The following is a 72,089-nucleotide window of genomic DNA, read 5'->3' on the forward strand; positions in this document are numbered from 1 at the left end:
GCCAACCGACAATCTTAGCATCTCCCGGTGGGAAAGCCAGCTCACCCCCAGTCACCCCCCAAAGGAGACCACCAAGGAACAAGCTTGCCCCACCACCCACCAGCACACAGGTCTTCCAACCAGTTTTCAGGGCTTCGCTCTTCATAACACATCCCTGGTTCCACAGTGCCTAACATCTAAAGGACGCCTCACACATACAATACAGAGAGAAAAGCAGAGAAATAGAAAAAGAAACTGGAAGAAACTAAGCTATGCTAGACATTTAAAAAGCAACTTGAAAAAAAAATTTTTTTTAAGGAAAGCTAAAAAAGCAGCTTGTAGAAAAGCAAACTTCAAATGATATGCACTGAATCAGAAGAGACACTGTCACCTCCACAAGGGAAAGGCAGGCGGCTATTTCTGAAGAGCAAGAAAGAACAAGAATGAGAAAGAGCCCATAGAAACTACAACTATGGCAGGAAAACCTGAAAATTTGTAGGAAGGCTAGAAAAGTCCACCAGGGAGATCACCTAGATGATGAATAAAAGAAATCAAATGAGCAAAAAGGAAAGAAAAGAATAAAAGGATTAAGGGTTAATCTGAGAGACCCACTCTCCAAATATGTGGAGTTCCAGAAAGGCAGGCAAGGAAAAAAAATGAGAGAAAGCTTAAAATAGAAGCTTAAAATAGAAGAAGAAAGCTTCCAGAACTGGAAGATGTGACTCTTTTGTTAGAAAACAACCATTTATAACCCAGACCAATACATGAAAAAAAAAAAAATACACCCCACAATATATCACCATGGAACGTCAGAACACTAGGAATAACAAAGAGATTATAAAAGCTTCCAGAGAAAAATGGAAAACAGTCAAGACAGAGGAAGGCACAGAACCCAGGAAACCGGGGACCCAACAGAGAGGAGAAGAGAGAAACTTCTAGAACAAAAAGAAACCCAGGAGGTTAGAGTTCAGGCTCAAGGAGAAAGGTGAAGGGCCCCAAGAGGGAGGTCTGGGTTTAGTGGGTTATCTGCTCCAGGGTGTAAGACAGATTAGCAATAGGCACAAAGAAAACTAAGCAAAATAAATTGACGCAATGAACAACTCTGGAAAAGGTAAATGAAAGGGACTGTCATCTCAGCGCAGTACGTGATGCAGCAGTTAACAATAGGTACCTACAAACAATATTGGTACTGGGGCTTGCCGGGTGGTTGCTAGTGGTAAAGAACCTGCCTGCCAGTGCAGGAGACATGAGAGATGCTGGTTCGATCCCTGGGTGGGAAAGATCCCCTGAAGGAGGGCATGGCAACCCACTCCAGTATTATTGCCAGGAGAATCTCATGGACAGAGGAGCCTGGCGGGCTGCAGTCCAGAGGGTTGCAAAGAGTCAGCACGGCTGAAGCAATGTAACACGCATAACACACACACATGCAAACATGTAAACACTGATATTCCTATAACCAGAAACACTGACTAGGCTGTCTGAAGACGAAAGCAGAGTAGCAGGATGACAGGACAGGATGGGAGTGATTAGGTCCAGAGCTAAATGCTCATCTATCCTAAGAGGAAATCAGTAAATCAATAAGTAAATGACCACAACCGAAATGAATCAAGATAGAACTTAGGAATATGAATCTTTAGGAATCCCAGAAGCAACCACAGAAAGTGGCTCCCTCCCAGAAGCAGGGGCAGGGCATTGGTTAAGACAAAGTATCATTTTTAAGCTGTTGTGTCCTATCTGACTTTCTTGACTTTGTTAATGAAATAAATTTAATTTTTAATAATGAATGGAATAAAGAAAGAGTTCTTTATAAGGAAAAAAGGCATCACTGCCTTTTTTTTCAACCCCAAAGAGCCTGGAGGGGGAGAGTGGGGGTAGGGTGGTAGCATCAAGGCAACCTAATTACGGACTGCTTTTCAGGGCTGACTGGATCAACACCTTTCCTTTAAAACAAGCCCAGGGACTTCCCTGGTGATCCAGCAGTTAAGAATCCGCCTGCCAGAGCAAGGGACAGGGATTCGATCCCTGGTCTGGGAAGATCCCACGTGCCGCAGAGCCAGAGAGTAGCCCCCACCGGCTGCAACTAGAGAAAGCCCTTGCGCAGCAACCAAGACACAGTGCAACCAAAAATCAATTAATTACTTTTAGAGATTTAGAAGTAAATAAATAAAACAACCCCATCCTCCAGTCAACGGCTGCACTAGCTCACACTTGAATTCATGTGGTTCCTCCAGGTTCAATTTCAAGTTAATTAAAGACACTGTCTACTGCACTTGGATTTCACACGTCTTGTCTTTCTCAATCATTTAGCTTGCCTTCTCCAGACAAACATTTACTCTTCGGGACGCATTTACTGCCACCCTGCAAAGAAGAGAAAAGAAAGCAATGTATCAGCTGACAAGAAGCCTTAAGGTGAGCACCTCATTTATCTATATCAAACTTGGATTAACAGAAAGCCAACAGGCTGGAGCGGGCAAGTCAGCTGACTGCCCTTCTGTGCTCCACTTTCAGGGGACATCCTGGGGCCTGTCTCACACACACACACACACACACACACACACACACACACGCACGCACACACAAGAAGAACTGACACCAGAGACAGAACTGTAAAAAACCAGATTCCAGACACACTCGAGTGCTGCATGTACAGACACCTCCATCTCCCCAGCTCACACTGCTCGGCCTCCCTTTCATTTCAGATCTCTGTGAATTTCTGCCTACTTCACACAGAGTGTCTGGCCTCAAGCAAGCTCTGGGGCTCCAGCATTCCAAACCCTAGAGGCTTCATCAAGCCCCCACATGGGGCTCTTATCAACCCCCAGGCAAGTGTTAACTAATGGGGGGGGGGGTACTAATGGATAGACTCTCTCCCAGTCACTCCTCAGGCAGATCCTTCTGAGAGGCATTTGAAACACTACCCAGAACGTGGGTTCGATCCCTGGGTCAGGAAGATCCCCTAGAGAAGGAAATGGCAACCCACTCCAGTATTCTCACCTGCAGAATCCCATGGACAATAAGCCTGCCAGCCTACAGTCATGGGGTCACAAACAGTTGGACATGACTGAAGCGACTTAGCACACACCCACCAGAACGTTCCAGGCAGGACCACATCCCAGGTACTCTCAGTGCTGACCTCATTAATGCACCTTTTCCCTTCTTCCCTTGCTCACCCAGGCCCCCCACCTCTGTCCCTTGGCCGTATCTTCCAAATAAACTACCTGCACCAACTCTCGGTCTCAGGCTAAGCTTTAGCAATGATACAGCCAAAAGTTGGGAAAATCAAATGTACCAGTTTGGCTGCAACTGAAGGATTTCTCAGATCATGGGACTTTAGTGCTAAAACTGGGGAAACCCCTGGCAAACCAGGATGAACTCACACTAGTAAGACACTGAAAAGGAAGAGATACCAGAGAAAAAGTGGCAAAAAGGAAAGTGGTGAAGAAGGGACAGTGTCCTTCCATTGTCTATGCTATAAGCTTCACTACATCAAGAAATACCTGCCACGCTGTGGTTAGCTCCCCTTAACCCCACTGTTTTTAAATATTGTATGGATGCAGATGGTAGCCATTTTAAATAAGAGAAAACACAAAATGTACAAACAGTGGAAATAAAAAGGCACTAATAGAGAATCTAGAAGAAAATACTCAGAAAGCAACCTAGAAAACCCAAACACAGCAACTGAAAAACTATGAAAAAAGAATTCAGTAATTAAGCCAGTAAAATAAACAATATATAAAAAAACAAACATGTTCTTGGAAAAAAGGGAATGCTCCTACACTGTTAGTAGGAATGTAAACTGGTGCCAACATGATGGAAAACAGTAAGAAGGCTCCACAAAATACTAAAAATAGAGTTGCCATAATAACCCAGCAATCCCAGTCCTGGGCATATACCCAGAGAAAACCATAATTTGAAAAGATACATGCACCCCTATGTTCACTACAGCACTGTTTACAGTAGCCAAGACATAGAAGCAACCTAAGTGTTCACTGACAGATGAATGGATAAAGATGTAGCACATGTATATGATGGACTACCACTCAGTCATAAAAAAGAATGAAATAATGCCATTTGCAGCAATACAGATGGACCTAGAGATTTTCATTCCAACTAAAGTAAATCAGAAAAAGACAAATCTCATGTGATATCACTATATGTGGAATTTAAAAAACAACACAAACTTATCTGTCAAACAGACTCACAGAACAGACTTGTGGTTGACAAGGTGGGGGTGGGGTGGGAAAGGGATAGAGTGGAAGTAGCAGATACAAGCTATGATATATAGAATATGGATAAGCAACCAAGTCCTACTGTACAGCACAGGGAACTATAGTCAATACCCTATGAAAACCATAATGGAAAAGCATATGAAAAAGAATGTGTATATATGTATAACTGACTCACTTTTCTGTAGAGTAGAAATTAACAAAACACTGTAAATCAATTATAAACAAAAAAATAAATTTTAAAAAGACACATTCTTATATATCAGTAATAAGCAATTAGAAATTATAATTTTTAAAAATTCCATTCACTGTAGCAAAGGAAATTGTTAAATGTCTAAGGATATACTTAAAAAGAAAAAAAAGACTTATGTGAATAAAACTAAGAAAAATTACTTTAGAATATAAAATGTAGCATGAATAAAGATAAATACATTCCATGCTCCTAAATGTGAGTCATTTTTTTAAAATATATTTTTATTTGTTTATTTATTTGGCAGTGCCAGGTCTTAGTTGCAGCATGTAGGATCTTTAGTTGTGACATGTGGGATTAAGTTCCCTGACCAGGAATCAAACCTGCACCCCCTGCTTTGGGAGTACAGAGCCTAACCACAAGACCACCAGGGAAGTCCCTGAATCATTTTTGTAAAAGACATTTTCTTTGCAAATTCATCGGTAAACTCTCAATGCAAATTCACCCAGAGTACCAATATTTTTTAATGAAAGTTGACAAACTGATTATAATCCTCTGCCTGAGGGAAAAAGACATTTAAAGTCAATAGAGGAAGAAAAGATTGTTCAAGAAATATTTTAGGAACAACTGGATACTCATTCAGAAAACACTTAAGTTGGGCAGAAATACTTACTGAAGATGTAGTGGTAAGCACCAAAAAAGGAGGCATTTTCCCATTGTCACAGGGCTAACAGGTGAACAAACATATTAAATCTAAGAATCATGTGACATAGTGGTAAAGAACACGCCTGCCAATGCAGAAAGTGCAAGAGACTCAGGTTCTATCCCCAGGTTGGGAAGATCCCCTGCAGTAGGAAATGGCGCCCCACTCCAGTATTCTTACCTGGAAAATACATGGAAGGAGGAGCCAGGAGGGCTACAGCCCACGGGGTCACAACATGTCTAACACGACTGAGCACGCATGCATCCCTCCTGTTCTCACAGAGTTAACAGGTGAGACAACACATATCAAATCTAAGAATCACACAGATAAATAAAAGTCACTACTGCGACCAGAGCTACTAAAAAGTGCCATTTCTGTTCTGAGAACTCCAGAGAGTGGGAACTGACTTCGGAGGGGACGTTGGCTTTGAAAAGATCAAGTGTGGCTGCAAGACAGAAAAATGGATTGGTTCAGAGGCATTGCTGGGTCAGGGGATAAACAGAAGGTGGAGGGTGGCAATAGGCCCTCTTCTGAGAGGCTAGGCCTAGAGTGGGCGGACTGAAAATAGACATGGGGGAAGGCTGACGAAAGGCCCACTTGGAAGGTGAATGGACCTGAGTTGACAGTGGACTGGGCGCCGAGGCTGAAAGAACGGGAGGTACCAGGAATGGCTGGACCGCTACCCCCTTGGCTGAGATGAGGCGCACAGGACCAGGTTCGTGCTGGGGATGTACCGCGAGCTCCGGCTCGGACAGGCAGGGCCCGGGGCATCCTGAGATGCCCACTGGAGCTACCAGGGGGCAGTGTAGGAGCTGACAGAAAATACGCCTCACTTTTCAAATAGGACATGAGATGCAGCAATACCAGCTGCTCTCACAAGCACCCCCGGCTGTGCTGACGACACCTCGGAAGAGGGCTTGGCCCTCCTCAAGCCTCCATGGCCGCCGCTGCGAAGCACCTCAGGGCCACGCGCCTCAGACGCCTGCGAGTCCAGGCGGAAGCGGAAGCGGAACGAGGGTGCAGAACACAGCCCTGAACCTCTCACCGGAAGTGACGATCACACCCTGGACTCGGGTCGCCACGTTGCGGAGAGCGGGAGTCGCAGACTGTGACTGCAGGTGAAGGTCCAGGGGGAAAGGCAGGGTTTTCAGGGATTTGCTCTGAAGTAGGAGAGCCCAGGGAGAAGGAGCCTGACATGAGTCAGGCTGAATGAGGAGCGCGCTTGGCGAACCTCAGGTCAAAGGGCACAATTCCATACAGTTGCCTCATTGTCAGTGAGCGTTTACTGAGCACCTGCTGTCTCCTCGGTACCTGGCTAGGGCCGGAGGCTCTGGGCTCTTGCTGTCCTCTCCCTAAGGTCCTCGTAGTTGTGGGGATCGCGGGACGGGTGGTAAGTAAACGTGGCGGTGCCATATTGCTTCAGTCGTTTCTGACTCTTTGCGACCCTGTGGATGTAACTGGCCAGGCTTCTCTGTCCATGGAATTTTCCAGGCAAGGATACTGGAGTGGGTAGCCATCCCCTTCTCCAGGGGTTCGTCCCAACCATGGGATGGAACCCGGGTCTCCAGCATTGCAGGCAGATTCTTTACCTTGTGAGAGACCAGGGACGCTCCATGAAGGAGCACAAATGAGCTTAAATGAGCAGATGACCCTGAAGCCCTTAAGTCAAACTACTGGAACCAGAAGGGTTTTCCCAGGAATTGAACCTGTGCCTCCTGCATTGCAGGCAGATTCTTAACCGCTGAGCCACCAGGCAAAGCTCCACAAAGACTGCCAAGTAGGTAAAAGGTGAACCATTCTCAGAGCCAGTATAGGGCTGGGAGATGTTTTGAGTTCCCCCAGCCAGAATGGAGAGAATTCATTGTTCAAGGACCTTCAGAGTGACCTCAAAATTGCCGTGCTTTAGTGGGGGAAGGTAGACCAGATGCAACAAAGCTTAAAAACAAACCTAAAAAGGATCAAGCTGATCTGCAAAGTAAGTTTACTGCCTACCAAAACAAACATCAACATTCTGCTTAGACAACAAAATCCAAACACAAAACAAAGTATCACTTTTTAAGGTCAACATCTAAAATTTTACTCGACATGCAAAGAAGCAGGAAAATGTGATGCACATCCAGGAGAAAGATTAGTCAAAAAAAAAAAAAAAAAGCAGAAATAACAGAAATGGAATTACCAAGGGAAGGTGTGTAGGAAGGAGATGGAATCCAAGCCAAGAGAGTAGCCGGAATACACAGGGTTTCTGGACAGCTCCTCTGGAGAGTATCCAGTTCCTTTTGGTGGCACTGGTGAGACTATGTTATTCAGGACAGACAGCCATTGTTATCAGAGAGGCTGGGTGACATGTGGCACATATAGTGGGCAACTCCACTAGAAAAAGAAAAATGTCGAAAACTTGTGTAGGTCTTGTCAACTGACAGATAGAAAGGCTACTTTCCTTCCTACTGAAGTTAACAAGTTCCTTGGGACAAATCAGAATGTGCGTGTCTGTTTTCATTATAGTTTCTCACTTATGTCTCAGATGAACCTGGATTAAAAACTTGCATTTCTAAGAAAAGAAAAGAGTTAAGCTTTAATGAGCACCTACTATGTACCAGGCATTCTACAGGCACTCTGACATACATTGTTTCACCTAATTCTTCTGCTAGCCTAAGAGACAGATACGTATTCTCCTTAGAAATGGAAGCACTTACATCCAGAAATTAAGGAGTTTCCCTGTGGTTGGTTAGAACTGAAATCTGAAAATTTGATACAGCCGTGTCGAGTGTTTTGAAGTCCTCTTGAGGCAAGCTGTCTTTGAGGTCAGGCACACCTAAATCCAAATCCAGTTCAGCAACTTGCCAGTTGTTTGCCTTTGGAAAATTCCCCATCTCTTGAAAACTTGGGTTCTGTGCATGTTGAGTGGAAAGAGGAAATCAATAGGGAAGATTAAGGGAGAAGGTGAAGAATGTAAAGAACCCAGAAGACAGCCAGGCACACAGTAGGTGTCCAGTAACACCTCTGTCCTCCTCCTCCTCTGGTAGATGTTTTATCTTTGGGAGGAGGGTGAATAAATAGCAGAGCCATAGCTGAATCACACAGAAGGCTCTTCAGCAAATGCATGTGTCAGTGGTCCTCACAGCAAGGTCCCTGGACCGGGAGCATCAGCATCACCTGGAATTTGTTAGAAATGCACATTTTCTGACCCCATCCCACAGGTCCTGAGTCAGAAACTCTGGGAATGAGCCCAGCAATCTGTATTTTCCGGCGTTCCCAATGAGTCTGATACACACTGAAGGTTTCAGAATCTCGAGTACAGTCGTTCTACCTTTGCCTTAATTTACTTAACCGCATAGACTGTGTGTGGATCCCAATAACCAATCTAACACTTACTCATCCTTTTGTCTTTCATGGATTGTTTTCAGATTATTTAACATTTTCTGCTGATTCAAGCTCTCCACAGGAAAGAGTTAAACCAGATGAAATGATGTTGCACTAAAAACATTCTAAAAAGAGGTTCACAAAGCTATTGATTTGATACAAAAAGAGAAATGGAGAGTTCTTGAGAAAAGTCATTTCAATGGCACAGGGGAGAAAGTGACTAAATTGGGAGCCTCTTCCCTAATCCCAGTGACAGTTTAGCACAAATAACACTTCAAAAATTCTACTATTTTCACAGTGAGTACTGTTTTAATTTAGTTATTCCTGCCTCCCATCCTTTTTACTAAAACTTATTTCCTAATTCAGCTGTTTGGTTTCCGAACCTGAAGATCTGGGAAACAGTGAAGCAATTTTGATCCAGAAATTAGGCACTTGTCTTAGGTGCAGAAGTTTCTGTGCTGAAAGACCTGAAAATATTGAAAGCTACAAAACAAAAACTGATGTGGGCTGAAGCTGAAACCAATTATACAGGAAATTTGGCATCTGAAGTAAACAGTACATCTGAATACTTGGAATGATTTTCAATTATATTTAAGTAGTTTTCATTTTTTCCAATTGTACAGTCTTCCTCCACATCCCCGTCCCCAGACTGTACTCATGCATTTTTGCTTGAAGATGATTTCAGTTGTTTTCCATTTTCTTAATCTTTTATCTCTGCTGTTTTTCTTTGCTTCCTCATTTCATGATTCTTTTTTTCCTTACAAGGCACTCACACAGCATGTGACACCTCTACAAATGACAGGATTTTTCTTCCTATCCTTGAAGTGACAGCTTGTCTTTCCCCTCGAGTGTCTTTGTCGCACTGCCTGATAAACTGTTTATTTTTCCTAACAGCTTTCCTTTCTTGCCTGAAAAACAAACATTAACCAAGAAGTGCTTGTTTCACTAGTGACCCTTTCTATGCAATCCCTGGTGCCGGAGCGCCCCCTGCTGCATCAATGGGAATTAGCCTGCCTTTTGTAATCCTGCCTTTTGTCCCCCAGAGGATGAGAAACTTGACTTTGGGTGGCCATGTTCTCATCCTACGTGCATATTCTTCAGAATAATATTCAGTGTAATATTCTTGATATAGTCCCTCCTCTAAACTGCAGAAGTCACATGATCGCCGACAGATCTCCAACTATCATACCACAGTATGATAAAAGTATACTTTTCACCACTGTCTACTCAGTACTTAGTAGTAGTATCCCCCACATAGAAGAGAATGACCAACAAGCGTGGGACCCTTCTCTCGGAACCCGCTAATGATGCGGAACCTGTGACCGCAGGGAGCCCAGATGATTCCAAAGGTCCTTCTTATAATAAACTGAACTCAGCTTTTTATGGGGCTTCCCAGGTAGTGCTAGTGGTAAAGAACCTGCCTGCAAATGCAGGACATTTAAGAAACCCACGGCTTCGATCCCTGGGTCTGGAGGCTCCCCTGGAGGAGGGCATGGCAACACTATCCAATATTTTTGCCTGGAGAATCCCATGGACAGAGAAGCATGGAGGGCTACAGCCCACGGGGTAACAGAGTCAGACACGACTGAGCGACTAACTTTCACTTTCAGTTTTCAAGCCAGACCATGGTATTTTCTTATAAAGTGAAGCTCCTCTACAGAGTTCTGCTATGTCAGTGCAATCGTCCATAGTATATTCTGTACTCTACAGGTTTTGTTTCCTGGTAGTTATATTTCCAAGTAAGCTAACCGGGCATTCCTATCCCATCGCTGAGATGCTGAAGATGTATCATCTCACAAGGCAAGAGATCTGTTTGCTTATAACCTCGCCAGGGCATGTGCCCCAGCATCTGCTGTCATGTGGGGTTTGGGGTTTTCATTTGTTTGTTTGGCTACACTGGGTCTTCATTGCTTGCTCGGGCTTAGTCTGCTTGCAGCGACGAAGGGCTCCTCTGCGTTCCCCTGTTGCCCTGTGCAGGCTTCTCCAGGCGGTGGCGCCTCTCGCGGAGCGCAGGCTCTCGGCACGTGGCTCAGTAGTTGTGGCCTGTGGGCTCGGTAGTTGCCAGGCTCAGTCGCTCCGAAGCACGTGCAGTCTTCCCAGACCAGGGATTGAACCCGTGTTCCCTGCGTCAGCAGGTGAATCCCTATCCCCCGTGCCACCAGGGAAGTCCCGGAATGGTTTTTGAAACCATTGAGATGACAAGTCACCAACTGCTGACTTGCCATCCCAGCTGAACTTGAAATCCTCTTTTTCAGGGCTTCTCTGTTACTGTGAGACACTACATTTTCAACAGTACCTGGGACACCTCCCTGCCGGTGCCTGTATACAAGTTATGGGCACTGTCCAAACACTCACTGCCCCAAATTGCAAACCCAGCGTGGCAGACTGGAGCTGGCCACGCTTTCCTTCCTTGCATCTGTGCCCTGGCAACGTGACACGGTAGCTCCTTCCATCGGGAAGCAGAGTCTTTCTCTCCACTCTGAGCTGGTCTTGAGATGTCCTCTGACTGAGTGATATTGTACTAGTTCAGAACCGGAGGCTTTGCGTGCTTTCGCTCTTGCTCTTGGGACCCTGGCTGTGGGTGAGTGAGCCCACACCAGCATCACGTGGATCACAGTCATCTGAGTGCCCAAGCTGAACTCATCATCCAGGCAACCCAGCCAAACCGCCAGCTGACCAGAGATACTTGAGCGAACACAGCCAAGATCAGCCAAGCCCAGCCAGGACCAGATCTTCCCAGTGGAACTCAGCCCAAATCGAAGACTAACTTCAGGATCATGGGCTACACAACTAGCTATGATGCTGTCTGAAGCTGTAACATCACCTTCCGTGTGTTGTAGACATATGTAGTTAACTTGCATCTAATCAAGTCTTGAGATCCAATTTCCAGTTTACAGGAAATATACAGGATAAAGGAACACGCTAACTTATGTTTGGGGATGAGGCAGGTCTGCATTAACACTCACATGCACCCTCTACACACACATCATTTTACATTCTGCTGCAGTGGTTTAAGTTAAAGAACACCCCGAGAACTTTGGGGAAATATCTTCCCAGCGCTTCTCCTTGCTTGTGCCTAAAACCTAAACAGTCTTTTAAAACAAAAGATCAAACCAGTGTCTCATCCTGCTTCATTTAAAATGGATCATCAGCAAAGACCTACTGATCAGTGTCATGTGCCAGCCTGAATCGGAGCGGGGGCGCTGGGGGAGAACAGACACATGTACGTGTAGGGCCGAGTCCCTTTGCTGTCCACCCGAAACTGTCAGAACCTTGTTAATGGGCTGTAGCCCCATACAGAATGTTTTGGGTGTTTTAAAAAAAAGTGTCTCAGCAGCACTGTTTATAGTGTTCTGTAGGCAAGAAATGTGCATTTCAGGGATCCTAAGGAACGTTGACCTCTAGCCACTTTAGACGTTGTGACAGAGGTTCATCTATATACAGTCTCTGAATTGATTACGTCTCAGTTAAGTCTTTTTTTTAGGACCATTTTAACAGTTTCTGAAGCCCAGATGTGCAGGGTCTATGACTCACAGTCAGGGAACACCATCAAACTGACTGATTTTCATCTCAAAATTTTTATTCTCATTGACAAAAGGAAGGATTTATTATCAACTTCTGCAAGAAGCAGACAATGAATCAGCCTTACGGGTCTGAACTAGAAATGGATAAATATGACCAGAGTCTGGGTTCATCTGATGTCAGAAGTAGTTGAGAGCTTTAAAATTCTTTTTAACTAATATTATACATTTTTAAAAAAACCCGAACATATTTTCTTAGGGATTTTCTCCTTTATTTCTAAATCAAGTGCCTTATCAAGCAATATGGAACCCACATGCTGTTGAATATATTTAAACCTGTTTGTTACAGGTATTGCATTATATGACACTGACATTCTCTTCTGTAGAAGTTATTTCAAACCTCAAGTGATTCGGAGGCTCAAATGTTAGAGAACTTTCTTCTCCTGCTCCCTCAAAGAGTCCCGGAATTTGTAAACCATACTCTTGACTACTTACCGCACATCAGGTTCTTCTATTATTATTATTATTGAAATATAGTTGATTTATAATGTGTGCTAATTTCTACTGTACAGCAAAGTGATTCATTTGTACATATATATACATTCTTTTTTATGTTATTTTCCTTCATGCTTATCTCACAGCATTGAATATAGCTCCCTGTGCTATATAGTAGGACCTTACTGGTTTTTATTCTATATATAATAATTTGCATCTGCAAATCCCTACTCTGGATCCATTCCTCCCCCAGCCCCCTCCTGCTTGGCAGCCACAAGGAACTCCCAGTTCTTAAATTTTTGTCCACGTTTGATAGTCATCTGATGGAAGGATTTCCCAATTAGTAAAACCAGTCCTTCCCCCTTCTTTTTTGTCCTTTGTCCTTGATTCTAAGACAAAGTAGACGTTAGTAAAACCAGTCCTTCCCCTTCTCTCCTTGTCCTTTGTCTTTGGTAGAGAATGAAATGGCTGCTCTATGAGGCAGTAGAGAGGACAGTCTTTCAACCCTCTCTGCAACTGAATGGAACAGGATGACATTGGAGAATTCCAGAGTAAGGAGAGAAGAGGACCATGTGGGTGCAAGGCGCCGCTGGACTCTTCACAAAGCCTCTTTCAAAATATTGCCTCCTTATTGCAGCCTCTTCAGGAGGCAGCTGGGGGACTGCTAATGGGACCGCTGGAGACACCTGCCAATGTGCACCCCCGGCTTCCACAGCCTTCTCTGGGAAGGGACAGGCTGTGCCCCAAAAGGTGCCATGGAAGCATTATTCCACTTACTATTGTGGCATCACAAAGTACTTCAAATGTCAGCATATAAAACAATAATCATTTTATTTTGCTCCCAGCTTCTGTGGATCAGGAATTCAGGCAGAGCTTGACAGGGACGTTTCTAGTAGGGGTCCCACAAGAGGCTGCAGTCAGATGCTAGCTGAAACTGCAGGGATCTGCAGTACAACAGGGCTACACGGCCAAGGTGGTCCACCCACACGGCCAGCAGCTGACTCTGACCGTCAGATCAGAGGGGCGCTCAGTGGGGACTGTTGACCGAAGAGCTTCCCCATGGCCCCTCCATCGCGGTGGGCCCAGGGCAGCTGGCTCCTTACATAGATCACCGCCGCAAGTGCAAGCATCCTCACAGCCAAGGCCGAGGCGGCGTGGCTTTGGATGACGTAATCTCGGAAGTGACAGAGGTTGTGACCAAGCAGGGCCCTGTGGGGACTTCCCAGGGTAGACCCTCTCCCCACCCATGTCCTGCACCTGCCTTTGTCTGCAGGAAAGCTTCAGTCAAAGAGTACATCTAATCAGAGAAGTGAGAAAATGCAGAAAGGAAAACAGTCAAGCAAGACAAGTCAATAATACTCTAACCATTGAGTAAAGTCGAGGAGCTTTAGCTCTTCCCCAAGAGCCACAGGTAACATCCTGAGCCACGTCCTCTGAGCTGTCCTGCAGACACGCCAGGAGCAGAAGTTCACTGTGTGCTGCTCACAAGCACGGAGACCCCAGACGGCGGGGACCCGAAGGCTGTTGCTGCCGACTCCCGAGGGCATCAACACCAGCCAACCAGAAGAGCATCCACGAGTGAGCACAGCCTGCTCCCCGAACACCACGCCTCTCCACTAACCCCTCCAGGGTTGGGACACTCAGTTTTGAGGGCGTTGCCTGCTGTGGCCCCCTCTGCCTGACAAAGCGATAAAGCTATTTCTTCCTACTTCACCCCAAACTGTTACTCTCTGGCACTGGTGAACGGAGGCCAAGTTTCACCAACAAGTTCACTTTGTGCTAGCTTCCTGACGAAAGCAGTCACAAGCCTGCCTGGATTCTGGGGAAAGAGTCCACTGAGCCCCACCTCTCGGTGGAAGGGATGCCAAGAATTTGTAAAGGAGACTAAAACCACCCCAAGAACTCCAGATACCAGTCTGTCCTGTAGCTGAAAGTCACCCTGGAGGCCGATGCTGCTGCTGCTGCTGCTCTTCCCAAGGCCCCTTCCGGCTCCAGAGGGTGGGCGGTTCCTGGGGTTGCTGGCCATGGCCCTGTATGAGGGCTCAGGCTGCTCTGTCTCACAGCCTGAGGGCTTTCCCTGGGCTGGAGGAAGGAGCTCGGTCCTAAGGGGCAACCCCCAACTGAGAAGAGATGGCATCAGCGGCTAAATCCCCAACTTCCTCGCCCCTTGGGGGGACAGCGCTATAGCTCTGTTAAATGGTCCCGCCATGAGCACAGCTTCTCCGGCTCTTCCTCATCACTTCTGCTTCCTGACATCCCTTCCCAGCACCCAACGTCCTGTCCTCAGCTTTTGGTCTAGTCTCTTGAGTCCTATCTAACTCTTACGTGATCCCATGGACTGTAGCCCGCCAGGCTTCTCTGTCCATGGGATTTCCCAGGCGAGAATACTGGAGTGGGCTGCCACTTCCTCCTCCAGGCAATCCTCCCGACCCAGGGATCGAACCCATGTCTCCTGCATTGCAGCCAGATTCTTTCCCACTGAGCACCTGGGAAGCCCGTCCTCAGCTTTTAGGAGGATGCAGACTCAAACACCCATTGCACCTGTCCTGGCGAGAGGAAGCCCTGAGCACTGCTGCAGCAGGTGGTCTGAAGACCCTTCCCCAGCCTGAATTCCTGCCATCGTCATCATTCATTTCATGAACGGGGCCAGCTGAGGTCTGAGATCACCCTGCATTCTCAAAGAAATCACGGGTAAAGCCAAAATTTCCCCATTGCAGGGGGGACAGTCAAGGTTCCCACTTTCCCCATGAAATAAAAAGCACTGCTTGCACCCCAAACCCCCTCCTCCCAGAAAGCAGTCATAAAAGTAAGCACTGAACAATGGTCTGAAGCCTGAAAAGAAATTAAGCAAGACTGGAAAGCAGAAGTAACCCAGTAAAATCTAAACTTGCATAGCCAGCAACCCTTGGGCAATTACAACTTCTACAGACAGGGTGGGATTTAGGAATGGATGTTGTTTTATTCTTTCATTCTTCATTCTCCCCTCCTGGAATTAGCTTATCAGATGATTCAGTCTCCCTTTGGCTCTCAGGAGCTCTTACAATTAGCTTCGTGACATAACACATGTGACTGCGGGCAAAGCTCAAAAGAGTGAAAAATCTATTTAGAGCAGTTGCCAGCAGTCCCAGCGTTTTCTCAAGTGTAGCTGGCTAATCCAGTTTCTTGGCATAGCCGAGAATGGGTCCCCAGATCCACCAGGCTGTTCTGGCTCCCCTGAGTGTGAAAATGTCTCGAGAACTCTTCTTTCGCTTCTCTGGATCCTTCTTTTACATCCTACCTGAATGAAAGAAGTGTGTTCACAGAAGTTTATCATGTATCCAGCCTTGGACTGGAGCTGGAGTTTAATACATCCACGCCAGCTACCCCCAAAACTCCTTAGCTCCCACATAGTATTTACCGACAGAGGTAACAAACCTGCCTGCAGACAGCAAACTGGTTGTTTTCTTGAAGGAACTCCGGAGACCAAATTATACCATTTCTAACACTGGGCTATTCAGGGGCCTGGTAAACACGGAAACCACAAGAGGGAAAGGAAGGAAAGAGGCAGGAGCCGGATAGGATGGCTGCCCTAATTCCACATTCGCCTGGCTCCACTCCATTTTACAACAATGTCCACTCTACAGAATAAAACCAAATGTGGTGTCTGTGTCTTTAAGACCCGGGGAGTTTGGGCAAGGGATTGGTTTCCATGGAAACCTGAAATTCTGCTGTCAACTAAATGAAAAGCAACAATAGAAAATCCCTAGCAAATAAAGTGTGCTACCTCTCAGTGACAATTAATCTGTTTATTACCGTCTGGCTGTGAGTGCTGAAAAATAAAAACATCTAGAATCTTTTGCCATGTGTGAATGAAGCGGGGCTATTTTTTTTTTTCTTTTTTCTTTCAAAAGCTCTCAGAAAAGAAGAAAACAAACAAACAAGTTTCTGAGAGAGTTTAGATGTCACAGCTCTGTGATGGCCCCAGAAGAAGGCTCCCACTGTATACACACACACACTGCGCTAAGGCGGGCAGGATTAGGCAATTCAGAGATCCGTGTCCACACGAAGACGCCAGACCTCACCCAACAAGTGCCTGCAGGAGACCGCCTTGAAGAAAGTCTGAGACCCGGTGAAGCTTCGACGTGTGCTCTGCACAGCAAGAAGTGTTTTTTTAAGATTATAACCCCAACAGAACATCAAAAAGCTTCTCGACCAATAGTCAGTCAATTTGAACAACCTTTCTTTAAAGACTGTTGGGGCATTTTGTAAGACGCTAGAGCTGTAAGAGGGCTTCCCTGGTGGCTTAGTTGGTAAAGAATCTGTCTGCCATGCAGGAGACCCCAGTCGATTCTTGGGTCGGGAAGATCCCCTGGAGGAGGAAATGGCAACCCACGCCAGTACTCTTGTCTGGACAGCCCCCAAGGACAGAGGAGCCTGGCGTGCTGCAGTCCATGGGGTCGCAAAGAGTCGGACACGACTGAGTGAGTCAGCGCCGCACAGCGCGGAGCTGTGACCGGGGAAGGACTTCCCTGGTGGCCTGGCGGTTAAGATGTTGCACTTCCACTGGACAGGATGTGGGTTTGACCCCTGGTTGGGGAACTAAGATCCTGTATCCCACGTGGTGGGGCCAAAAAATAAAAACGCAAAAAACAAAGGCCGTCTCTGACCTCTATGTGCTATGCATGTTCAGTTGCTCAGTCGTGTCCAACTCTTTGTGGCTCCCTGAACTGTAGGCCACCAGGTTTGTCTGTCCATGGGATTCTCCAGGCAAGAATACTGGAGGGGGTTGCCATTTCCTCCTCCAGGGGGTCTTTCAGACCCAGGGATCAAACCTGCATCTCTTGTGTCTTTTGCATTGGCAGGCAGGTTCTTTACCACTAGCACCACCTGGGAAGCCCTCTGACCTCTACAAGTTCTCATTTGGGGAATAGGGGGTTGGCAGGTGGTGGGGGATAGATACCTAAATTTTATGACAAGTTTTCCCAAGTGCTATGGGATGAATCACGTCTCCCGAAAAATCCATCTGTTACGTCCTAATCCCCAGTACCTCTGAATGTAAGCATATTTGAAGATAGGATCCTTAGAGAAATCAAATGAAAGCAAAATCATTAGGGTAGAGCCTAATCCAATCTGACTGGTATGTTTACATGAAGGAGAAACTTCAGACACAGCCAAGTACAGAGGGAAGCTGGCATGAAGACACAGAGAGAGGACAGCTGTCTGGAGTCCACAAGAAAGGCCGGTCAGATCCTCCCCTCACGGCCCACGGAAGGAACCAAGCCTGCAGACACTTGGGTCTTGGACTTGCCTCTGGAACCGTGAGAAGGAAGCTCCTGGGGGTTACCGCCCAGCCTGCCACGCTCTGTTCCAGCAGCCCTGCAAACCAATGCAGCGGACTGTAGTCTAGAGCCGTGCTGTGCTAAGCCGTTTCAGCGGTGTCCGACTCTGCGTGACCCCATGGACTGTGGCCCGCCGGGCTCCCCACCCATGGGGTTCTCCAGGCAGGAAGACTGGAGTGGGCTCAGCAGCAGTGCTCAACCATTCAACTGCTGCAGAGTCGCCCGGAGGATTTCTTAACGCAGACGGCTAGGTCCCAACCAGAGTTTCTGGTCCAGAAGATCCTGGGGAGACTCTAGAACCTACCTTTCTTTTTTTCATTTTTGGTCATTCTATGCCGCTGTGCGGGGTTTTAGCTCCCCAACCAGGGATGGAACCCAAGTCCTGGACAGTGAATGTGCAGAGTCCTAGCCACTGGACTGCGAAGGAACTCCCTGGAACCTGCATTTCTAACACGTTCTCAGGTGATGCTGCTGCTGCCAGTCTGAGGACTGCGTCCGAAGAACCACTGACTTAGGGGTACAGATTCAAGGTTAAGGCTATCTCTAGTCAGGCAGAATCCAACTAGGAGGCCTCTTGCTCCCTCCCCTCGAGTCTAAAATGGGAAGTTTTCGAGCCAGAGCTTCACTTGGGTGCAGTAACAGGAGGTGAGCGGCTCAGGTGTGCTCATCCCAGGGGCGGTCCGTCACAGAGTTTCAGCAGTCTCAATCCTGAGGACACAGTAGCCATGTCCATTCCTACAGCCCAGCCACTGCTTCGTTCTGAGCAGTAAGACCAGCAGTCCTCCCTGCATTGCAAGGTCATCAGGAGGGTAGATGGGGGCCGAGCTCAGTCCTCCCCGTGCCACCGAACCCCAGTTCATGTGCCCAACACACAGTGAGGCCAAACTAACAAAAACGATGAACTTCAGAGCAGAGAAAGGTTTATCACAGGAACATGCAAGAGACAGAGAGCTCAGGCCTGCAAGGAGACAGAGAGCTCATGCCCCCCAAAACCCCGAACTCCCCAAAGGGTTTCAGCAAAGCATTTTTAAAGGCAAGGTGAGGAAGGAGCATGGTTGGTTTCTGCAAATTTCTTCGTGTAGGAGTCCTTCGTTCTTGCAGCTGCCCAGGTAGGGCTGGCCACGGTGTTCCTGTAAACCTCCACCAAGACAAACGATATTCTCCATTCTGAAACTTTTTATTGCTATACAAATGGGAAAGTGTTATGCCCTTAAAGGTCAGAGCCTTGAGAATGGGCTGTCCTGTCTATTTCATGCTCTAGGCAACATTCTTAGCCTAAAGCAAAAGCAATAGAATACAAGGGTTAGATGAATGGATCAAGGTGTGGTACACACACGAAGGAATATTACTGATCCATAAAAAGGGATGAAATTGTGCCATTTGTGGAGACACGGATGGACCTAGAGTCTGTCATACAGAGTGAAGTCAGTCAGAGAAAAACAAATACTGTATATTAACACATGCATGTGGAATCTGGAAAAATGGTACAGCAGAACCTATTTTCAGGGCAGGAATAGATGTGGATGTAGACGATGGATGTGTGGACACAGGGAGGGGCGGAGGAATTGGGAGATGGGAAGCAACGCGTCCAACAGTTGTATGTAAAATAGTAGTGGGAGCCTGCGGTAAGGCAGAGCAAGCTCAGCTTAGTGCTCCGTGATGACCTCCAGGGGTGGGGAGGGGGGCGGGGAAGGCTCACGAGGGGGAGGGTTTATGTGTACATGTAGCTGATTCACTTCATTGTACAGCAGAAACTAATAACATCGTAAAGCAATTATACTCCAATAAAAAAGAGAGAAGCAGAGTTCATGTGGACTCAGAGTTGTTCCTCCCTATTATTACACCGGCTTGAGAAGGTCATCAGGAGGTGTTGCCCCATCCGGCCAGAGACGGCGAATGGAGGGAGGGGACAGAAGGATCGCCCTCTCTTGACCTCCCTACAGCCCAGGTGACTCTGGGCCCTGCCCCCGAATCACACTTCAGAAGGCCCAAGCCTGTCCCTCCAGGGCCTGCACAAGCCTCTTTCCTTGGCTGTCGTAGTTGAACTGCACGGCTAGTATCCAAAGCTCTGAGCAGTACATTGCTACCTGGGGTGGAAGGAGCCCTAATCTGCAGTATTACTGATTTCCACAGTATCAACACTCTCACTGGGGCCAATTTCAAGACACCAGTGTGAAGTCAGCAGGGTCACAAAATTCCTTAAAAAAAAAAAAAGCTTCTCTTGCTATGGGATAAAAGCAGAAGTGTGGAAAATGGGGAACAGGCTAGCGGCCTTCATTTGTACTCTTGCCTCAGTCCTGTGTTTATTAGCAGTAAGCCAAGAGCACCATCCTAGACAGAGTACTGAAAACGCAGAGACATCGCTTTGCTGACAAAGATCCATGTAGTCACAGCTATGGTTTTTCCAATAGTCAAGTATGGATGTGAGAATTGGACCCTAAAGAAAGCTGAGCACTGAAGAACTGATGCTTTTGAACTGTGGTGTTGGAGAAGACTCTTGAGAGTCCCTCGGACTGCAAGAAGATCAAACCAGTCCATCCTAAAGGAAATCAACCCTGAATATTCATTGGAAGGACTGATGCTGAAGCTGAAACTCCAATACTTTGGCCACCTGATGCAAAGAGCCGACTCATTGGAAAAGACCCTGATGCTGGGAAAGATTGAAGGCAAGGGGCAGCAGAGGATGAGATGGTTAGGTAGCATCATCGACTCGATGGACACGAATCTGAGCAAACTCCAGGAGATAGTGAACGACAGGAGAGCCTGGCATGCTGCAATCCATAAGGTCACAAAGAGTTGGACACGACTTAGCAACTGAACAACAACAACAAAAAAGGATAATTTCTGCATCAACAAGGAGGCTGGTCTGGTCGCCACCGATCGTGGCTGTCGATGAGTTCGCAAAGGAGGGCCTTCCACCCTAACAGGACTCCATGAAGAAGACAATACTGTTGGTTTCATACCTCACAGCCATCTTCCAACCCCTTGTTCTTTCCAGGAGAGCCTGCTGCTCTCTACATAGAGTCAAAGACACTATATATATGCTTGTTTTCCAGGTTCTCTTGCCAAATGAGACCCAACTGGCCAGTGGCAGCTGAGACACATAGTCTGCAGCGGCCTCCTTCTGAAAGAAATTTCCCCCCACACACAAGAGGAAGGTTTCTCCTCTTCTCCTCTGGATATAGTAATTCTGCCATGATGCCTGACAGGGTGCCCACTTGCAATGTGAGAAACATGCACAAGCTGACAAAGAAACTTTTGTTGTTTTGCTTTTATTAATTGTGATAAAATACACATATCATAAAATTAGTCATTTTCAAGTACATAGTTCAGTAGTGTTAAGTCCAATCACATCATTGTGCAACCAGTCTCCAGAACTGCTTTCTTCTCCGTTTTTTGAAGTGTACTTGCTTCACAATGTTAAGTTCCGCTGTACAGTAAAGTGACTCAGTTATAAAGACATATACATTCTTCTTCATGTTCTTTTCCACTGTGGTTTACCACGGGCTACTGAAGACAGTGCCCTGGGCTCTGCAGTAGGACTTTGTCTGTCCCTCCTGTATAAGGAGCTCACATCTGCTAACCCAGCCTCCCACTCCATCCCTCCCCCGCCCCCTTTGGCAACTCCAGTCTGTTCTCTATGTCTGTGAGTCTATTTGTGTCATAGAGAGGTTCATTTGTGTCATATTTTAGAACCCACATATAAGTGATATCATACGGTGTTTGTCTTTCTCTGTCTGACTTCTCAGTATGATAATCTCGTGGTCCACCCATGGTGCTGCACATGGCACTATTTCATTCTTTTCTTGGATGAGTAACATTCCATTGCACAGATGTACCACACCTTCTTTATCCACTCATCTGCCAGTGGACATTTAGGTGATTTCTATGTTTATTGTGAAGAGTGCTGCTATGAACATACGGGTGCACGTATCTTTCTCAATTATGATTTTATCTCCAGAATTTTTTCATCTGGCAAAACTGAAGCTCTGAAATCCCTCACCATCCTGCCCCACCCCGACCCTTCATCCCCAAGAAAACAGTATTCTACTTCCTACTTTCTGTCTGTGAATGTGACCACTCCAAGTACTTCATATAAGTGGAATTATTTAGTATTTGTCTTTTTATGACTTGGCTTATTTCATTTGGCATAAGGTTCATCCTAGTTGTGGGATGTGCCAGAATTTTTCTTTTTTACAACTGAATAGTATTCCCATCACATACATATAATGTGTTTTATAATATAAAAATTATATAAAAATATAATAAAATTATAATTATTATAATAATATTCCCATCACACGCATATAAACCATGTGTTGTGTATCCATTCAGATGTCAATGAACACAGGCTGCTTCTACGCTTTGGCTACCATGAATAAGTCTGCCATAATCTGGATGTACGAATACTTTTTCAAGATGCTGCCTTCAATTCTTCAGGAGTATAGTCCCAGAACTGGCATTGCTGGATCATATGGTAATTCTATTTTAAAAGCTTTAAGGACTGCCATACCTTTTCCACAGCAGCTGCACCACTTAACATTAACACCCAGAGGGCACAGTGGTTCCAAGGTTTCACATCTTCACCAACACGAATTTTCTTTTCTGTTTTTCTGTTTGTTTGATGAACAACAACGTACAACAACCATCTAATGGGTGTGAGGGGTACTCTTGAGTTCCAGTGGCACTTGGACCCACTGAACCAGCCTGGAATTGCCCTGCCTCCAGAGATCTTACACAGGAAATAAGTAACAAATATCCTTATTGCTTTCATCCCCTTTAAGTAAGTCCTAAGTATCCTCTAATTGATACACTGCTCTTTCCATGAGGCCCCAAACAGAAAGGACTAATTCAGGACTTAAATCTGTTTCTCATATAGGAAGCCCTTTAGATACAAACCTTCAAGTTTCGAATCTTCAAAGACGTGAACTTGCATTCTCCTGTCCAATCACTTCTTAGTTCTCGTGTCTGGTGTACACTGTCACATGTGTGCATCCAAGTGGCTGTGTTTTTGTGCATTTTGTTGTACAGTGTTGTCCAGAGTATAGTAGCACAGTATCTTTATTTCAAGCCCAGGGTGTCCAGAAGCAAATGTAAAAGCAGCAGTATGTAGCTGACTGTGGTAGCTGGGTACCGAGGCTAACTGTTGGCCTCGGGAACAAACAGGCCTTGCGGATGTGCTCTCAGAATGGAGCACATTCATATGTAGGAGGCTTACTGTATTTTCCACTATGTGCAGCTTCCTGAACTCTTGAAACCTAACTCAAATTCTACCCCGGGATCAAGTCATGCTGTAGAGCTATGCAAATACGAAAGAGTGCTCATAGCCAGCTTTATCCATAATAACCCCAAACTGGAAACAGCCCAGATATTCATCAATAGGAAAAATAAACCTGTACACCCCTACAAAGGGATTCTATGCAGCAACATATGGATCAGAGCAATAGTTATTGTCTCCTTAGCAACAGGGATTGTCTGGAAAGGGGTACAAGGAGACTTTTCTCTGTCTCAGCTGGGTTTGGGGTTGCAGGGGCAGAATGCCTGTGTCACGCAGAGTGGAGACTGTACCCAAATATGTGTGCATTTCCTTGTAAACTTTCCATCAAAGGAACAAACTGTGAATTAATATTCAACTCGAGCGAACTGTATGCAAGCTGAACATCTTAGGGAGCAGTTTCCTGATGACTGCAGTTTATTTTATTAAAGAATTTTTTTAATAGATGAGGCTTTCCTGGTGACTTAGTGGGTAAAGAATCTGTGTGCCAATGCAAGAGACACGGGGTCACAATCCTGATCCGGGAAGATCCCACATGCCGTGGACAGCCAAGCCCGTGCATCCTAACCACTGAGCCAGTGCTCTAGAGCCTGGGGGCTGCAACTGCTGAAGCCCCGGAGTCCCTCAGCAAGGCAGGCCACGGCACCGAGAAGCCCACGGAATGGGAGAGCCCCCACCCTCTGCAACCAAGAGCCACCGCCGCCAAAAATAAATAAATAAAATGACCTTTAAAAAACCAAGATCGATGGGTGGATGGAAGGCTGGACAGATGTGTAAGAAGCACAGAATGACGATGGTTAAGATACGGGTTGTAGACATCTGGGTGTTCCCTGGAAGATTCTTCTGGCATTACCAGCCAAGAGTGTTGGAAAATGACAGTAGGTGGAAGTTTTGGTTTTACACGGTGAAATATTTCTCTGAATTCCTTGAGGGTTGGAGTAAAATTAAAAGAATGTAGGTGAGGCGATGAGAGAATCAACTGCAAACATTTTACACTCTTTTATACTTCTACTACAAAACCGTACTCTTTGGTTAGGACCGAAGACGCAAGCGCTGCTATGTGGGAAAGTCTGAGACGGAGCGCCCCGGGTTCCCCGAGAACTCGAAGAGCCCCTGAGCGGACAGGTGAGCCCGGCGCCCGGCACCCGGGGCTCCGGACATCTCTCCCACCCTGGGCCCTCCTCCGGTTTCTGGAACCTTGGGGGAATGAAACTCCTTGGCACAACCCCCAGGCCCTGCACACTTCTGTCCTCGAGCCTCGAGAGGTGACTCGGAGCGAAAGGCAGTGGACAGTCGCCGGCAGGGCGCAGCGTCGCCCCGGATGTCACCGTTCAGCGGCGGTCTCCGCAGCGACGGGTCTTCTGTGTTGTTTCCAGATCATGGTGTCACAAAGGTCAGCCCTGGATGCGATGCTGGAGGGCACAGGGGTCAACGCCCTCGACTCCGCGAAGAGCCAAACTGTGACGAGAGAGGTGTCTTCCAACCTCCAACTTCAGCAAACGTTGAGAACATTCGAAACTAAAAGACACGGAATGCTTCCCTTTGAGGACACGGAAGTTGTCTGTACCGTCAAGAAACATGAAGCCAACGATCGCAGCCTCTGAGGTAGAACTCCACGCTGGGCACGGCCAGCGCCGACCGGAAGACTGAGGACCCTCCCTGAGGGGCAGGTGGCAAGACACGGGCCTGGTCCATCCTCTGTCCCTTGTTTCAGATGCTCCTGAGAAAGTGACTAGAAATCGGCTGTGTGCGAAGGCGGAGGTCCCCACTGGGTCGGTCCTTCCTGACAGCGCAGCTTCCAGCTGAGGAGGCGTAAACCAGGAGACACCCGCTCAGCGCCCGTCTCCTCACTGCAGCCCGAGGGCTTGTGAGAGACCCGCCCCCGGGCTGAGCCCCCTTCTCTGGGGCTTCTGAGAGACCCGCCACGAACTGAACCCCCAGAGAACTCCCCCACCCCCGCCAGCCTCCTCCCCGGGGGCTTGTGAGAGACCCTCCCCCGGGCTGAGCCCCCAGAGAGCCCCCCAGCCTCCTCCCCGGGGGCTTGTGAGAGACAAGCCCCGGGGCTGAGCCCCGAGAGAGCCCCCCAGCCTCCTCCCCGGGGGCTTCTGAGAGACCCGCCCCGGGCTGAGCCCCCAGAAAGCCCCCAGCCTCCTCCCCGGGGGCTTGTGAGAGACCCGCCCCCGGGCTGAGCCCCCTTCTCTGGGGCTTCTGAGAGACCCGCCACGAACTGAACCCCCAGACAACCCCCCCACCCCCGCCAGCCTCCTCCCCGGGGGCTTCTGAGAGACCCACCCCCGGGCTGAGCCCCCAGAGAGCCCCCCAGCCTCCTCCCCGGGGGCTTCTGAGAGACCCGCCCCGGGCTGAGCCCCCAGAGAGCCCCCCAGCCTCCTCCCCGGGGGCTCGTGAGAGACCCGCCCCCGGGCTGAACCCCCAGAAAGCCCCCAGCCTCCTCCCCGGGGGCTTCTGAGAGACCCGCCCCTGGGCTGAACCCCGAGAGAGCCCCCCAGCCTCCTCCCCGGGGGCTTCTGAGAGACCCGCCCCCGGGCTGAGCCTGCAAAGAGCCCCCCAGCCTCCTCCCCGGGGGCTTCTGAGAGACCTGCCCCGGGCTGAGCCCCCAGAGAGCCCCCCAGCCTCCTCCCCGGGGGCTCGTGAGAGACCCGCCCCTGGGCTGAGCCCCCAGAGAGCCCCCCAACCTCCTCCCCGGGGGCCCACCCCTCTCGCCTCCTCCTGCTTACGGGTTGTGACCTCATGTCTGAATAGGCTTCACTGTTGGCAGAGATTTTACTTCCTCTCACTTGGTCTCGCAGCCACTCCGTCCTTTTCCAGATGAGAGAACATTTTACTGAGGGGTTGGGGGGATAACATTAGACTATTACGTGTTGACTCCTTGCCTAAGTTTCCCTTTAGCCCCTCTCAACAGCCCACAGCTGCAGAGAGCCAAGCAGACTTACTAAAAACTGCTCTGCAAGGAGGGAACCCGGCCCGGCCTCTCTGTCACACAGAACAGCTGAGAGCAGACTCCAAGGCCCAGACATCTGGGTTTTGCAATCCGCCTCCACTAGGTAGCTGTGCAAACTTGAATGTTACTTAAACTCTGAGCCTAGGTTTCTTCATCTAGAAAAACAGAATTACCTCTTGGGGTTAAGTAATAGTGGTGTGCAGGTAGTGTTTAACAGCTAGCTCCCTGAGGAGGAGTATCATACGTATGAGTGTGCATCTACTGTTCTTACCGAAAGGCGATACAGCACACAATATTATATAAAGTGTACCATCCTCTTTACTGTTAACTCCATCTACACAATTCTCACAGAACGCATGCCTTTATTTTTGCCGAAGTTGCAACTGACAAACATAGTTCTGGCAAGCTGATTGATATTTTAAATATATTAATACAATAACTGTGTGCATGCTCCGTCACTCAGCTGTGTCTGGCTCTTTGCGACCCCATGGACTGTAGCCTGCCCGGCGCCTCTGTCCATGGGATTCTCCAGGCAAGAACACTGGAGTGGGTTGTCATGCTCTCCTCCAGTACAATAAAAGAATAAAAACGACATCAGAACTTGACTTGTTGATCAATGACGTGAGAAATTTATTTGCTGAACCAGGTAATACTTTTCAACTACTGGACTATTTCTTCATTTTTCTATGCTATTTGCAATGGTTAATGGCAACAGACGGGAGACACTTCTAAGTGTAATCTGTATCCTTAACATTTTCTCCATCACTTTCTCAAGCCTAAAAAATCAACAAAACAATAAATCAAGCCCTGATTTAGAGCATGTGCAGATTTTCATGGTACAGATAATCCCTTGGCAGGGAAATGGGAAAGTGTGCAGAAACACACTGACATAAAGGATTCCCACCATGCACTGAACCCACCGTACACACACATAAAGCATTAATAATAAATTTAAAATAATTAGGGAGAGATGAGCTTTGAGTATTACCCATTCAAATATAACTCAATTGTAAACTTACATAACTTAATTTTTAATAATGGCTGTTTCTACCAACCAGGCCCCTAAATCCCTGACCAGGTCACACCAGACCTCAGGAGCCCCTGAGCTGACAGCAGCTGCAGGGCTTGGCCGCTGTGACTGGCGACCACCTGCTCCACAGGCACACACCTTTGCAACACCGTCTGGATTGGCGCCCTGGATTTTCATGGAACCTCACTGTGCACTAAAGAATAAAAACTCCTGAGACACAGACGTTCAGTAAATGTAAGTAATGAAGAAGTAAACCATCAGTTTATTCCTCAAAACTCCTGTCCGACAAAATAGCTTTGAAAAAGAGCAGCCACTGCAATGGTGGGGGGTGGGGCGGGGGGGGGGGGCACAGAAAGATGATCAAGACAGAACGCAAGTGCGGGTGCTTTCCAGTTTGGAAACTACCCTACTTGTGTTTAACTGCAGAATCTGCACAGGAAATGAAATATCTCTTGTAGGAGGGAAAAACAGATGAAAATGTACAAGCAAAGCAACAAAGTAATGGGGTGGGGGGAACCACTGAGGTTAAGGATAAGAAGAGTTCAGAGAAAAATGAAGCAAGAGATGAGAAAACAGCTTCCCTCAGAGACCTCAGAAGGTCATATTCAGTTCTATGTGCCAACTTCGCTGGTGGTTCAGGCAGTAAAGAGTTTGCCTGCAACGTAGGAAACCCAGGTTCAGTCCCTGTGTCAGGAAGATCCCCTGGAGGAAGGCAAGCAACTCACTCCAGTACTCTTGCCTGGAGAATCCCATGGACAGAGGAGCCTGGCGGGCCACACAGTCCATGGGGTCGTAGTCAAACACAACCAAGCAACTAAGAACACGGTCATCCTGGGTTTGTACTGGAGTCTAACACTGGGCTCACTCTCTTGGTTATCTGTGTTAAAATGCAGGGGCAATGCTCATCCTGAGAGCACGTTCACTTTCTGGGGAATGCGCCCCACATAAGGGGCTCTGGAGAGGTTCTGAGCTTCCTCCCAGCCTGCATTCATGGCTCCTACACACGCTCAATTCAAAGTGTTCTAAGTGGATCTACTACTCTGGTGTCTGAAAATCACCCCAAGGCCAGCAACTTTCACACTGTGAAGACAACTCTGACAAGGCTCCTAGAACACAGGCCATAGTTGTTCTTCAACTTCTAGAAAGAAAGTGAAGTCACTCAGTCATGCCTGACTCTTTGAGACACCCATGAACTGTAACCCCAGGCTCTCTCGTCCATGGGATTCTCCAGGCAAGAGTACTGGAGTGGGTTACCATTTCCTTCTCCAGGGGATCTTCCTGACTCAGGGATTGAAGCCGGGTCTCCGACACTGCAGGCAGACTCCACCACCAGGGAAGTCCCCAGACTAAAAATTAAGAAAAGCAAATGTAACAAGTTTTAACAGGCCCAAGTGAGTGTTAAAACTAACACCAGATCCATGAACTGGCTGTTTTTACTCAGTTATTCAGCAGCAGTATTTCCAAAACTTACAAGGATTTCCATCTGTTTTGCTTTCCATCAACCACACGTTTATTTCAAGTTCATTGTTTCTCATCCTGTGCAAAAAAGGGGCAAAACCCGATGCAAATTTGTATAATACTAACAGAATATGATCAACATCCTGATCAAAACTTGAAGTGGGTTACCAGGGACTTTTCTCCTGAAAGCACACTTTCCAAAGAGCTTTAGAAGAGCTCAGCACAGAAAAAATGGGGTAGGGGGGCTGTTTATCCAGTGGAGAACCTTTGGGAAAAAAAATCTGCATCCCCCTAAACCCTTTCTTAAAGGACACATGTACATCTGCTCATCAGAGAACACGAATGCCATAAAGACATCTCAGTAACCTTGGTTAACCCAGTGTTTCCACATTCATTTCATCAAGCAGCCCATGTCTCCCACCTGACATCAATTAACATTCACAGGAAAGTAGGGGATATTACCGGTCTTGGAAACAAATTTGGGAAACGCTGGTTTAAGTGGCCCGCACAGCCGCACCCCCTAGTTAAGACGAGAGGAGGCGGTGGTCGTGCGGAGGCTCCCGACCCGGTTCACGGCTACGGCTGAGCCCTGTCTACACCAGGTCCCCCACCCCTGCCTCTCTCGGTCCCCTAACCAGGAACCTCTTTTCAGCTGGCATCATAGAAAACTCAGTCTTTGCTGGAATCTCTAAACAAACTCTGAAGTCTCCTTTTTAAAAGTCCTGCATATTTATACCCCCACCCCCATGCTGAATCAGAGATCTACATAAAAGAGACCCTGCTCTGCTCAGAGAAAGCAGTAAGGTAATAATAGATGGTCTTACAAAAAACTCAGGATAGGAAAATACCAAATACCACACCTGGTTAGAAATAATATTTATTATTCCCTCCCCCCATGTACAGATTACTTTTCAGAAACATGAACATATTATCCATGTCTTCATCAATAACAGTTTATAGAAAATAAACTTAATTCATATCTTGTCAACAATATAGTTCTATCATTTTTTTTAAACAATAGCCATTTTATTTTTCCATGTTAGTTCAAGAATAGCTTCAAGTTTTACATTTCAGATCAAACCAAGACAATTTTTGTTTCTAGGTAATTGCCTGACAGAGCTCCCCCCTCCCAACCCCTAAAAAATTCTATGCCCTAAATGATAAACTCTTCTTGTACATTCAGCAAACTTTATATTGGAAAAGAAAAAGAATAATTGAGATAGGTACTTACTCTCGTGCACAGTAATAAATCTAGCTGAGCTTCTACTCCTTGCTTTGCAATGATGTTTACATAAAAAAAAATCGTATCTTATCAAGTTACAATGGTAATTTCTTGAAATATGTTTACAGAAGCTATACACTTAATCCACTGAAATTTCCTTCTGATTTTTGAATCTGTAATTAAACCATCGCCATAAGGTAAAGCTTCATCCCAAGAAGATGTTTCCCCTTTTCCTCAGCTATTTCTCTCTAAAGGCTTGAATCATCTCTCAGATCATGTAAGGAGATACATTAAAAGCACAAGAAAAAAATGTTTTAGCTTGCTGACATAATGCCCTTAAGTTTGCTGACATAATGCCCATGTCTTAACTTTAAAATGTAAAATCAGAGTTAAAGCATCACTTAATTCATACAGTACATTGTTAATTAATCGACAGTGTCCCACCAACTCAGAAGTTCCCCAAACTGGTTGTCTTCTACGCATTTATCAACAGTAAGTTTATAACCAATGACTCAATCAAAGAATGTGCTTGTAGTAGGCTGCTGGTTTAACTTTAGAATTACAAGTTTAAATCGTGGGCTATTTTCAAATATAGAAACGCTAAGAGTGGCATATGAACTATTAAATTTGTTTCCCATTACCTACAGGAAGAATTTGTTCAAATAAAATTTTACAAGACAAAATGCAAATCTCTATACCTATATATAGATGTATACATGTATATATTGAACCTAACTAAAGTTTTATAAGCAATACTAACATAGTTCTGGTTACACATTCCTAAAGACTTAGTAACTGCCTTAAAGATATATGTTATAAAGAGGCTTATGCAAAAGGCAAAAATTAAGAAACAACATGATCTTTGAGGTTTTCAGTATTACATCAAAAAGCTGTTTCTATTTTCCATAGAAGAAAACTATGCATTTATCTTCGGAAAAAAATTATAAAAAGATAATGCTATCATGTAAAGAATTCACAAAAACTATACTGTATATCCCATAAAAGTCATACCTATTTAAGGTAAATCACAATTATGGTTTACATTGTACTACAGACATCACCATCACCTTTCCTCTTTAATAAAGAGAGGGTTTAACTTTTTTAACTTACTTAACTAGTGCCACAGAAATTCAAGTCCTAGTAGCAACAAGTTAAACAAGGTTACAAAATAAGGCATTCTGCTCACATGTCATTAAAGTAACAGGCTGAGACAGTAAAGGGGACCTTTTCATTTTTGTAATTTTATATAATCTAAAAATTATACAGAAGGCAATCTTAACCCAAAAAATCCAATTAGCTGCTATCTTGCAGGGCAACAGAAAAACATACACAAAATCCTCAACTTTCAGGTGATTTTCTCCAACTGCCATAAAAAGGCGAATCTTACCTATTTAATAAAGCCCAAGAACAGAAATAAGGATGAAATGTCTTTGACTATACTATTCCTAAGCCTGTAGGTCACACACTAAATGATTTTTCAAATTATAGGTTAAATCTAATTTGACAAAATCCCTGTAGTGTTGTTTAGGGGAAGAAAACAAAACAAGTGGCTTCAGAACACACCTGCACATCACATTCACGCACAGGCACACATCCACACGTGAAACTGCTTTCTCAAACATCGGTTCTCCAGAAAGAATCAAAATGTTTATCATCAAGCTGCAGCATGTGTATTAAGGGGCAGCAACAAAACCTTTTTAGCACAAGGTAAGAATCTGAATGAACTTTTAAATGACCAGTACCTGAAACCAAAAATTTTACTAAAGATGAACTCTAAAACACAAATTTTTTGAAAATCTGGACTCAACTGCCTGTTGCACTTTTACATTAAGTGGTGCTTAAGTAAACAAAAATAGAGCATAAATTCAGCACGCTACTCTCTAAACATTTAAAGCAATGGTTATGTTATCAACAGGTAAAATGCACCTAATTTGGGTCTTTTGACACCTCTTGTTTTAAGTTTATTGTATGATAAAGTTCTTCACAGTTTAAAATATTGTGAAGAGATATATTTATGTATAACTATATTCACATAGATATTATGTACACATACTATGTATTTAATGTACCCATAATCTTTGAATATGTGTGTGCCAGAGGATACCCCACACATATGCAGGAACCCTGAATAGCAGATTGGTGTGAACTGAAATGATTTCTCAGAAAACAGTAGAAGTTAAAAAAAAAAAGATAATTATTATGAATAATTATAACAAAAATTTTTACTGTATTTACATAGTGCCTATCTCCCAAGAGGTAAAGATGCTTTACAGATGTTGGTTAGGATGTGTCAGGTGGGCCTGGGGGAAGGATCGGCTCTCATTTCCACAAGCAGGGAGCCTCCCAGGACCGAGCACGCTCACGACGATGACGGGGGTGCCCACACCGAAGTCTCCTCACTCGCAGGGCCTCAACCAGCAGATCAGAGTCCTGTGGTGAAATCAGGCTTCCATCTGACAGGAGGGGTAACTTCCACCACAGAGGGGTAACTTTAGGTCCTCAGATACTTGTGATTACGTGTTACATTTATGTCACAGGGAGATCAAATGGTTTTTGGTTTTGGCAGATGAGCAAGTCTAACATTCAGTGTGACTGTAATTCAGTGTAGCTTCTCCAGTTTAGTGCCGCACAGCTGACGGGTCACTCGGGACGCGGTCAGCCTCCAGCCAGGGCTGAGGAAATGCAGCGGACGGCTGCGGCCGACTGCGGAGACGGCCTGCGGGCTCCTCGTCTCCGAGGTCTCCACCTCCGCAGACGGCACGCACAGAGAAACAAGCGTTTCAGCACAAAATGTACAGTTAGCCTGGGTCGGTTCGTGTCTAAATCTGCGAAGGCCTTAGGGGTGAACTTTAAAGGCCAGGAGCTCCTCAGAGTGCATGTTGTTTAAAGAGCGAAGATCTGGCAACTTTAGGAGAAGTTTTGTAAAAATAGAGGCCTCGTTTGGGTGGTTTTTCATTATTAAGGTCCTTAGCGCACGGATGAGCGTTTCCTGCAAAGCCTCCACGGAGTTGACGTTTTCTATCCCTGATCGATCTGCGGAGAGCGAGGAGCAGGGGGAGAGGAGGAGACGCCCATGTTACTAACAGTAAACAGACATAACTGTACTTGTCAGTCTCATTAATGAACTCAAACCAAAGCATTACACATGGGAACAAAGGCAAAAGATATCTGACAGAGTTTTTTAAATTCCAATGGCAAATGTTTGAAGCTATTAATCATATTATAAAATATGTATCATATGGTACACCTGATAAAATTCTTTATACTGCTTAGATATCTTTGCTCACAAAAATCTAGAGGTTCTGATTTTTTTAAATTTGATGCCACCTAATTTCAACTGCTTCTAATGAGCAAAATGAGATGAGTCGTGTGGTTTGGAAGTCTATTTTCACCTCATACGGAACATTCCACATCTGCGTGTTACCACAGGCGGCAGACACCCAGGACCCACGCATGGACTCCTCTCCCCGTGAGTGGGCCAGACTCACTACTGATGAGTCAAGTATCCCAAGAAAAACCACAGCTTCCACCTCAGACAGTCTCTCACTGCTCGCTCTGAGGAAAGTCAGATGCCATGTGAGGCGCCTAAGACGTGGTCCAAGTGCTCAGGAACGGAGGGCTGTCTCCAGCCGACAGCAGCCAGCGACCCAGTGGGACACCCAGTGGACAACTCGCAAGGAACCGACTCCTGCCAACGACCACGTGAATAAGCCTGGAGGTCGATCTTGCCCTAGTGAAGCCTTCATATGGACTGCGGACAGCCTGAATACAACCTCCTCAGAAACCCTGAGCCAGAGGCACCCAGAGCCCAACCCTCAGAAACTGAGAGAGAATAAATGTATGCATTTTTAAGCCACAGAATCTCTAGGTAACTTGTTACACAGTAGTAGTTAATCTAACATAGCACGCAATTTTACTATCTATTCAGCGCAGTTCAGTCGCTCAGTCGTGTCTGACTCTTTGCGACCCCATGGACTGCAGCACGCCAGGCCTCCCTGTCCATCACCAACTCCCTATTAATAGTTGTATTAAGTTGCACTTACTTTCATTTAGCATACTGTGTTTATTAAATTCATCATACAAAAATGTTAATAAGTTAGTGATTTAATATAAACCAGCAATAAAGGAAACTACCTTTAAATGAACCAAACTACGGACTTTTTTCATCAGCAAGGACTACTTCTTCCCTTTACAACAGGACACAGATGTACTCAAGAGATATTCAATGGCTCCAAGAAGAGGGGGTTGTAATTAGCAAGAAAAAAACTTCTCCGAGAAAGCAAAATTCTCTGGCCATTTACACTCTTGTTTCATTTTTTTTTACAAGGAAATCCGGGAGGTCTTCCATTGTGACTGGTAGCTGAAAAAGGCTACTTGGAATGGGAACATTCAAACCAAGGACTAAAATTTAATAGTAAAGGATGGGAGGTTGATTAACTCAATGCAGGAGAAAAATGATGAAAACAGCTTTGTATAACATTTAATAAAATTTGGATTATTGCTACAACTGTGCTAATTATTAAAGAAACAGAAACAATCTGAATGGTGACTACTGGTTGGGGGTGGCAGGGAGGGAAATCAACTTTTCACACAAAATTGTAAGATGGACAAAAGATCTCTTTGAGATCTCGACCCTTGACTTCGGCCATACAATCATAAGGATCATCTCTGCAAAACTATTTAAAGCTTTCAATAATGCTTCCAAGACTCTCCGTTGCCTTTAATGTTCAAGCAATTGTTTTCTTTAACAGCCTTGCAATTCATTAATTCATTCACCAAACACTTTTGAATGAGTGTGGTTACCGGTATGTGTGTGCACAGTTGCTCAGTCGTGTCCGACTCTTGCAACCCCGTAGACCGGAGCCCACCAGGCTCCTCTGTCCTTGGGGATTTCCCAGGCAAGAATACTGGAGTCATTGCCTTCTCCAGGTTACTGGTGTGGTGCTAGGGAAGAAGCAGTGACCGCGACAAACTGGAAGTCCTCGTATTTAGAGAGCTCGTATTTTGACAGAAGAAAGTAACTGGTTTACACTACGTCATCTGTAATTTACAACAACAACTGGGAAAAGATGACAATGACCCCAAAAACAAACAGTCTAGATGGCAGTAGTACCAGTACCAAACAGTAAGTGGAAAGGGACATTCGGGTGAAGTTTTATATGTAGCTGATCCTCCAGGGATGATCTGGACTTTGAGTGGCCTATGCCTCTCTATTCAACTCCCTTCATTGTACCTAAGAATGTTAATCACAAAAAACCATGGTGTCATGATTTCGAGGCCAGAGGACCTAAGTACAAATGCAGCTGATCATAACAACAATCCTCTAGCAACTGCAACACTAGAGGCGCAGGCTGAAATGGAAGCCTCTCTTCCAGACACTACGAGCTGTACCGCTGGTCAGGATGCACCCTTCCACATCCTTCACCATTTCACGAGAACGCCTCCTCGACTGTCGTCCTACAGATGGACGTGAAATCCCCTCCACAAGCCCCACGGGGACAACTGACGCCCGCACCCCGACGAGCCCGGCCTGACACCCGCAGGCCAGTCTGACCTCCTCCTGGAAGGGACTCTACCCTTCCACACAGCCCGAAAAAGAACTAACCTTCCGGGGGCAACTGCCCTTCTCCCCACGGTATCAAGCTTCTCCCCATCACTCAGGCAAGTAAGAGTTTGAGACCTCTCTCTCCCTTGGCAGCTAGAGCTGTTCTGTTAACAACCAGTACAGGGGGAGGCTTCTGAAGCTAGACTAGTAGGAGTGCAAATGCCTCATCAGCCAATTATTAAAAATGTGACCTCAGACAAATTATTTAAGCCCCCGTCCCTGCCTTTCCTCAAACTCCTCGCCTGTGTAACTGAGGATAGCATGTCCGAGCTCACAGGCAGGGTCTGTCGTGAAGACAAAATTACATAATGAGATCATTAACTAGCATGTCGTCTTAACCAAAACAAAATAAAAAACCAGAAGGCAAGGGCAGATCCCATGAAAAACAAAAGCTATTTTGAATATAAAGCAAACCATAATGTTGCTTAATTCTAAGCAGTTAGCAGAAAATACAGAAAGACACCTGTTACCTGACACTGGAATGTTCCCTTCAGGAAGCACAGGTTTAGGGGAAAGTCTATGTTGCCTCGTTACCCTTTCTGCCCCACTGAGGGAACACTATGAGCACTGTTCCCATAATCATAACACTTAAATAAGGGTGCTTTACTGTTCAATTTTTAGAATCAACTGATAAATAAAGCATGGAAGACAGTCACATCTTTAGAACAGAATAAATGTTTTCATTCTCGGTGCCACAGAAGAAACGTTAGGGCAAAAGAAGTCAGGCTGCAGAGAAAGTAGGATGCTGCCTCCCTGGATAGTGAGGACACGCAAGCTGAACTCCCGAGAAGTTACGGACAAGTGTAGGAGCAGAGTGTGAGCATATTACAGTCATTATATAACTAAAGTAATGGGGGGGCGGGGGGGGGGGCATAAAAGCTGAGACGGGAAAATGAGAGGGTGCTTTCATTTATCAGCTGAAAAGTGAAAGTAGCTCAGTTGTGTCCGACTCTTTGCAACCCGATAGACTATACAGAATACTGGAATGGGTAACTTTTCCCTTCTCCAGGGATCTACCCAACCCAGGAATCGAACCAGGGTCTCCTGCACTGCAGGCGGATTCTTCACCAGCTGAACTATCATTTATCAGTTACATCTACTAAATAAAAAGGCGACAGCATAGTATTTCGAGTTGGATCAGCAATCATCAGAACAAGCCTGAAGAACAGGCTAGCCAGAGAATAAAGAGACCTTCCATTTTATACCCTTCCACCATTACTGGATTTTATTTTCCTGCTTTAAAAATAACAATAGTCCTTTTTAAGTGACAAAGATTTAAATTTGATATGAACATTATCATAAAGTGGAACAATGTATCATTTTAAGATGCAGCTATTTTTGTGTTGCTTGTATATCTTCATGTATAAACAACACAAATAGGAAGGCCTATCTTCTTTTACAATCCGTCCTTCTCCTTTATTACTATATATCCACAAGCAGGCAAAGGGACAAATGGGTTGGTGGGTAAATGGCTAGAGAGAGACCCCTAAGGTTAATGGTGCTTTTTTGTGGTGATATTATCACCCCTTATTTTCATCCTAATATTGACACTGTCTAATTTCTCAAAGAACCTGTATTATTCTTATGATCAGAAGACAAAACAAGGCTTTCTCCAAGTTAAAATCTGAAACAACAGAGAAATCACATTCCTGGTGGAAACGAGGAAGCAGCATGGTGCCTGGAGAGCGCACCTGCGCCCCCGCCCCCGCACCCCCCCGGCCGCGTCCCCGTGATCTGCCCCGGGAGCGCCCCTGCGCCCAGCCGTGTCCCCCCCACCTGCCCCGGGAGCGCCCCTGCGCCCCCCCACCCCGGCCGTCCCCTCCGCTGACCTGCCCCGGGGGCACCCCTGCGCCCGGCCGTGTCCCCCCCACCTGCCCCGGGAGCGCCCCTGCGCCCAGCCGTGTCCCCCCCACCTGCCCCGGGAGCGCCCCTGCGCCCAGCCGTGTCCCCCCCACCTGCCCCGGGAGCGCCCCTGCGCCCGGCCGTGTCCCCCCCACCTGCCCCGGGAGCTCCCCTGCGCCCGGCCGTGTCCCCCCCACCTGCCCCGGGAGCGCCCCTGCGCCCCCCCACCCCGGCCGTCCCCTCCGCTGACCTGCCCCGGGAGCGCCCCTGTGCCCTGCCGTGTCCCCCCCTCTCAACCTGCCCCGGGAGCGCCCCTGCGCCCCCCCACCCCGGCCGTCCCCTCCGCTGACTTGCCCCGGGGGCGCCCCTGCGCCTGGCCGTCCCCTCCGCTGACCTGCCCCGGGGGCACCCCTGCGCCCCCTCACCCCGGCCGTCCCCTCCGCTGACCTGCCCCGGGAGCGCGCCCCGCCGCCGCCTCACCCCTGAAGTCACCCGCAGGGCTCCGGAGCCGAGCCTGCAGCTGCCGGCGCCGGCCCGCCGCCCCGGGTAAACGCTCGGGACCACGTCACAGCAGCGCGGCGCTCACGCCCGGGCGCCCCCCTCCGTGGCCGCACTGCCGCCAGGCCCGACCTCACGGGGCTGTGGGCTCTCACAGCGGTCACTCCGCCCGGGCGTCCTCACCTGCCGCTGGCGAAACCTAGCACTCCACCCCCACGGTCCAGCTCCACCACCGTCCTGCCCACAAAGCCTTCCTCCTTCCCGAGACGCCCGTCTACCGCAGGCAGAACCTCGGGGTTAGAACACAAAGCTTTCTGTGTTGTTTCCGCCTCGCCACATGGAACACGCAGCGTGTGTCTTAAAACTTGTTCTGTCACCCAGAGCACCTCACACTTCAGGCACATGCACTAAACTAAAAAGCTAACGACTATGGATCACCTGTAGTTTCATGATTACAGATGTACTAACCTGATGCCAACTCAAACCATTACTAAGTACTTAAAGAGACTCTGCAAAATGGTGGGTTGTGCGCAAGAGGCTTCCCAGGTGGTGCTAGTGGCAAAGAACCGACCTGCCAACGCAGGAGATGCAAGAGACAAAGGTTGATCCCCGGGTCAGGAAGATCCCCTGGAGGAGGAAATGGCAACCCACTCCAGTATTCTTGCCTAGAGAATCCCACGGACAGAGGAGTCCATGGGGTCGCAAAGAGTCTGACACGACGAGTGACTGAACACACACATGAGCAAGAGGCACTGAAAAGCGACTAAGAAACAGGCCGCCCTCCCGGACACGGTCCATCATGTTATCCCACGAGTGCAGGCAGAGCAGGTCAGAAAAGGTGGCCAAACAGCGCTCGCAAACGGCCTGTCTCCACCACTGGCGTGCAACGGGCCCTTCACGACACACAGAGAACTCACCCTCTGCAGGGCCTACTGGTGTGAGAGCGACCGCCTCACAGCTCAGCCCAGGACCGGGGCCACACGCACACCTCACAACCCTCCCTGTGCTCAGCACAAGGGCTTTCACACAGCAGGAAGTCAACGGGCAACTTAAAGTCAGTCATGTCGAAATACTGTCAAAGTCTCCACGAATGGTTTAAAAGTCAGGGACACCTGAAAACGGCTGGCACGTTTTTACATGTTCCCAAGCAAGTCCCCGTCTCAGTTCCCGATTTCTTACTGGGGGTAATCCCTGTCTTCCTGTCTGAGCTGAGATACGTTGATCAGAAGCAACCGCAGTGTAAGCACGGTGGCAGGGAAACCGGGAAACACCGTGCGTGGGCGCCTCCCAAGCCTCAGGAAACGCTGGGACACAGCAGCCGCGTCACTCGCTCACGCAGGCGCTCGCCTCTGCCCTGTGCCGACGGCACGTGAGGCTCCCACGCACAATCGCTTCCCTTCCCGGGAGGAGGAGACCGAGACCCAGAGACAGACGGTACTTACCCAGCCACACAGAGAGCTCAGGAGCAAAGCTCAGTGAGAGCCTACAACTCGTAATTCTGATTTTTGTAACAAAAGACAGTAAAATCATACATCTTGATACTTACAACACTTTCAAGTAACCCACATGGTATTTTTAAATAAAACTTAGATTTGGATTACCACCACCTACCTGGAGATATACAATGTTGCAAAAAATAAATCCATAAAATATTAAGACTTGTAAAAGAAATATGAACAAAAGCTAAAGATTAAGAGAGGTAGACATGAGACCCAGATCTCAACATCCGTTTATCACTATACAGCCCTTTTGACTTTTACTGTTATGGGAAAAAAAAATTCATCATGCAAAAATAACAGACCCCTAGTTCAGCATCTTCCCTAAGGCCTGCGTCCCTCCACACGACCTGCCAGAACCTAGGCCACTGCAGCCTGCTCCCCAGGCTGCTCACTACATTCCAGGTGTGGCACGATTGCGAACCGGCTTCCTTACCTGCAGAGACCAGGACAACTGCTGTAAACAGACTCATCTCTTCATCACTAAGTTGGAGGGCATTTAGCTTCTCACTAAATTCAAACATAGAGTTTAGCAGATCCCCTGCCCCCATTGAGTGTAAATCATCCACACTATACTTCTTTCCACTTAAAAAGGTGACAGTACGCTCCTTTGCATCAAACAACGACGCAAACCGTACCATTAAAACCTGGAAAAAGAAAGAGACTTAAATGTATATGGGGAAGTTCAATCATAATACGAGAAAATAACTCAGTATTCAAGTCAGTTAAGAGATATCCTATGTATTTTAAAAAGTTGTAGAAGAAAAACTGCGTTTATTTTACCTAGAACCATTTGCTTAAGGCAAATTCTCCATCAAAGCAATACTCTAGGAACAGCATCAAAAAAAAAAAAAAATTCCAACCACCAGTGGCAAAATAATTCAACGCCTATGGTGCTCTGAAGCTATTAAAGATTCTGAAATGCAGATTCAAAATTAAAGCAGGCAAAAAAAAAACCCAAATTAAAGCAGGCAATAATGCTAAGAAGTCTGAAACTGGACCTTGGTCAAAGGTATTAAAGAAACTCTTTTAAGCTATCAAGTACATCACACGGTCTCTAAGCCCAAAGTAAAAAGAGCAGTATTTCAATGCAACAACACTTGGAAACATCCAAACACCAAATGTAGACAAGGAAAGATGAACTCTAGTGAGTCTATTTCAAGAAAGGGTAACCTCAAAAGACACAAACTATTACAGCGACTGCTCCAGATATCAAGTCATGATGGAAATCCAAACCAAGCGTCACTGCGGACCTGCAGGCTCGCTCCACTGCAGTCACTGCTAACGACTATGTCCCTTGTTTCTCGTGTAACCAGAGGAACACTGAACAAACATCTGCCCCTTGCAGAGCTCCCGAGCAAAGACGCTTCACCCAAGACAGCCCGAGAGAGAGGAAGCCTTCTAAGAAGACAGAGCTAGCCCACAGCCAGCTGTCTCCAGACAGATCACAAGGGGAACAGAACGCAAGTCCTGGACGATGAGATCTGTGTTCCAGTCGTGACTGTCATGAATTTACTGGTAACCAAGGAAAGAAAACTCTCTTAACCTCTCTGGGCTATATCGTTCTATAACCTCATAACTGGGTGAACTGAACTTGATCTCTGACATCCCTTCTGACTCTCAATCTGGAGGTCCATTGGTCAAGAGTCTGTCTTCCAATGCAGGGGACACGGGTTTGATACCTGGTCAGGGAACTAGGATCTGACATGCCCCGAATGGAGGCGCCCACGCGCTGCAGCAAAGGCCCAGCGCAGTCAAAGACCCGTAAGTCTGATGTTGTCCTTTAAACTGAAAATTCCAACCTATAGGTGTTTCTTTGGAATTACATCACAGCTATTTTATTTATGAAAACTTCTTCTCTATTCTAGTCCAAGTGCCCCAGAGAACAGAGCCAAAGGCAAGGGGTTTTGTGGGGGGTGCAGGTGTGAAAACAGGCGTGAGGAAGAAGGAAGTGTGATGAAAGCAAAGTCAGTAGCGGAGGATGTGTCACCAAGCTGGACACGGCCTGACATCAAGCACAGCTGAGATCTGGGCCACGGGCGGCCATCCAGGGACATGATGGCCCCCCCGCCCCGCCACCTCCTCTGCTGATTAAAGGCTGGGGCCGCCCAACATCAGCTCCCACCCTCCCCTGCACTTCAGGACGATGCCCTGTGAGCTCCAGGCCAGGCCTGCACCTGTGCCCATCTCAGCTGCAGCGGGAAGCCCCGGGCCGACAGATGAGAGGCACCTAGCCCGCAGGGGGAGAGGCTCTGTCTGCGTCCTACTCAAGTTGGCAACAAGAGCTGCCCAGGCCAGGAGACTTGGGGTTGCCGTGCTGCGAACCCTGCACGTTTGTGTTTCAAGTCTTGATAACGCAGGTTTTACCTCGTCTCTCCCCAAGATCCTGGGACGGTCATGCTTTTCTTGGTAGTTTCAGCCTCTGGACTACAAATACTTGTTGAGAAAAGAATGAAAAAAAAATACTACCCTGCCCACTATCAACATTCAAGATAAATAAATGCCTACCTCAAAAGTCCCAGCCTTTAAAAGGCTGACCTGGTCGTGCTGCGAGAGGTCTCTGAAGCCAGGGATGCGCTTTGCAAACTCCACCACTTCCTTCACTGCGGGGGTGAAGCTCATGGAGAACTCTTCCCAGACTTCATGCCCCGATTTATGAGGGTCTACGTACGGAGACTTACTCATCGGACAAACCTAATATGTGCAGAAGAGAAGAAATCTTCGGTTATGAGAGGTGGGAAAGAAACTTCAAAGGCAGCGTGTCAGTCACTGGAAACCCCAACAGGAAAAGACTCTGTGACACCAGAGAATCTACTGATATTAGCTAGCACTTTCTTTACTGGCTGCTCCCCTTGTGACAGAAAGACTCAGAGCATCCTAATTTAAACAGCAGTTAACTTATCATAAAAGAAGTAGTCTAAGCAAAAGGTTCATCTATTACAAGCTGGTTCAAAAACCTGGAGCACAATCTATAGAAACATAAATTAGCTGAGCGGTTGCGGGACTGGGGCTGGGGGCAGGTACTGTTTGCAAATAGGCACAAGGGATGTTTTGGGGGGTGATGGGGATGTTTTAACACTGGACTATGGCAATGGTGCATAACTAAAATTACTAAAAAGCACTGAAATTGAACACTCTGTTGCACAGGTTTGACAGTGGACTTTGTAACACTACTATCGTCTTACACTGGTTTTACAAGTGTCAAGCAAACTCACACGTGCATCTGACTCTCAGTCCTGTTACTTAGGTATGGCAGACATAAAATTACCATCTCTTAGGTAAGGAAATGGGACTTTAAGTGGGTTGGTGATCCATCCAAATATAGCTAGAAGTCAAGGCCTAGAGCCCAACCCCCCACTTAGTATTTCAAAACTCACTGTTTCCTAAATAGACAAAATTACATTGCTGTAATTTCAAAGAAGAAAAGGTCTGAGATGCTTCATTGTTTTAAAAGAGGTCACTGACCACTTATTTCATATACAATGGTGTGACCACTGGCCTCCACTTTTTCAGTGAGGACACAATGCTGGACACACAAGGTGCACCTTCTCAACGAGGATGGGGAGGAGAGAAGAGGCCAGAGGAGGGACCGGCACACCACGGAGATACAAAATGAAATCAGCCTTCACGTGCCGACTAAACCCACGAGATCCAGAAATGGGACGGCTCCATGGCCGTGGACAACATCACAAATTAGAACCTAAACACTTATGGGTTTTCCCCTCCTTACGGCAGTCACTAAGCCTAAAGAAAATAAGGTTACCTTCCAGATCCATGGAATCAAATAACTTCAAGGGACCAAAAACAAACAAACACCTAACATTAGGATTGGGGTAGAGTCAACTATTTGACTATTTGATGAAAAATGAAGATCTGAATTACCCTGGTGTAGAAAACACCAAGCACTATCAACAGAGCCGCGGGCCTGCTGCTCTGGATGACACTCTGGCTGAGCACACCCGACGTGCTTTCACACAGACTGCTGTATTTGATGAAACACTTAAATGACGTAACACTGACTCATCCCACAGGGTGAAGTCTGAGAAAATTCTTAGAATCCAGCAGATTACCTTAAACTATTCCCAAGTTTTCAAACCATGAAACACCCATGCTCTGCATCCAAAGACCTCTTCATATCATGATGGTTAGAGAAGACACCTTCCATCTCAATCAAGGAATTACTGCCTGTGGCAAGCTAAAGGATCAGCCCCTTGAGGAAATCCCAACGCTAGCAAGGCCAAGACTAACTTGAATACCTGTATTTTGAAAGGGTTTTTTAAGAATTAAAGGATCAATTCTTCATAACCCATATTTTACATAAAATCCTAATTCCGATCATAGTATCAATCAAATAACATGCTTGTGTACCTAGCTCTGTGTGAAAGCAGGTCATTCCACAAATGCTGTTTATTCAAAATAATTGATCTAAAATACCATGCAAAAGGGATTCTAATAAATCTAGCTTTGCTGACCCTCACCCCCACCTCTGAATTTGGAATGGCCTCCTAATAAAAGAAAGCCTTCATAGTTTTCCTTGACACAAAGTGAGCAAAAAAAGGGATTTCACTATACCAGGTGCATTCTCCCGCCAGTGTTGCACAGGAAACCGTTCTTGTTCTCCTTCTGGGAAAACCCGTCCATGGAAACCCGATCACACACTCTCTGAGCATACGCGCCGGGGAAGCCCGCGCAGGGTCCGCCCGCCACGCAGACGCCGGGCCCGCCGGGGTAGTGCACGCCGCTCCGGCCCCGGTAGTGCCCGCCGAGCCGCGGCGCGCTCTCGGCGCAGGGGAAGCGGCCGCGCGGCCCGCCCGCACACTGCTCGGGGTGCACGCCGAACTGCTCCAGGCTCCCAGGGAGCCGCTCTCGCGGCGGCGCCGAGGTCTCCGCCGGGCTTTCGCGCGGCTCCTGATTATACATGAAGGTGTCCTTGTGCGCTCTGGTTACCATGCCGATCACTTCCTCCTTCGCAAAATCGGAGGAGGGAGAAGAGCTTTTGCTGTTGTCTGGCTCCAGCTGGGGTTTGGGTCGCGGTTGTTCCTGGGCTGGCAAGGCGATCTGCTCATGGTGGTCTGCCAAAGGGTCACTGTGCAAACGACCACTGAGCTGGCTGTCCATCATGGTCCTCATCGCACTCTGCATCTCGATCAGCATGCGCTGCTTTTCACGCTTAGGAATGCGCCCAAACCGAACAGCTATTGCAGAAAAAGATATTCAACGTCTACAGGTTAAATAAGACCCATTTATTCCAAAGAGCAACACAGCATTGGCTCTGACAACTACAGCTTCTGATGACACAAGAGTGCCCACTTGAGTCTGGCCAAAAATCATTCTAAACCTGCCAGTTATGTTTTTGAGGAGCCACAGGAAGCGGGAGTGGGGAGAGAAAGTTTTCACTTTTCTCTCAAAATAAGCTAAAGAGAAGACTTCTTGGGTATTTTATAAGCAAAGTCTAAGAAAGAAATTTGAAATTAACTAATGAAAATCAGTTTGAAACAAACCAGCCTTACTACTCAGCACTTTACTAACTAAGGCTGAAGGCTGTGTCCTCAGGAAGGCATTCAGCTATCCACACCCATCAACGCCGAAGGGTAGGAACAGTCACTTCCCCTGACCTTTGTCCCTTCATCTCTGTAACCTTATCCTCAAGACCCAACTATTAAGTGATCACCTTTTCCAACTTCTTAAGAGAAAATCTTAAAAGAAAAGAAAAGAAAGAAGTCACAGAAGTACAGAACAGACTTTTGCACTCTGTGGGAGAAGGTGAGGGTGGGATGTTTCAAAAGAACAGCATGTATATTATCTATGGTGAAACAGATCACTAGCCCAGCCCAGGTGAGATGCATGAGAGGAGTGCTCGGGCCTGGTGCACTGGGAGGACCCAGAGGAGTCGGGTGGAGAGGGAGGTGGGATGGGGGACCGGGATGGGGAATACGTGTAACTCTATGGCTGATTCGTGTCAATGTATGACAAAATCCACTGCAATGTTGTGAAGTAACTGGCCTCCAACTAATAAAATAAAATTAAAAAAAAAAAAAAAAAAGAAGTCACAGTCAATAGAAATGCAGTTATTGGAAAATAAACTGGCTGGATTTTAATTAAAATCAATGAAACAAAAACAAAAGCATTCATTTGCACTATCTTAGAGGCTAGTCCTGTCTCCAACATTCCTATCCCTGAGGGAAAGAAACGCTTCTTTCTATTCTAGTATTTATACACAGATAATAAAAATTCAATCCTGCAAGGAAGTCTCACTGCTCTAACTGCAGCCTCTTACACTGTCAACCGCAGACGTAACAACTTAATCATTTTGCACAGTCGACCTTAGCTTCCCTCTACACGACTGATGGCCATTTTTACTCTTGTGGAAATCACAATATCCATCAAGTTTGGATTAGTATTTCTAGAGCCATAAAAAAAAAATTTTTTTAAAGCAATTGAAAACATAGAACATCAATTGCCAAAACCTGTCATTCAAGAACCTACTTATTACAACGCTGTGTTTCTGTGTCAGTAGGGACTAGCTAGAGTAACCTAAGGGACTGCTTAGATCACTCTTCCCTAGATGAATACAAAGCTCATTCTTAGCAGCTCTCAATCAACTCCTAACCTGACCCCTCTGAAAGCCTCACAATCCTCAGTTACGTTACCTGGAGGAGAATGAGACCACCCAAACATGATTCCCCAAGCACTGCAGAAGAGTCAGGTCTCCCAGGGAGGTGGTCCACAAAGGACATTAACGGTCCAGCAAATCACCACCACCCTGCTGCCCACAGGAGTGGCACACACCAGGACTGAGCTGCCACCTCCGCAGCAGACGCGTCTTTCAATCTTGCGTCACCTTTGAAAGTACTCACAGTCGGCGCCTAAGAGCACGGTGTCATCTCAGGACTGAGAAGTCACAGAGCTAACTCACAGAGGGAGAAATGCATTCCTCAGAACTGCTAAGAAAGAAACCAGGGGGAGAAGCCAACAACTCCTTTATCAAGAAAAACTACACCTTTCTTTTTTTTTAAAAAAGTACTCAAATCACACAGAGGAAAAATGGGTCTTTTCACAGGCAAGAAACCAAAAAAAGAAGTGAGTCAAAAGCTGTTTCTGAGGTGATGATGCTAAAATTTGACTTTAATCAATTTGGCATCCTGTAAGACCACAAAATGTGCTTTCGAAAATCTGTTTCACCCTGAGCACAAGGGGGCCACTGGTAATTGACTTACAGCTCTGGTTCACGCTGAGGAATAAAGCCAAGCCCATACGCTTTAAGAAGAGCACTCTTTAAACTGGGGACATACCATCTCTTGACATTCCAACAGACAGACACTTTTTGAAGCGACACTGCTGGCATCTGTTCCTATTCATTCTCATTATAGAGCAGTTTTCATTCTTCAGGCACTTCTTGTACTGAATGTTTTGCTGAATGCTTCTCCGGAAAAAACCCTAAGAACAAAGGAAGATGTAGGGATCCAATTAAAAACATCCAGAGGAACTCCCTCTAAGCGTCCCCCACACCTAATTAGCCAGTACGCTACCAGGACCCGAGAGGTCATTCTGGCTTAGAGCAGGGGAAGACGACACTGACACTCAGACCATCATCGAGCTCTCAGCGGTACCTGCGAGTGCCTGCCGGCCACGCGGGGCTCTTTCCCCGCTTCCCTTTGGAGTCTCAGCGCTACCAAAGCCCCCGTGTCCTACACTCTGGTCACCCTGTTACCAGCCGGGCCTGCAGCCACGCTTTCCAGCTCATGCTGGAGTCACGTTCAAATTCCCAAACTCTTGCAATATGAAGGACGTCTTCAACAACATGACAGAGAACAGTGTTCCATACTGCAGTTCCCTCGCTAGATCTAAGGATCACATTAGGAGAACTTGGTCTTTCCTGGATTACCACCAGTTGACACCTCCTTATCATTCCAGATATTCCAGGTCACTTATCAGCTACAGGTAAGTGTCACATACACCCACAGCTCCCAGCTGGATGACCGCACACAGCTGCCGTATTTACTGCACAAACAATCCAAGTTCATGCTCTGTGAGTGGTCTGCAAAGACCTCCCCTTAACTTTTTCAGGAAAATCAAAATCACCTAAATTATTTTAAACTGCAGTTTCCTCGACTGTCATTAACTAACCACATTATTGGATGAATCTGTATTAGTGATTGTGGGATATAACATTTTTATGCTTTGTTACTATAATACTATATATGATATATATATATATCTGAGCTATGATATCCATGATATCATATGATATCACTATGATATCTGAGCTAGATCTTTAAGAGCAATTATGTGTGGCATTTATCAAGAATATGCACTGATATTCACTTGCTTGTGCTTTTGTTTCTCTAGCTAGAAACATAGTTATTTCATATCTTTTGTTAAATGAAAAAAAAAAAAGAAAAACTATTTATAGAATTTTTAAAACAATGAAAAAGTGCTATTTCTGAATAAAGTATAGTAGTCCTGTGACGTGATCGAGCCATTAAGAGCTACAAAACTCACAGCTCACTCAGAGCCACCCTAGAAAGTATCTTCCCCTTCATCATGTATATTCACTGTTTTGCTCACCCACCATATCCAGCCAAACTGGGTTCCTGCTTCTGGCTTTCAGTGAGAGGATAGCACCAGCACAAGTCCTGGCCGTGTCAGTGTTAGACACTCAGGAGGAAGGACTGTGCCGGATGAGGAGAGAGTGTCCCTAGATGTAAGTAGGAAGTATAGACTTCTCACTTGGAATTACCTGACTCAGGAATATTCAACTCAACTTACAAATGAGCTTACCTAGGGCTCAATTTATACTTGAGATTCTTTCACTGACTTGGCATCGCTTCCGAAGGTATCACATTTTTACAAGCACCTAGGAGTTGCGCCCAGTTCCCAGCACCTGCCAGGTCAGAGTGTCAAAGGGCCTGATGGGATCTGCTCCAAGCCTGGCTTGGCCTAAGTCTCCAGAAGGCAACAGCCTCATCCGCGGGCTCCCTGCCGGCCACTGCCACCCAGGACAGTGCCTGACGCGTCGGCGAGTGAAACACTTCACACCAGATTCAAGTGTAAGATAGCAAATTTATTTTGATCAAAATCTTAAAGGAAAAAGAAATACTAAAAAAAAAAAAAAAAAAAAAAGAAATACTAAATATATTTAAAATGTAGTTTTAAAATATATTTTTCAAAATGAGTTATGTTTGTACACTACATAAAATGCTTAAAACTTTAAGGAGCAGCTGACTTCTCTTCTCCTTCCAGATTATCAACCATGTAATCTCTTTAATCCCAGAATAAGGCAGCTTAAACAAACGAAAGCATGCATTACCTTACAGCCTTCACAAGCATGAACGCCGTAGTGGAATCCTGAGGCCACATCCCCGCAGACTTTACACAGGAGAACCATGCCACTGAATTCTGAAGCACAAATAGACAGAAAAGTGAAAAAATGGAAGAAAAGCTAAAACTGTTTCTTTCCAATAGAGTACTGTATTTTGTTCAACTTATAAATACTTTAAAAAATATACAAATATACTTTTATAATGTCAGAGAAAAATCTTTACACCAAATTGACGAATCAAAAGAAATCTTGCCTTATGGCATGGCCAAAACTCTCTCAGAGAGCTGAAGATTCTGGACATACTCTGAAATTTTGTAAATCTAGAGTTACTCTACATCAGATATGCAACCAGAATTAAGAAAACAATTCTGCTGGGTAAGAGTCAAGGAATCAGCGCCAGGGGCATCAACCAACAAAAGGTGCGAAGCGGGGTCTCCACAGGCCGCTATGCAAACAGTCCAACCCACTCGCGGGCAGAGCCAGGTGCCAGCCCTTCCTGACCCCGCCCTGAACCAGTCTGTGACCTCTGCACTCACTCACGGATCCACATTCCCACTGCTCTGTGGGATATTCCAACCCTCCAAACATTCCTAGCGCCAGGCTTCATGAAAGCAAGCTCCTTTCCGTGAGTGAGTGCTCCACTCTAGAAACCAGAGTCAACACTAGGAGGGAAGAAGAAAGACAACTGTGGAAGCTAAGAGGGCACCCGAGGGGAAACACAGGCAGACGGACCACCTCACCACAGAGAACCGATTAAGACAGGCCCTAGGCTGAAACTTTTAATTAAGGTCATCACTGATTTCTTAATAACTACTAAACTGTAACTGCCCAGAAGGGGGTGAAAAGTACACCCAGAAATAAAATGGTCCCCACCAAATAAGCAGGTGATAAAGTAAGCCCCACCTGCGATTAGTGGCGTCAACTGTCAGAAAACCAGACAACTCACTTGTGACTCCACTGTGACTCTTTGTCAGCCCAGGGGCGCTCGACTTGCTGGTTTTCAAAGAACAATCTATTCGATCGTTCTTCAGGATGCCTTCAATATTGGAGAGATCACCATTTTTGGGGTTCCCATTGCTATCAGAGTGAGTGCTGTTTGGAGAAGATGGGACAGAGGAGGAGGTGGACTGGAAACTGTTCTCGGAGCCCTCACTGTGACAAGAGGCAGGGCTGGACGCTGAGCTGGAAGAACTGATGTAGGCAATCACACCTCCTGGAAGAGACGGGAAATCAGGTAATTAGACACATGATAATGCGTATTTTCTATTTTCACAAATCTCAATAGTAAAGTCACTAACTCTGGAAAACAGGTTAATGATCAAAATTACCGCAAAAGGGAAAAGTAGCTTATTTTCTTCCCTATTTCCTACTAGTCTTGCTTCCAGAGTTCAAAGCTATAAAATTCCCACTGGTTTAAAAAGTGGGCAGGCTCTCACTGGCTCTGTGATTCTCAGCATGTGCTGATCCAAACTTAAAAGCTTTTCATTTTCCAAACTACTCCTAAAAGGGGATGGAAGACCCTCCTGAGTGACAGCAAAGCCAGTCATCACATTGCCTGGGCGGTGAGGAAACCTGGTTCTGGTCCCCTCTTTGCCTCCTTTCTTATCCCCTTACATCCCAGAACAGCGGGCCCATCCCTTACCCACCCCACCCTCCAGCATCTGGCTAAAGCACAGGTCAGTGAAGCACAGATGTAACATGTAGAACTCCGGATAAAGGAATCTCTCTGGAAACACAACGCCTTTCACAGCTGTTGCTCTCCCAGTCTGTGTTCCGACGCTCCCCAAAGACCCCACGACGACCCACTGAACCCCACTTCCGCACCTGCCTTCTCCACCGACTCCTGCCCCTGGACTTGCAGACACACTCCTCTCCATGCAGCTCTTAAGAAACCCAGACGCACCGCTTGTTCTTCTGACTCACTGTTTACAGTGAGTGTCAAAGAGGCTGGAAGGTGGAAGGCATGCTCTAAGCCAACTCCCCCTTCACAGAGCTACCTTTAGGACACTCTTCACCACTTCTTTAGGATAAACTCCCCAACTCCCCCGGAAACTGGCCCTGACCTCTTAAGAGACTGCAAACCTTCCAGCTTAAGAAATAGCACTTAAAATGACTCTTAGGGTATAATTTCAAACTTCTTCCCTGAAAGTGATAAAATGCTTCAAGAGTAACCTCATGACCAAAAGTATTATTTTTCCAAATCCCAGGCCAAACAAGTAATTTTCATCTTCTCCGCCAAGGCCTCCTGTGGTTTCTTTTCTTCTCTCCTCCATCATCAGCCAACATTTACTGGCTTTTTCAATGTGTACCACATACAAACGTTAATTATCTCTCTTCCATCACTGTCTTGAACTCTTATTTAAACCTAGTGTTTACCTGTTTCCATCTACTTCTCAACAAGAGAAATTACAAGTACCTAGGTGCAGAGTGTCTATACACACTTTACAGATACAAGTCTGACATAAATTTTTTCTTTATTTTTTTGGCTGTGGCATGTGGGATACTACTTCCCCGACCAGGGACCAAACTGGTGCCCCCTGCAGTGGAAGCACGGAATCCTAACCACTGGACCACCAGGGAAGTTCCAAGACATAAATTATTTCTAATACCCATTTTTCTGCCTTTGTAAAGCCCACATCTAATATCAGGGGCAGATCGAAACAGTATAAAATATTACTGCAGCTGCTGTTGTTGAGTTGCTAAGTCGCATTTGATTCTTTTGAGACCCCATGGCAGTAACAAGTAAAAGACATTTCTGAGAACAACCTGAGATGACTATTCTGAAGTGGAGGATTTTTCCCAAAGTAGCAACTGCAATGTAAGCATTCACTCTGAAACGAATGCTTTGTCTGCTAAAGGGAAAAGACACCCCAGTCTGTTTTTAAATAACAGCCAGACTTTATAAGATATTCAAGTGTATACATGCGCGCGCGCACACACACACACACACACAGCAAAATGCTAAGGCCAAATCAATTCCAAAGAACAGAAAGTCATTTCCATTTAGAGAGAAGGGAAAAAAAGGCAGAGGGATAAGTCACTTTTAGTCTGTCATGATGACGTTAGGAACCAGACATGTATTTAAGTACCAATTACACAAATCCAGACTCGGAAGCCCCTAGGAAGTACAGCCACAACCACAGTGCTCTGGTTATAACCCAGAGAAGAAGTGAGAACAGGTGCCAACTGTGCCAAGAGAAACACAACGGTGTTCATCATACACAAACTTAAAGTGCACAGTGCAGCTAAATGCACTTGAGTCTTTTTAATCACCTTGCTCATACATCTTTGAAATTAATTTTTATTGAATATAGTTGAATGTTGTGTTAACTTCTCCTATACAGCAAGGTGACTCAGTTACATATATATACACACACACACATCCTTTTTCAAATTCTTTTCCATTATGGTTTACCCCAGGATATTGAATATAGTTCTCTGCGCTATACAGGAGAACCTTGTTTATCTGCACTTGAGTCTTAAGAAGACAAAAAATACAACGTGGACAACTCCATCCACTTTTCCATTCCGGAAGTATACACCTGACATCGGCACTGAAGCTGGAAGTATGAATCCGCTTTTCCTAAAGTCTGACCCACTTCCAGATGCCGGTAACCTGCACTTCCCACCTGCCCAGAGTGAAGCCGAGCTTTAGGATTAACACCTGTCCTGCAACCTGGTCCCTACCCACACACACCGGTCACTCTCAAGGCTTGGTCCTGCACCAGTGGCTTCAGCATCACCTGGAACTCGGTTAGAAACTCAAGCTCTCAGGTCTCACTCTTCCGGTGCACAGTGAAGTCTGAGAGTCACTGCTACAAGTCAATGACTTCATCTGTGCTCAATGGGAGAAAAAGCAACCGAGGGTAATCTTACTAACAAGAATTTTATCTAACACTGATTTTAAAATCTGAAGACTCTTCAATACTCCAAACACAACAAAGAGTCCTAACTTTGAGTTTACTCTCACTATCCAAAGAGATTATGCGAAATACGCATCAAAACTGCCCCTAGTGTTTTTCTCAAAATACACATTTCCAAGACCCTGCTCGAGCTGGAGAAGGCACCCTCAGGAATGAACTTTTTTTTTTGGCTGTGCTGGGTCTTCTGTGCTGCACCCGAGCTTTCTCTAGTTGCGGCGAGCAGGGTCTACTCTTGGTTGCAGCGTGTGGGTTTCTCATTTTGGTGGCTTTTCTTGCTGCGAAGCACAGGCCCAGAACACAGGCTCAGCAGTCGTAGCTCATGGGATCAGCTGCTCTGTGGCAAGGCAAATTCTTAACCACTGGACCACCCAGGAAGTCCAGGAATGAGCATTTCGAACAAGTTCTCAAGGCAAGTCTTTGCAGGCAGAAGTTTAAGAATGGCTACAATTAATATACTCTGGTTTCTCTTCAAAAGGTATAAATCTTTCGCCTTTTAGAATGGCTACAATTAGTAAATTCAAACACAAATTAGCCCATAATTTTCAAAGCCGATCTTGTCACTAACTGCTTGACTATCCCTAACATACTGTGAATGCAAAGAAAAATGATTTCAACCTTGAAGTCTCTCAAATGTCATGGTGCTAGGTAAAATCACCACTGTTTTCATAAAATTTCAGAGATTTGAAGGTCACATTAGAAATCCCAGGTGGTAGCAACTGATATTTTTTTCGTATTTATCTCCACTGAGAATAGGATACAAAGAAAAAGATTATCCTTAGTCCTCAATTAAATCCCCTAAAGAAGCTCTCACAGCCATTTATCTTTTCTAAAGGACTACTTTAGGTAGTGGGAGACTTCCCTAGTGGCTCAGGGGTAAAGAATCTGCCTGCCAATGCAGGAGACATGGGTTCGGTCCCTGGGTCGGGAAGATCCCCCGGAGAAGGAACTGGCAACCACTCCAGTGTTCCTGCCTCGGAAATCCCATGGACAGGGGAGCCTGGTGAGTCACAGTCCCTGGGGTCGCAAAAAGGTCAGTCATAACTTAGAGGCTAAACTACTACTTTAGGTAGCAAATTCACTAACATCTCAAGAGGATAAGGTCAGGAAGTTAGACCTTTCCAGTGCCAGGATTTCAGTCAGCTATTTACATCCGCAAGTTCTTCTGAGTGGAGATCCGAGCTATTCTGATGGCTTGAGAAGTGTTTCAAAGTTGACTGGGCAATGAAAAGTATTAATTACTCAAAACATACCTTCCTTTACAAAAGTTCCAAAATCAAACCCAAGAAAAATTACTGAAAATAATAAAAAAATTATTACTTAATCAGTGCACTTAAGATCCAACTCCTGTCTTTAGGGAATTAATAATCATTTGCAACCAGCAATTGTGCCAGGAACCATGAAACCAAAGATGACCCATCAAGGAGCAGCTACATTCTCTAAGCAAGACCTTCAACACTGATGTAGTTGTCTTAGCATCAACCAGACATCATGCTACCAACCTGATGATTAGTGACCCAAGAAAGTTAAAATTTAATTTCCTAGAAGGTAAGATGTACATCTAGCAGTTCCTCAACCCGATGAAGAAGGGAAGTGAAGACTACAAGTCAGCAAGAATGCTGAAAATAAGGACTTCCCTGGAAGTCCAGTAGTCGAGAACTCACCTGCCAATTCAGGGGATACGGGTTCTATCCCCGGTCCGGGAAGAATCTACTTGTCACAGAGTAATGAAGCCTGTGTTCCATAACTGCTAAGCCCATGCACCGCACTCAACAGTAACTCCCACTCGCCACAACTGGAAAAAGTCCGTGCAGAAGCAAGAAAAACATAGCCTGGCCAAAAATAAATAAAATGTCGAGAATAAAATGACACAATTTCACACCACGTTTAATCCTCATAAGAATCCTACACAATTAACTTCCATTATTCCAGTCTACAGAAGAGGAGCTCAGAGAGGTTAATACAGCTACCAAGTGGCAGGGCCAGGGTTGAATATCAATTCCAGAGCAGACTATTATCTCCTGCTGAGAAGTCCTCCGCATGCAAGTCACTTTCAATTTCTCTAAACCTGAGTCATCTTCTATTAATAGAAAATGGGGATATCTGCCAGAGTTAGTATAAGATTGAAATGAAATGATGTTCATAAAAGGGAACTATTAAAATAAGTGCCTTTTTACAGAGAGAGTTTTTAACGAAAATGCAAGAAAGGTAAAATCCCTGAACCAGCAAGTCCCAACACCGTCAAAAACAGGCAGAATATACTTCTCAGATGCCTCAAGCTAAAATTAGCTGAGGCTGAGTTGTCTCTATTTTTAGTTGAAAAGGATCCTGGAGTTGGGCCAGGTTCCCAGGCTCGGGCTTACCCAGTGGTCAGTTTCAGACAATCCAGAAGTCAACATCCAACTCTGTACTGCTGGGAAGCACTCGCTGTCCTCACACAGCCTGGGCTTTTCTCACCCAGATTCCAGGCTGGCCCATCATCACCGCCACCCCACTCCCCACCACCCTGGAAAATACATACTTGAGATCAAGTCTTGACTGGACTTTTTTTTGCCTTGTGACTTAGAACAAAACACGTTTACTCAAGAAGCTTTCTGAGTTTTCTCATCTTAAAAGCAGGTTTTCAATAACTTCTACTCACGGTATGACCGAGTGGACCTAACGAAGCCCTAAACTTCCGGTTGGGTCCCACTGTCAGGGCTCTGGAGAGCAAGATGTGCCTCCCTAGAGCGCTTCACAGACCACTGGGGCGACAGCTCTGTCAGCCTTTCATTCCAACACAACGTGAGCCACACTTCACACAGAACACTGAGAGCACAGGGCACCACAGAAGCCACGGATCAAGAGCTAAGGTAACAGACAACATGCGGGGTTTTAAAGAATGTGAAAGTGATTAAGTGATATACCACATAAGAGACTATTTAGGAAAACAAAAACAAATAGGTCTTATTTTGAAAAACAGAGTTCTTGTCTCCAAGTAAATTGCTGCAAAGGTGGGGAGGGGACAAGAGTAATCTAGACCCTGGAGGGAAAAACCCTATGGAGCAGCAACAAGATTAAAAAAGAGGAATGATGAAAGTGGGAGGCTCTGCTGACCCCTATACCATGCAAACTGCGGGCACCTACTCAGTGTCCCCTCACCCCCAAAGAGGCAGGACCCCCAAGCCTCGCGGGCACCTTTAGGAGTGACGTGGGCTTCAACCCCAGCTGTGACTACAGCAGAGTCATTAGTTTGTGCTCCCCAAGGGGATTTCTCGGACTTGCCCCTAAGGGTAAGTTATGGAACTTAAGACCCTCCCCTTCAACAGTGACAACAGCACCTTCCTTGCTAGCGTTAAGGGGAGGGACAAAATAGTAACACGTGTACAGGGCCCATATATAACACACAAATGCTCCACAGATACTGGTGATTATTATTTTACCATCATTATCCTGGGAGAGTTGGATCCCAATAATTCAAACAAATCTAACCCTCCCTATCCATTCTTTGTCCTTCAATTCTGAATCTGTCTTGTGGACCCAGATTTCTCTGCAGGTTCTTATTTCCAGGCCACCTTCTGAATTCCTCAACTCCATTGTCTAGTCAGGCACCTTCCTTCTTCACTTCGAATTCTTCCCATTATCTTTCTGTTTCTCTCTCCAAGTGAGTATGCAGTTACCTTTACAGTAAAAACATCAAGTAGAATGATATTTAAAGAACTTCAATCAAAATCTCTGACAAAAATGAATCGAGTCAATTTCCACAGCTTCACTATTTCTCCTCTGTATTTGTCACAGAAAGGGTCACACAATGAGTCATGATATATAGGGCAGTTACACCAAAAGGTCACTGGGTGAATATGTATTGACTAATAAAATGGTATCAACCAAAAGGGAGGGGCCGGAGGCCTGCCACCAGCACTGAATTTGGCCTCACCCTGGGCAAGTTAAATGTGAAGGAAACGAAAGGGAATGCTTATTTAAGTTCCCTCAGACAGAGGGATGGCAGAAACACTATACCGGATAACAGCTTGAACTTGTAGCCAAATGGAAAAAGAGAAAATTTAAGAAAGATAATTGCAAGTTCCTACAGTTCAGGTCAATTATCTGCAAGGGATGAACAATTATTCACAAGGGATGAAACTTAACTTCAAAACAGTTCACATGAAAAGGGTCTAGTTGACTGCAAGGTTACTGTGAGTCAGCAAAGCAGTATGCCACAAAAGCCCAACCTGCCAGACAGCTCATTTACAGCAGTCATTAACCGTTCAACAACTTCCACCTCTGGATGCTACATGCCAAAGGGCAACAAGGATGATGATCAGGGGGCAAAAAAAAAACAAAAAACCACGGAGCAAGGACCAAGGGACGTGAACTGGAAATGGAAGGGGGTTGGGGGAGTCAGCAATCCTCCCAAGAAAACGTTACAGTTTGTAATCACATCGTAAAATCAAAATTAAGATCAGTGATAACGTTCCAGGAAGGTTCAAATCTGAGAAAAACTTTCTAACCTTATCAGATCTCAAAACTAGAAGAATTCATTCATGCTGAGGTAGAGGAGGATGAATCCCCAGCAAGTAAAATCCCCAAATCCCCAGCAAGTAAAAGTTTTACTTTTTTTCCATAATAGAGTTGCTCAAATTCTTAAACTATCCTCAAGGTTATGTAGGCCCACAGGTAATTAAAAGACATTATTATTTACTGTTGGTGGAAAGTTCACAATTTGTTACCAGGGGCACGGCTTTTCGAACATAATCACTGGCTGCTTCTGCAGCCTCACTGGATTCAAGCAAAGGGCTCTCCCTTTGGGGGCCGGGGGCAGAAAAAAGGGCAGAAGGGACCCTAATATTGCTCCCTAGTGGGGAAGCAACGGGAAACGGGACAAGAAAAGGATTAATAAGTTCATATCTGTTATCATGGGAATTCCCAGGCTGTCCAGCGGTTAGGGCTCTCACTGACCGGGTTCCAACCCTGGTTAAGAAACTAAGATTCCCAGCCCTCAGGGTGGGGGAAGAAATCTGTTATCGGATTCAGGAAAGATCAGCAACCTGGGGGTCACTGGGGGTCACCGGGCGGGAACGGCCAGGGTGAGGCTCCCGGCTCGCAGGCGCCGCGGGCATATTCGTCACTGGAGGTGTTTCACAAGGTCGACCGCGACCCCAGGAGGTCGTCGAAACGGTGAGGGTTCTTCTTTGTTGTGGAGACGAAACAGTGGCACCCCGGCAAGCCGTCCCCAGGCGATGCCGGAGGGTCCCGCGTCGGGGAAGCCCCGCGCCAGCCCCCGGGGCCCCCTCGGTGCCCGCCTTCTCCGTTCCGCCCCGGCCGAGGGCACTGCGGCGTCCGCGCCCTCCGGGCCTGCGGCCCCGCGGGTTCCCGGGGCGCGCACGCGCCGCCTCCCCTCAGCTAGCGACCCCGCGGGCGAGGGGCGGCCACGTCAGAGCCCGAGGGCGCGGGGGCGGGGCCTCCCGCGGGGCGGGGCCTCCCGCCGGCGCGCGCCCGCCCCCAGGGGCCCCCGCGGCCCGCGAATGTGGGTCACGGAGCCGCGCGGCCTCACGTGTCCCCGCCCGCCGCCGCCGCCCCGGCGCCCATTATGTAATGCCGCGTCACGCGCCCGCTCAGCCAACCGGCGGCCGCGCGCCGCCGAACGTAAACACAGCGCGCACGTGGCTCGCGCGGCCGGGCCATGTGAGGGGGGGCCGGGCCGCCGCGCTGCGGCGCTGCGGGCGGCCGGAGGGCGGCCTGGGGGGCGCTGAGCGCCGGGCTCCGGGGGGGCTCCCCCGCGCAGCCGCCCGTGAGGGGGCCCCGCCACCGCGCCCGCCCGCCCGCCGGCCCCGTGCGCCCGCCGCCGCGCCCCCCGCCCTGTCGGCTCTTACCCGCATTCACCTCCATGGTGCCCTCGGGGAGGCCCGAGGCCGCCCGTCCGCAGAGCGTGCAGCGCCCCCGCCGCTACCTCAGCGCCGCGCCGCCCCGGGCCGCCGCCGGCGGTGGTCGCGGGGCGCCCTCATGGGCGGGGCGCGCGGGGGCCCGCAGCCGGGCCCCGGGGCCGGAAAGCGGGCTCGGGGAGAGCGCGCGGCAGCGGGCGGCGCTCCTCGCGGGCCCCGACAACAAAGCGGCGGCGCGGCGGCTTCCTGCAGCCAGCGCACCGCGGCGGCGAGGGCGGCTGACGGGAGGGCAGCAGCGACCATGTGACCCGCGCACACACCCTCCCCCGCCCGCGGCCGGCCGCTGCGGCGACTCCGCCCTCCCGCCCGCCCCGCCCGCCGCCGGCGCCCGCGGCCACCGCGCCTCCGGGTTTCCCGCCCGGCCGGGGGTGCCCAACCCTGCAACCCGCCCCTCGCCCCGGGTGAGTCCGCGGGTCACCTGCGATGGTTACCTAGCACCCCCCACTCCACCTGGTGACTCTTCGGGTCACCCCCGATGGTGACCTAGGACCGCCCTCCCTCCCACCTAGTGACACCTCAGATCACCTCCCATGGCGACTTAGCACCTCCCCCACCTAGTGAGTCCTCGGGTCACCCCCGATGGTGACGTAAGACCCCCTCCCCCCCCGCACCCAGTGACTCCGCGGGTCACCTCCCATGGTGACCTAGAACCCCCCCCCCCACCTAGTGACCCCCTGGGTCACCTCAGATGGTGACGTAGGACACCCCACATAGTGAATCCCTGGGTCACCTCCCATGGTGACCTAGGACACCCCCACATAGTGACCCCCTGGGTCACCTCAGATGGTGACCTAGGACACCCCCACCTAGTGACCCCCTGGGTCACCTCCCATGGTGACCTAGGACACCCCCACATAGCGACCCCCTGGCTCACCTCAGATGGTGGCCTAGGACACCCCCACATAGTGACCCCCTGGGTCACCTCCCATGGTGACCTAGGACCCCCCCCCCACCTAGTGACACCCTGGGTCACCTCAGATGGTGGCCTAGGACACCCCCACATAGTGACACCCTGGGTCACCTCCCATGGTGACCTAGGACACCCCCACATAGTGACACCCTGGGTCACATCAGACGGTGACCTAGGACACCCCCCCACCTAGTGACACCCTGGGTCACCCCCGATGGTGACCTAGGACGCCCTCCCCCCCGCACCCAGTGACTCCGCGGATCACCTCCCATGGTGGCATCCTCCTCCCCCCGCTTCCGCCACCCGGTGACTGCGCGGGTCACCTCCCATGGTCACCTAGGGCCGCGGGGTGGCGCGGAGCAGACCCGCTCTTCAGGATCAGGGCTGGGCTGACTGCTGACCGCCTGAGGGGTCGGCGCTCCCACAGACAGCTCTGCCGGAATCTCTTTCCTCTGCACCGCTCGGTGACTTCATCCAGTCCAAGAGCTCAGACACATCTGTGTTCCGAATCTGAGCTTCAGGCGCTTGCACCCAGTAGCCTGGTGATTATGCCACCTTGATGTCCTTTTGGCGGCTCAAGTTTCAGGTGTAAACAGGCGCCGCTCAAAAGGAAGAAACTGGAAATACATGACCTATGTGCTGAGGTATGAGGAGGGAAGTGTGTTGATCTCCGCAATTGAAATGAATTGCGAAAGTAAGGGAACTCCCTGGTGGCCCAGTGGCTGAGACACTGGGCTCCCAATGTAGGAGGCCCAGGTTCGATCCCTGGTCGGGGAAATAAATCCCGCATGGCGCAGCTAAAGATCCCATGTGCTGCAACTAAGACCCAAGGACAGCCTAACTAAATATTTTTAATAAAAAATAAGATGTTTTTAAAGTTAAGGTGGGCTGAAGAACATGGATAGAAATACAGTAAGATGGCCCTGTAGATGTCATATATGTGGGTATTCACAACTGGTAAAAGTCTTCCGCAGTTGCTCTTTGAAAATTTTCAGTGTACACTGTTGAGGGAAATGTAATGTGTGAGACATCGCTTCTCCCTCCACCACCCCATGAGCACACACACACCACCCCCATTTTAGTCTTCACATTTTGGTAAATTTGCCACTTCCCGAAGCCAACAAGTCAAGTTTCTCTTCTCTCTCCTTGTCCCTCTGTCTCTTTTACCACCTTTTATACCTCTATTCAAGCCATTAAGAAATCTGAGCTATTCTCTTGCCCATTGCTGTTTAGTGGATAAATCATGTCGCTAAGTCATGTCCAACACTTTGCATCCCCATGGACTGTAGCCCACCAGGCTCCTCTGTCTATGGGATTCTTCAGGCCAGAATACCAGAGTGGGTTGCCATTCCCTCCTCCAGGGGATCTTCCCCACCCAGGGATCAAACTCCTGTCTCCTCATTGGCAGGCGGATTCATTACCGGTGAACCACCTGGAAAGCCCTCTGGTATTCTACCTTCAGTTTTAATGCTTCTCACCATCAGCGTGGATATTACTCTGCATCAAACCACCATCATCTCTTGCCTGGGCTACTGTAATAGTTCCCTAACAGAGGAACGACTCCTGTATCCACCTACAACCACTTCTCCCCAGTTGGAGTGTTATTTTTTTATGTAAATGAGATCTAAGTACTCTGTTCAGAACCCTTCAATAGCTTCCTATTGCTTTTTGTTTTTTTAAATCCAGTGCCTTAAGCTGCCCTGCCAAGCCCTGCACAAACTGTGAGCCCCCTCCCCAGCACTCTACACAGCTCACTAAACAATGAGGTCCTCTTTCTTTCCCTACCTCAGGGCTTTATCACCCTCTGATGCTGGAGCAAGACTTCTCCAGGCTACATTTTATAGCTTGCTTTTTCATTTTCTGTATCAACCACCATCTGCTTCTGCATGGGTAAAATTAAGTTGACCCAAACAGTGCAGAAGGCAGAAATCACAGAGAAGACACCACTCTGAAAAGGCCCTACTGTGTGGGTCCCTCAGTGTCCTCCAGGCATCAGTTCCAGGACCTCTGTTGTTTTTTTTGTTTCCCTGAGTCGCGTCTGACTCTGTGACCCCATGGACTGTAGCCCGCCAGGCTCCTCTGTCCATGGGATTCTCCAGGCAAGAATACTGGAGCAGGTTGTCATGCCCTCCTCCAGGGGATCTTCTGACCCAGGGATTGAACTCGTATCTCTTATGTCTCCTGCATTGGCAGGTGGATTCTTCACCTCTAGTGGGAACCCCAGTATAAGCTGTGGACTCCGGATGTGTCAGCAGAGGTTCACCAGTGATAACAAATGTACCCCTCTGCTGTGGGATGTTGGCCGTGGGGAAGGATGTGTGTCAGGGGACAGAACGTCTATGGGAACTCTGTACTCGTCATTCAACGTTGCTGTGAACCTGCAACTGCTCAAAAAAGTAGAGTATATTTTGAAGAAAGAGAGGGATGAATGAAGAAAGCAGCGGTGACATCCATACACGATCATGTGTCGGACAGATAGCTGGTGAGAAGTCGCTGTGCATCAGGGAGGCCCGCCTGGTGCTCTGTGATGATCAGAGGGCGGGGTGCAGGAGGGGAGGGAGGCTCAACAGGAAGAATGGCTGATGGGGGTTGTTGCAGGCAGAAACCAGCATAACCCTGTAAAGCAATTGTCCTCCAGTTAAAACAAAACAATGATAGAGAAGATGCTGCCAGTTAAGTGGGAAAAGAAGAATGGAAATGGACTCTCTTCCACGATAATGCCTATGAAATAAAATCTGTTATCTTCAAGCCTTCCATCTCTTAAAGGTCGCCTCCATCCTGTGCGGCTTGCTGGTTAACTGTCAGAGCCTACAAAGCTATAGGTGGCCCTGGTCGGTCACGGCCACATCGCTGGCCCCTGGAGTCGTGTGGGACTCCTCAGAGCCAGAGGAGGGGCGGAGCGGCGCCAGCGGGGACGGGCCCCAGAGTTCCAGAGCTGCCACGGAGACCGCCTTTTGCTGCTGTCCTTCTAAGGAGCCTCTGTTTTTAACCCTATGGAGTCCGTGACTCAGTCCACAGGATTTCCCAGACTATTCAGAGTGGGTTTCTACCTACTCCTCCTTTCTCTTTCATCTGATAAAAATAATCACTTTCTTGAACAAAGTGACTGTGTCTTCAAACATCATCTGTTAAAAGACGCAGATTTCCTGAGAAAATCGCCTCATCAACCCTTATATTCCACTCACACTGCGGCCCTGGGAAACTGCACAGAGGACCATTCAGTCTGGATTCAGATAAAGGAGTGGGGAGCCTAAATTGGGCTTCCCTGGAGGCTCCGTGGTAAAGAACCCACCTGTCAAAGCTGAAGATGCAGGTTCGATCCCTCAGTAAGGAAGATCCCCTGGAGAAGGAAATGGCAACCCTCTCCAGTATTCTTGCCTGGAGGATCCCATGGACAGAGGGGTCTGGCAGACTACAGTCCATGGGGTCGCAGAGTCAGTGGCGACTTAGTGACTAAACAGCAACAACAAGCCTAACATTAGAGTCCTCTGATCCCAAACTCAGTACAGCAGGCCAAGCAGGGCCCTTCCTGTGAGGCCCTGGGTGCAGGAGAGACAGGAGGAGGCAGCGAAAGGACACAAGATGAAGTCTGCTAATAGTTAAGGCCAGTTAGATGTCTAGTGTTTTCCTCATTTTCAACTGTTCTCATGAACCCTGCTGGCTCCCAACACCTCAGTAACTCTCCACCTTAGCTTTGCCTTCTCTGTGCCCTAGGTCAGCAGCTCTCAAACATTTTCATCTCAGAACCCCGTAGTGTGTGTTACTAGCTCAGTCCTGTCCGACTCTTTGTGACCCACGGACTATGGCCCACCAGGATCCTTGTCCTTGGCATTCTCCAGGCAAGCACACTGGAGTGGGTTGCCATTTCTTCTACACTCTTAAATTATTGAAAACAACAGAGCACTTTTTCATGGACTATATTTGTCCTATCCACCTATTAGAAATGAAAACAGAGAACTGTTTAAAACACAAACACACACAGCATGTAAGTCACAGAACAGCGACATCATCAGATATCAACAGACACCTTTGGCGGTTTCCTCTGCTCACAGCAAATTGTAATTGCTATTCAAGCTCATGATAGCTGTGATGTAATTTCTTGAGGCCTTTATTTTTCTTTACTGCACTGGTCACAGCACTGACTTATAGAGTCATCGCCGAATCATGCCTCTTTGTAAACAAAAATTTTTCTATACTTATTTTTTAACTAGAAGCATAATTTTATTATATGATACATAAATAATAAACATTTCAACTTAATGACCAATGATGATTTACATAGGTTTCAGTTCAGTTCAGTTCAATCGCTCGGTTGTGTCCAAGTCTTTGCGGACCCCGTGGACTGCAGCATACCAGGCTTTCCTGTCCATCACCAACTCCCGGAGTTTACTCAAACTCGTGTCCATTGAGTTGGTGATGCCACCCAACCATCTCATCCTCTGTCATCCCCTTCTCCTCCCACCTTCAATCTTTCCCAGCATCAGGGTTTTTTCCAATGAGTCAGTTCTTCGCATCAGGTGGCTAAAGTATTAGAATTTCAGCTTCAGCATTAGTCCTTCCAATGAATATTCAGGACTGATTTCCTTTAGGATGGACTGGTTGGATCTCTTTGCAGTCCAAGGGACTCAAGAGTCTTCTCCAACACCACAATTCAAAAGTATCAATTCTTCGGCGCTCAGCTTTCTTTATAGTCCAACTCTCACATCCATACATGACTACTGGAAAAAATATAGCCTTGACTAGACGGACCTTTGTTGGCAAAGTAATGTCTCTGCTTTTGAATATGCTGTCTGGGTTGGTCATAACTTTTCTTCCAAGGAGTAAGCGTCTTTTTATTTCATGGCTGCAGTCACCATTTGCAGTGATTTTGGAGCCCCCAAAAATAAAGTCTGCCACTGTTTCCACTGTTTCCCCATCTATTTCCCATGAAGTGATGGGACCAGATGCCATGATCTTTGTTTTCTGAATGTTGACCTTTAAGCCAACTTCTTCACTCTCCTCTTTTTCACTTTCTGCCATAAGGGTGGTGTCATCTGCATATCTGGGTTATTGATATTTCTCCCGGCAATCTTGATTCCAGCCTGTGCTTCTTCCAGTCCAGCATTTCTCATGATGTACTCTGCATATAAGTTAAATAAGCAGGGTGACATTATATAGCCTTGATGTACTCCTTTTCCTATTTGGAACCAGTCTGCTGTTCCATGTCCAGTTCTAACTGGTGCTTCCTGACCTGCATACAGCTTTCTCTAGAGGCAGGTCAGGTGGTCTGGTATTCCCATCTCTTTCAGAATTTTCCAGTTTATTGTGATCCACATAGAAAAAGGTTTTGGCATAGTCAATAAAGCAGAAATAGATGTTTTTCTGGAACTCTCTTGCTTTTTCTATGATCCAGCGAATGTTGGCAATTTGATCTCTGGTTCCTTTTCTAAAAGCCTTTTCTAAAAGGCTTTTCTTTTCTCAAGCCTTTTCTAAAACCAGCTGGAACATCTGGAAGTTCACGGTTCATGTATTGTTGAAGCCTGGCTTGGAGAATTTTGAGCATTACTAGGTATCATCACTATGTAAATCATGTCTTCTCATTTTATATCTTCATAAAATATTCAGTTAAAGACATTACAATATTACATCTGTGCATAGAAAAAAATCACTCAAGCTGAATTAATCCATTGACACCAAGATGAGTGAAGTGTTTACACACAATCCTAGAAATGAGGTGCATACCTAACACACTCCAATACAGTAACAATATCTTATGAGATGCAATAAAGCAAAATACAGTCTACCAAAACAGTCAAGTTTGTGTTGAATAGAGAAGTACTCTACGTTGTTCAAGTTTTTAAATTTAAGTTAGTTAAGATAAAATATAAAATTCAGTCCCTCGGTGTCACTATGTTTCAAGGGTCAAAAGCCACATGTAATTCATGGTAACCATATCTCTCATTACAGTTCTAGAGACTTTCTTATTCTTCTTGAGTCAGTGTGAGGAATTATTATTCTAGGAATTTGTCTATGATGTTTGCTTTCAGATTTATTTAGGTTTTCAAATTTAAAGTTGTTCATTATTTATTATTTATTATTATTTAAAGTTGTTCATTATTATTTATTATAAACCTCCATCAATTTTGTAGTTTCTCATTCTTAATTTTGTTTGTTTGTGCTTTCCCCGCCCCCCTGAATTAGTCCTACTAGAAGCGTATCTACTTAACTGGTTTTTTCAAAGGCTCGATTTGGGGCTTTATTGATTCACTATACAGTATTTGTCTTCAGTTCTACTCTAATTTCTGCTCTTTGCTTTGGTTGCCCTCCTTCTGTTCTATTTTCATCTGCTTTTTCTAACTTCTTAGTTTGGACCTGTATCTTGTTTAGAGGCATCCCAGATGGTTCTATGAGTAAAGAATGTCCCTGCAATTCAGGAGATTCAGGAGACGCTGGTTTGATTCCTGGGTCAGGAAGATCCCCTGGAGCAGGGCATACATCTTATTAAGTTTGCTTTGGTTGGCCAGAGCCTGTCTTTCCTGCTGGTGGCTAAGGACCCCCCACACACACACTGATAATGCTTTAATTCATCCTTTCCTCCTCCAGGGAGTATGCTGGTTGCTTCCTCAGTGTAAGAAAGCCCCTCGGAACTTAGTGATTTTAAACGGAGCAATCACTTCATGACCTTGGATGGCTCCTGTGGGTCAGTACTTGCAGGGAGCGCCTCCTGGCTGGGCATTTCCGGCTCAGGGTCTGTCATTCATGATGATCAGACAGTAGGCAGGGCCTGAGGCCCAACCCAGCCTCTCTCTTGGGGGGTTACTGGGCACCCGTCCGTCGGGCCGCTCAGGGCTCCAGCACAAGTGCTTCAGAGAACAGGGCAGAAGGTACATCACCTGTTCTGTCTGAGCCTCAGAAGTCACGCAGCGCCAATTTTGCTGCATTTTTAGTTACAAAGGAAGTCAGGAGCACACCCAGATTTGAAGGACCAGCATACACACTTCACCTCTTCATAAGAGGACCATCAGGGTCCTGTTGTGAGTACCATGTGGGATGGAAACTATTGTGCAGCTATCGTCACTCAAACTGGGAACAGTGACACACACAGTCCACCTTGACTTGAGGACCATGTTCCAAGTGTCATCTTTAAGACACTGTACTTCTCAAGATGAACATTTCCACAACCTCTGCCTGGCGGCATTTTCTAAGGCTCAGTGTAAAGAGAAAGGAATGAATCAGGTAACATGTGGGCATAGAAAGACTCCCACTCCAAACAATGGCTCCGTTTTTGAGGTTAGATCCCACATAACAGAACGAAGACCCCGTATGCCACAACTGAGATCCGACACAGTCAAATAAGTAAGTAAATATTTAACAAAATAATGTCTGATGGCATTGGAATGGGAGAGTTCCCTCAGAGAAGAATCTGATAGGAAGAGTGTGATCCACACATAATGGGTGTAATCTATAGAACATTACAGAAAAATCCAAGACCATCCTCAACAGAAGTCGTCTGGCCAAGAGAACTCATTGAATACAGTCGGAAAATATCTAATGCCATCTGGATACCCTAGTTGAATTTTGTTAAGTACTCCACTGATTTAATAACACACTAAACAGATTTTTTAAAAATAAGAAAAGGTTGCATGATTTTTCAATAAATAAAAATGCCCAATCATCTTCAATACTCTCTATCATAGTTTGAAAAGAAAAAAACCTACAGTAAGGGAGCAGGAGAGGGATGCATTGGGAGTTCGGGGTTAGTAGATATGAACTTTTACATACAGAATGGATAAACAACAAGGTCCTACTGTATAGCACAGGGAACTGTATTCAATATCCCGTGATAATCATCATGGAACAGAGGATAAAAAAGTATATATGTATAAAACTGTGTCACTTTGCAGTACACAGGAGCACAACATTGTAAATCAACTACACTTCAGTAAAAAATAAATTAAAAATAACAGAAAAATAACCTACAATATTTTTTCCTGGGGTAGGGGTGAAGAAAGCAAAAACATCAGGTACAAAATACAGCTCTAGGTCTTCCCTAGTAGTTCGGTGGTGAAGAATTCACCTGCTAAGGCAGGAGACACAGGTTTGATCCCTGATCTGAGAAGATCCCGAATGCTGCAGAGCAACTAAACCCACGTGCCTCAACTGCTGAGCCTGCCCTCTAGAGCCCGAGAACTACAACTACTGGGTCCGCCTGGCCGCCAGGAAGAACTGCAGCACCCCACCCCCTCTCCAGTTACTGGATGAGGGGCCACGTGCTAACAAGGCTCCCGGTGACTCACGAGCTCAGTGAAGCTGGGGAAGCTGGCACTCGCTACAGGAAGCAGAGACTTTGCAGCAGAAGCGCTCTCCGTAGGGATGGGATAGGCAGCCTTCTAAGACAGTCCCCGGTGATCCCCGCCTCCTGGTATTTACCCCCTTGTGTAATCCAACCTTCCTGTCCAGTACTGTGAACTGGACGGAGTGACTTGCTTCTAAAAAGAGAATGCCGCGGGAATTCCCTGGAGGTCCAGTGGCTAAGACTTCTTCCAATGCAGGGGGTGTGGGTTTAATCCTTGGTTGGGGAGTGAAGATCCTGCATGCCTCACACCCCAAAAAACAGAAACATGACACAGAAACAATCATGTAACAGATTTAATAAGGCCTTTTAAAATGGTCCACATTAAAAAAGAATCTTAAAAAAAATAAAAATAGAATACAGAGGAGGGATAAGTTGGGAATTTGGGGTTAACATACAAACACTACTATATAAAAAATAGATAGCCAACACACTATATATAGCACAGGGAACTCTGCTCAGTATTCTGGAATAACCAAAATGGGAAAAAAAAAACTTAAAAAAGAGTAGACACATGTATATGTGTAACTGACTCACTTTGTCGTACACCTGAAACTAACACAGCATTGTAAATCAACTGTACTTCACTATAAAATAAAAAGAATAGAATATGACAGTGATGGATGCCGCTGCTGAGATTCTGTCTTGCAAGACTGAACATAATCTTCCTCACACTCTCTCTTTCCAGCTCTTACCTGCTCACCCCGATCAGTGGTTAGCTATGTTAGGAGCTGCCCTATGGAGAGGCTCCTGTGGTCAAGAACTTGCTGGCCGAACAACAACCAGCAAGGAACTGGATCCTGCCAACAAGCAGTGCGTGAGGTCAGATCGGATCCTTCCCCCAGCTGCACCTGGAGATGACTTCAGCCACACCCAGCACCTTGATTGCAGTCGGTGGAGACCCTGATGCAGAGAACCCAGCTAAGCTGCATGCAGATGTCTGACTTGCAGGAATGTGAGATAATAAATGTCGTCATTTAAGCTGGTAAGTCTTAGGGTAATTGGCTACTCAGCAGTTGATGACTGATTAATAAAGGGGGCAATCAGCAGATCAGGACACTGAAAATTCGTACATGTCCATATTCCCCTAACGTCACAGGGACCTAACAGACCTGTAGATAAATAAATACCTCCCAGTAGAGCCAACAGGCTTCCCAGGTGGCGCTAGTGCTAAAGAACCCGCCTGCCAATCCAGGAGACGTAAGAGACTGTGGTCCGATCCGTGGGTGGAGAAGATCCCCCAGAGAAGGAAATGGCAACCCACTCCAGTCTTCTTGCCTGGAGAATCCCATGGACAGAGCATCCTGGCGGGCTGCAGTCCATGGGGTTGCACAGAGTCAGACACGACTGAACGCACACACTGGGAGCAGTAGAACCAACAGCTGGGGATTTCCAAAGGAAATCTTTGAGTCCACGGTGAATACGAAACTGAAAACAATGGGATTGGTTCAACCTTTACATAAGTGAGGCAGTAGGTCCCACCCGGGTCCCACCCTCCAGTGAGGCTTTATAACAATCAGTGCCACTCCCTAGAGCTTCCCAACACACACACACACACACACACACACACACACACACACACCCGTCCAATCAGCTTTCTAATGCTTCACTCAGATATAAACAGAGAACAGTGGATCACTAGACTTTTGAGGGAAGAGACTACCATATGGAAAGGAAATAGAAACTAAGAACAATACAAGAAGCAAGAAAAGCACTCTTTATTATAGGAGAGATAAGAGAAGATAGAGCACCCATGAACTAGGATGCTACAAAAAAGAAACACAGAAAAAGCAAGAATTATTGAGTAATAAAGACAATATATAAAAATTTATTGGAAAAATTAGAAAGCAAAGAACCAGTTACGCAGAACAGAAATTTTTTTTAAAAAGGGACATTACAAGCAGTTTTTTAAAAAAACTTAGAAATTAATCCAGGAGGGCCTTCTCTGGCTGTCCAGTGATTGAGACTTCACTTTCCAGTGCAAGAGTTTTGTCTCTGGTTGGGGAGCCAAGACCCCACATGCCTCGCAGCCAAAAAACCAAGACATGAAACAGAGCAATATTGTAACAAATTAAATACAGAGTTTAAAAATAGTCCACATCATTTGGCAGAAATCAACACAATACTGTAAAGGAATTATCCTGCAATTTTAAAAAAATCTTAAAAAAAAGATTAATCCAGGATATGTAGTAGGAGTTCTGGAAAGAAAATGAGCAAAGAAATAATTCCAGAGAATTTTCCTGGAATTAAATGAGTTTCCAGATTAGAATACTCACAGATTTGCTGCACAGGTAATGAAAAAAAAAATTAACTTCAAGGCACATCATGGTGAAATTTCAAAACATCAGAGACAAAGAAAGAATAATAAAAAACAGCCAGAAAGATCAAATCACATGCAATATGATCACATAGAAATCAGACTATCATGAGACTTCTCAACAGTGGCATTGAACGCCTGAGGAATGCCTTCCAATTTTTGAAATAAAAATACTTTACCACAAAACCCAACTGAACCATCAGTCACATGCAAGGGTAGGATAAAGATAATTTAAGACAGATAAATTTTCCCCAAACTCCCTTTCTAGACTTCTTCTCTAGAAGGTTACTAAGGTGATGTAACATAGATTAGGAGGATGGAGGGAAGAGGAGTGTATTATGTGTGTGTTGGGTTGAGGGGAGGAGTAGACCCAGACATGTCAAGGTACAGGAGGAAGAAATATGTGTGATAGAGAAGTGTTATTTATTTAATTCTCATCTTTACAGAAAAAAGAAAAAAAAAACCTGTACAAACTTTTTGGCCAATTCAATAGAAAGTCAATAGATAATGCCTGAAACTTGTGAGTAAAAGAAATAGCATTATAAGGTTGTCATTTAGAAATACTCAGGAGATACTGAAAGGCTGAAAGCTGGGGACTGAAGGATGGGGAGGATAGGGCAGGGTACTCCTGTTATTTATCATAAGCCGGGTAGGGCCATGTGGTTTCTTAAAATAGGTGAATTCATTAGTTTGATGAAAATAAAAGTTGCTTTGAAAACAAGAACTTTCCTTAGCAGATATAAACTGTTATACACTATTATAATATTTACATGTATATTATATACATGTAAACGCCTGAGTGGGTGGACAACAGGTCCCACTGGACAGCACAGGGAACTCTGTCCAGTACCTTAAGATGGACCATAATGGAGAAGAGTATGAAAAAGGGTAAATATGTGTGTATGCCTGAGTCACTTTGCTATACAGCAGTAATTAACACAACACTGTGAGTCAGCTACACTTCAGTTAAAACAAACTGACGAAAAACTGTCCAATTCCCCTTCAACACCACAGTCTTCCAAGGTAATCGTTAAATACAGACGTCTGAATTATTAGATGTTTGAGTTGCTTTCTCACTGTTTCCATTTATGGTCAGGGTATCACTGGTGAAAATCAGTCTTTTTCTTCCAAATTGAAAGAATAAAGAAGACGTGGCACTAAACTCCATTTCTGGTACTCAATCCTAGCGAAATTATTTTAAAAATAGAAAAATCTTTATGTGAAATCATATATATCACTGTTTATATATTACTGTATAGTAATGCCAACAAAGGTCCGTCTAGTCAAAGCTATGGCTTTCCCAGTAGTCATGTATGGATGTGAGAGTTGGACCATAAAGAAGGCTGAGTGCCAAAGAATTGATGCTTTTGAACTGTGGTGTTGGAGAAGACTCTTGAGAGTCCCCTTGGAATGAAAGGAGATCCAACGAGTCCATCCTAAAGGAAGTCAGTCCTAAATATTCATTGGAAGGACTGATGCTGAAGCTGAAACTCCAATACTTTGGCCACCTGATGCAAAGAGCCAACTCATTGGAAAAGACCCTGATGCTGGGAAAGATCGAAGGCAGGAGGAGAAGGGGACGACAGAGGATGAGGTGGTTGGATGGCATCACCAACTCAATGGACATGAGTTTGAGTAAGCTCTGGGAGTTGGTGATGGACAGGGAGGCCTGGTGTCCTGCAGTCCATGGGGCCTCAAAGAGTCAGACACAACTGAGCGACTGAACAACAACAATATGTTACTGTAAACCTGGCAAATCTTTAACTGCCCAAACATAAGAAAATTTGAATTCTCCTCAGTCTTTAAAAAGAATGCTTATGAAGGTGAAATAGTAACATGAAAATATTGATAATTTACTGTTAAGTGACAAAATCAGTGTGAAAATTGCCTATGAAATAGTATTACAACTATTTTAAAAAATATGTGTACATAAAAAAGTTTGGGAGAGTATATCAAAAGATTTACAATAGTTTTGTTTCAATGATATTATGGATAATTTTTTCTTTTTACTTTGTATATTTTCACAAATGTTTCAAAATTTTTATTAGTGCTATAACAAAAATATGAATTAAAAATACTTGAAAATATGAATTAAAATCTATTTTTACATTTTTAAAACTTTGGAGTTTACCATTTTGATTTTGACAATTTAGCCTTAAAGCCTATGGGATTTTTTTTTTTTTAAAGTTC

General features: G+C 46.4%; 1 protein-coding gene across 1 annotated transcript; it reads right to left on the bottom strand.

Annotated features, from left to right (window-relative positions):
• Window positions 1-29,373: 29,373 nt before the first annotated feature.
• On the bottom strand, window positions 29,374-58,567 carry NR1D2 (nuclear receptor subfamily 1 group D member 2). Its single transcript, XM_065946545.1, has 8 exons — window positions 58,272-58,567; window positions 49,446-49,712; window positions 48,488-48,576; window positions 46,470-46,614; window positions 43,750-44,372; window positions 41,686-41,871; window positions 39,614-39,824; window positions 29,374-32,769 (listed from the first exon to the last, which is right to left on the bottom strand). The coding sequence occupies exons 1-8, from the start codon at window positions 58,285-58,287 to the stop codon at window positions 32,573-32,575; spliced, it is 1,734 nt and encodes a 577-aa protein (XP_065802617.1). The 5' UTR covers window positions 58,288-58,567; the 3' UTR covers window positions 29,374-32,572.
• Window positions 58,568-72,089: the final 13,522 nt, after the last annotated feature.

The sequence above is a fragment of the Muntiacus reevesi genome, chromosome 10, assembly GCF_963930625.1.
Source record: "Muntiacus reevesi chromosome 10, mMunRee1.1, whole genome shotgun sequence".
NCBI classification, from domain to species: Eukaryota; Metazoa; Chordata; class Mammalia; order Artiodactyla; family Cervidae; genus Muntiacus; species Muntiacus reevesi.

What these genes read in the sequence shown, in the direction of transcription:
- NR1D2 (XM_065946545.1), bottom strand. An exon ending in TAAAGGCTGGGACTTTTGAG is followed by an intron (nt 39,825 to 41,685) that starts GTAGGCATTTAT and finishes TTCTTTTTCCAG; the next exon opens with GTTTTAATGGTACGGTTTGC. An exon ending in AGTTGTCCTGGTCTCTGCAG is followed by an intron (nt 32,770 to 39,613) that starts GTAAGGAAGCCG and finishes CGCTCTCCGCAG; the next exon opens with ATCGATCAGGGATAGAAAAC.